General features: G+C 37.4%; 2 protein-coding genes across 9 annotated transcripts; both read left to right on the top strand.

Annotated features, from left to right (window-relative positions):
- The first annotated feature begins 586 nt into the window (after positions 1-586).
- Positions 587-38,099, top strand: CPT1A (carnitine palmitoyltransferase 1A). 8 transcript variants are annotated; one of them, XM_018082047.2, is made up of 22 exons: positions 587-642; positions 888-1,276; positions 12,032-12,123; positions 12,580-12,667; positions 12,801-12,955; positions 13,924-14,063; positions 14,453-14,624; positions 17,692-17,793; positions 18,472-18,609; positions 19,486-19,563; positions 20,230-20,337; positions 21,383-21,470; positions 24,013-24,208; positions 25,223-25,411; positions 26,436-26,541; positions 27,695-27,811; positions 28,603-28,767; positions 29,433-29,567; positions 30,222-30,374; positions 31,935-32,039; positions 33,462-33,554; positions 34,998-38,099. In XM_018082047.2, exons 5-22 carry the CDS (start codon positions 12,815-12,817, stop codon positions 35,082-35,084), a joined length of 2,313 nt encoding a protein of 770 aa, XP_017937536.1. In that variant the 5' UTR covers positions 587-642; positions 888-1,276; positions 12,032-12,123; positions 12,580-12,667; positions 12,801-12,814; the 3' UTR covers positions 35,085-38,099. The 8 variants fall into 8 exon arrangements, with proteins under 8 accessions (XP_017937536.1, XP_017937533.1, XP_017937539.1 ...); XM_018082044.2 differs by lacking the exon at positions 12,032-12,123; XM_018082050.2 differs by lacking the exon at positions 12,032-12,123 and having other exon boundaries at positions 12,580-12,658.
- A 1,365-nt stretch (positions 38,100-39,464) lies between these two features.
- On the top strand, positions 39,465-47,798 carry LOC103754184 (tesmin). The gene is given in 9 exon segments (XM_018082004.1): positions 39,465-39,568; positions 40,519-40,662; positions 40,664-40,916; positions 40,918-41,056; positions 43,303-43,361; positions 45,304-45,341; positions 45,343-45,422; positions 46,866-47,082; positions 47,612-47,798. Coding segments are annotated over 9 exon segments (1,221 nt in total).
- Positions 47,799-72,089: the final 24,291 nt, after the last annotated feature.

Raw genomic sequence — 72,089 nt, forward strand, 5'->3', positions numbered from 1 at the left:
GCTGAACAGCCCCAGCTCCCTCAGCCTCTCCTCATAGGACCTGTGCTCGAGTCCCTGCACCAGCTTCGTTGCTCTTCTCTGGACCTGCTCCAGGACCTCAATATCCTTCCTGAACTGAGGGGCCCAGAACTGGACACAGTATTCGAGGTGTGGCCTCACTAGCGCTGAGTACAGGGGAAGAATCACTTCCCTGGACCTGTTGGCCACACTTATCACCAAACTGGTCCCCCACGCGCAGTCCTCTCCCAAGGTGCACATTTCGCCCCCGCTTATACGCCCCGGATCCTCTCCTCGCAATCCCTGGAGAGGGATTGCGGACGATTCATTCCCGCGGACGGTTGAGAAACCATAGAGACCGTGGGACCCCGTCCCCGCTGTAACCCCAAGACCACCTCTCCCGTCCGGACTTCCCCCAGGTCTGGGAAGGCTTCCCTGTATCCCTGCCCCGGCTTCCCGCCGACCGCTCAGCCCAACCCAGCCCAGCCCAGCGCTCCTCTCCGGCGGCACCTCCCTGCCCGCTCTCGCTCCGCCTCCGCGGGGCGTGCAGGGGCGCGGCCGCCGTCCCATCGCTGCCTCCCGAGCGGCCGCTCCCGGCCCGCCCGCCCAGCGCCGCTCAGCGCCCGTCCCCGCCGGGCTCTGCAGGTGAGGCGGGACGGGGCCCGGCCGCCGCGCCGGGGCTGCGAGCACCGGGCTCGGGCGGTGTCCGGGAGCGGGGAGGGGGCGCGGCGGGCCCCGTCCCTCCCGTGTCCGGCTGATTCACCGCGGGCCGCCGCTCCCCTCCCCCTTCAGCCGGGGCGCGCCTTCCTTGGGGCTGAGGAAGGGCCACATTGGGGCCAGGCGGACGGGCTCGGTTGGTCCGGTTTCAGCCTAATTATTGTTTCTATTAGGTCGAGCACGAAGTTGTGTGGTGCCTGCGCCAGTGTGCCGGGTGCTGCTGTTAAGCGGGGCTTGTCCTTGCTGCAGAAAAAGGTGGAAACGCAGAGAAGGTGGTGGGCGCGGTGCCGAGGCGGGCGCTGGAGAGCCGTGGAAAGGCGCGGCGTCCTTGGCATCCTGCTCGCGATTTGCCCGTGGTTTGAGGGCTAGTGCCTTAGTGCCGCAGATGAGGGAGGGGACTGGGACAAGGGAGCGGCGTGACACAGGTACACGGGGAGACTCGCTAAATCTGCGCCGCCGTGTCAACAAAGGTGACACGGGTGACCCGCAGCTTCGTGGTTGTGGCCCGTAACCGGGAGGAGTTTCACGTCTGCAGAAGTGTGCACGCGGCGCAGCATCACTGGTGGGTTTTCAAGTGTGCGGAAGCGAAATAATTGAGTGTGTGTGTGTGTGTGTGTGTGTGTGTGTATTGAGAGACTAGTCCATATTGCCCGTGCGATTCCAGCCTGTGAAACCTGTAAAAACTGCGTTCGAGCTTCACACCAAAAACGTAATACTTTGCTCAAGGCATGACAGGTTTACTGTAGGAGGACGCTAATTAGACTTCTTGCAAAAGATCAAGATTTTTGCATCATTTCGGAATTCCCTTTTCTTGCTTCATCTTTGCACAGCTTCGGTCTTTTGCGCTATGTTCTCGGGTTTAAAATAGAAAACTCAACCTAAAATATTACTTCTGTTATAATCCAGTTATAACAGAGCTGTAGTAGTGTTAATGAAAGTGTAACAGGAAGTTCCTTTTTTGGAAAGAGAAAAGTGCAAAGTAGGATCAAGACAGACATCTCATTCTTCCCCTTAACCTGGCAGATTGTCAGCACTTAGAGGGCAGTCTGCAGTCTAAGGGATGTTACAGTACAGAACGCTACTCATTTCCTTTTCACGTGTGTAGGACTGAAAATGGAGATGTAATGCCTTCGTTCTTCTTTCATTATGTTTTCCTGAGTGTCTGACGTGTTCAGTTTCCAGATCTGCAACCTCCTTTCTGCATTTTCTGACCATTGCAAACGGATGTTAAATGAAACAATTCTTGTGGGCGTCAGAGGTAATTAGCAGGTTCTTTTTGTCGTTAGCATATCGATATAAACTAATAATTACCATTTTAAAATAGCACGGGTAGTATTGTAGGTAAGTATTGTGTGGATCTCTGTTAGTCTAGGAAATGTAGATTTACATGATTACACAGGTATTGGGATCTGTCAATTTCAATTGTCAATTGTCAATTTCAGTTGTCAATTTCAAGCTGTGACTTAGCTTGAAAGTTGATCTGAGGACTCTTAAAACTCTGAGGTGTTACAGCCCTGAATGAAGAGCTTTTCCCAGGAAGAAATCATTATTCCTGGCTAAACAAAACTGTTTAGCCTCGAACAACTGAGGCTTTATAGTGCTGAGAACCAGAATGGAAATTGTTCCGTTGCACAAGCTGAGTAACACCCTTTTTTGTTTCCCCTCCTAGCTGTGAGATGTACTCCGCTTCTTTCATTGCTCGCGGTGCTTTTCCCTGGGAACTTTTGTCTGGCGCTGGCAGCGCCTTCCCGGCGCGCGTGGAAAGGCCTGGAGCGGCCGGGGGCGCGCGGGCGGCCCGGGGCGGGGCTGCGGCGGCGCGACCTTTCACCCACTTCTCGGCAGCGGTCACGTGAGCGCGCCCGGAGCGGGGCGGGGCGGCGGGGCGCGCCGGGGGCGGGAGCGCGCCCTGCGGCGCTGGGGAGGGATCCCGGATCCCCGCGTTGGGAATCCGGGGGGCCGGAGACGGAGCAGCACACGATCCCGAGCAGCTAAACCCAAACGCCGACTCTGGAGCGATCGGCGGCTCGGTGCGCACTGGACAGGGAGGGTGTTTCTGCCATAGGCAGGATGTTGAATCCCGAGCCTCCTGTTGAAAATCTTGGGTAAAAATCGACTTGGATAAATGCTGGTATTAAAAAGACAAGGAAACAACCCTTCCCTCCCCCAAAACCTCAACCAAACAACCAAATTCCAGAACTGTGTATTTTTAATATTCCAAACCCATTGTCTTTGTCGTGCAGCATGCTGTATCATAGTCCCGAACTCCACATTTTCAGAAAAAGAAGATCTAGATGACTGAAGAGCATCCTTCTTTCTTCAAGTCTGGGTTAACTTTAATATGAATGGCCAATTTAAATATTTTTGCGAAAGGTTTGGAACTGGTTCTTCGGTCTTTCAACCTTCTACAGGGTGAAGGACCTTATTGAAGTTTTTCAACCTGGTACAGTAAAATGTCATTGAACTACTATGAGAGCAATTAATTCAGTTTGCTTTTGGTCACCACACATTGTGGTCCATCTTCCAGAATCTCCTAAGTCCTAAAACGTGACATCTTGTATGTCTCGTAAAAGTCTTGCCATTCCAGAAATATTTGTTGTCATAGAGAATTCTTGTTTGCTGCATAGAAGCTCATTAAGTTCAAAGAGAGAGAGAGAGAAGGGATAAAACTTGTATAATCTAAATGCCTAGGTATGTCTTTTATAGCAGTTAAAAAGAAATACCCAGATCTGGAGCCTAGTGTTTGTGGGGTGGGGGAAGTTTCTACATGGTGTGATAACTGTGCAGTGTTTTAGCAGAGTATGCTTCTCTGTTACTCAGTACGATTATTCTGGATTTATAGAAGGTCAGAGGATGTAGCTTGCTGGGGTGTGTACAATATAACATGTAGTGCAATAGATGCTAGAATGATGTAAGAGGCCTAGGAACAGTATGGTATGTCCTACCCAGTACAGGGGAAAATCCCTAGAAATAATACAACAGTTGTAAGTTTCTGTTTTGATGTGAAGAATGTTGGTGTTTTGTGTTTGTTGAGGGTTTTTGGGGGGGTTGTTTGTTTATTTGTTGAAGTGTATGTTTTGGAACCATCTTTCACAGGAGCGTGCTATTGGGAAAAGAGGTCATAAGATCCGGAAACTGTAGGGATTAATATTCCTTTGGGATAGCCTAGTAATTAACACATTGTTTGCTATAGCCAGTCTCCTCTACTTTGCCTGTCTTCAGTTTGATCAGGTGAGAAGAGAATTTACTAACTTTCTCCCAGAAGTGCTAGTGAAAAGTCTGTTCTGTGACCATGTCTCTAAGAAACCTTGATGGCATCTGTGTTGAGTCTAATGGGAGTTTAAAGCCAGCAGGCAAACACTTGTTTGGATGTCTTAAAATGAAAGCTAAAACTAGCATTGAATTCTGGCCCCTGAGATACTTGTCACAGTAGGTAGTGGTCACAAGCTTGAGCCCTCAGAAATGACTGAGTGGGTAGCAGATGAACTTTGGCACTCCACAGTTCCTTACCATCTCAGACATGTTCAGTATAAATGGTTTCATACAGTGTAATGAAAAATAGTGTTTGAGAACTGCTGTCTGTGACTATTTTATCCATTGGCATCAATTTTTCTGAAATTATTCCAATCTGATCTATTCCCTCTGAGCAATTGAAAGCTGTGTGTGAATTAAAAGCTCAGACTGCTTTTCTGGACTTTCTACTTGAGAGCTACAGCTGACTGTTTGATGTTGCTGTGTAATATCTGTTAGGAGCTAGGAGCGTTGGCATGAATCTGCTCTCAGTGTGTCCTACCTTCAAGATCCCAGCTGCAGTGAGCTTCTGGAACAGAAGATTTGTGTGTGATAAATAGCTCTCAAACTGGCTTTTAAGGAAGAGATCTGTTCATTATGTTTACGTTTCATTCTTTGGTCTGTTATTCCCCTCCATCCACATATACCTGTTGTACCAGTTTACCACTTGGAAAGGGGATAAAGAAATGGGCCCTAGATTCCAAGGGAGATACCTGCAGAGGGTAATGAATATTCACCTGCAGGTGATCTTGGAGAACTGCTGAGGTCAGGACACAAACTGTCAGTGGGACAGCAAGTTGCTGCAGACTTCTTAGCTGTTCTGATTTCAGACTGTCTGCTGTGGGTGACTTTTGCTGTACCTGGGAAAATACATGTGTTCAGTTCTCCACCTTGTCTTGAACCACAGCATTTGTTCATTTTTTTAGATGTGGGAAATCCTTAGAGACATTTGCAATTCCAAGAGACCACAGCTGTCAGGTGTAGGTGAGGGTGGGAAGGATTGGAGCCAGTGACGAGCAATAAGCAAATAGGAGAACTTGTCAAAACTAAAGTGGCATCAGAACACCTTTTAACTTTGTTTTCATCAGATCAAGTGATAATTGATTGAATGCTACGCTAATTCAGCTTTTAAAGGAGGTGATTCTTTGGTGTCTGTTTTATTTCTATGCCGTAGTCATAAGGTTCACCTGAGAAACCCTGTTGAGTGAATTTAATCCACATGACTAATTTTTGCATGGAAATTATTTGGCTTCACTCCTTAGAGTTCTCATGATTTTGTGTCTGTAAAATATGATTAGTCATTGTAAGATAGCTGAGTTATTGGTAAGAATTGAGAGCAGCAAGTATCCGTGTTGTCTTATATGCTGAAACCTGATTAGATATTATTGAAGGTTATTAGGTAAGGAAGCTATTTAGAAATAGAAGTTCTCAAGTGAATAACTGTGTCTCGTTAATATTTCTAGTAAGTTCAAAAGTCAGCACCTCGTGGAATGTCACATGAGCTATGAATAAACTCTGCTCTTTCTGAGGCTTTGGTATCTCGATACCTTTTTGCAGGAGTGCAGTATACATAAAGGTGGCATTAGCTAATAAAATATCCAAGAAATAGATATGAGAGAGACTAGACAGTCTTTTTAGTCATATGTTTAAATGTTTGAGCTGCATATTTTATACTGTTTACTGAAGATTTTGTAGATCCAAACCTAAATTTCCTTTGGAGGTCATAAAACTCCAGACAAATTTGATGTTTGTTTAGTTTTCCATTAAACTGAATGCTTTTTCTTTAGTTTTAATTTTGTTCAGCTATGCATCAAAGGAGCACCAGGAGCACCAAAAGCATTTTTGGCATCCTTTTGGCATTCTCTGGTTAGCTGTCTTACTTAATCAAGCCTCTTGCATTAGAGCAGAATTGTGGCATTTGTGTGAGTGACTGCCTCCCCTCCACTGTCTGACATATGAGTGGATGGCACCTTGAGTTACTGAGTCAGCGCTGGATGCTGCTGTATAGCACATACTTTAGTGCCTGAAACTATTGCATTTGTAGCAAACTCCATGAAAACAGTTTACTGAAGTCATGTCAGTTTTATTACTGATAATACAGACTTTTAAATTTGATTGGAACAGTCAATGTTTTGTCTAGATAGGGATATACATGTAACATTAAATTTCAACCTTATTTTTTTTTAGGAGTTTGTACAGTTTCCCACCATATCACTGCAATATATGTGGCACTTAAGGTCAGCTCCAAAAATCTATCTCCTGCCTTCAGACTGGCTATTGAATATTTGAATATTTGACTGCTACTACCAGTGTGAATTTCAAAGTATGATGTTCATTTAAAGTAACTGAAGCACAGGATTTCTTGTTCAGGCCTTAGTGTTCTGAGTTTATTTTTTAAAGCAAGACTCTTACAAAAACTCCTATGTTAAATTTCATAAAGCATCTCTGCTATGTTAGAACTGGATAAAAAAGCAAGATTGATGGTTCAAGCCTTTAATCCTCTTAGTGGCTCTTCACTGAACTCTCTCCAGTAGTTTCATTTCTCTCATTGGGAAGCCCAGAACTGGACACAGTTCTCAAGATGGGGTGTCACCAGCGCTGACTAGAAGGGAAGAGTCACCTGGTGGCAACAGTGCTCCTAATGCCCTCTGGGATTCTGTTACCTGCTTTTGCTTCAAGGGCACCTTTCTGGCTCATGTGCAGCTTGCTGCAGCTTCACTTTCCAACTAGTCAGCCTCCAGCGTGTACTAATATGTGGGTTACTCCTCCCCAGGTGCAGGACTTTGCACTTCTTGTTGAACTTAACAAGGTTTCAGCCTGCCTGTTTCTCCAGCCTGTCAAGGTCCATCTGGGTGGCAGTGAAAACCTTTGTTTTATCGGCCATTGCTCCCAGTTTCAGTACAGGGACTGGTAAATCCATTTGCAGTTTCTTCTTTTTTTTTTTTTTTTGCCATCTTCAAACTTTTCAATATATTTGACATCTGCTGCTTTTGCATCAAACATCTAAAAGGCTGTCAGATTGAGAGACTTCAGAACCTCTGCAGAATTCAGACAGGTGAAGACACACTTGTTGAAGGTTACAAGGACAACTCCATTTACAAAATATTTTGGAAGATTCTAACCCTTTACGTTTGTGTAATAAGAGACCCTGCTGCATGTTGTAAGTATTTGATACACTTTTGGTTTGGAGAACCTTGTTTGCATGAGTGTTTTTCAACAAAAGCAAAAATAAGCAACCTTGATTATCCATAGATTTGCATCCACTTCTAGGGTGGCTGTGTAGGTCGGTGTTGCCATTTAACTGTAGCTGGTGGCAAAGTGTGGAAGTAAACTAACATGCTAGCAAGTTACTTGAGGATGTTGGCACTGTCGTTGTTGTGCTTCACTGCATATCATTCATTGCTAGCACATTACACAGGCAAAGTCAGCTACCATAGGGTAGTCTGAATTATTTTGTATTGGTGGTACGGAAGGCTTGGGCTGATATAACCATCAATAATTGAAATCTGAAAAGAAATTCAGAGTAATGCATGAGGAGATTGGATAGACATCTCAGTGTTTGGAATTCTCTTTTTATTTAGTATCTGATATGAAATCAACAGATTTGAGCATAAGCAGTTATTTACTGATTTGTATAGAACAAAATGTGTTTGTATTTTTGGTTTTTTTAGGAGAGTAGAAAATACAGATTTCCATAATGATAGCTTACACAGCTGAGAGAAAATATTTGGTCACTGTCTCAGCACAAACACAGCGCAGATGTCTTAATGTTTTAGTACTGGCTCTGATTTCACTAAGTCTGTCCTCAGACTCTTGGAATTCAGTGATCTATCCTAAAGTGTCAAATTATTTTGTCAAATAAACATACAAAATAAACTTTTTGAGTGTCTGTTTTCTACCAAAAGCTGTAGCAAGCTCACCTTCTGAAAGGAGATCTTATCTGTGGGCAGTAAAATACTGGATAAAACTTCAACGTTTTCAATTTTTAAACAGGTTTCAGAGTTGAAGTGTTTTACGAGAACTTGTGAGAACTCCAGAATTATTTTCCAGTTCTCTGTGGCTGCTTTTAGCATTCAAACAGTAACTCTTACTGCTTTGCATGTTAATAGAAATAGATTCCCTCCCTGCCCTGCTTTTCTCTTTGAAATAAACTGTTTTGGGGTCAGACCAAGAGTTTGGGGTACTTGCTAAACTAAGAAGGTTTTCCAAGACCTTCTTAGTTTAAGGTGTCTAGCTTTAAATGGAAATTTTAATACAGTTTTTAAGTATGTTTGCTAATTAAAATTGGGTTTAATGTACTTTCATCTGATATTTCTCTCCACTTCCCATCTTGAAAGCTTCCTTAAGCAATGTAACTTTAAATGATTTAGTATCATATTTCTCAGCAGTCTCTATTTCTTTTTGAAACCTGAGTGCTAAGCTAAAATTTGAAGTTTTAACTTTATTTTTATGAATGAACAAAAAATTCTGCAGGGGCAGGCTTCTGTTATGGTTTGGTTGTTTACTTCTAAGCTTGCCTCGTAGGAACTTGGCAGGAGTCAGAAGGCAGAGTCCATGTGATAAGATGCTTCTCATTGCTTTATTGGTGGTACCTTGCACCTCCATGAAGTTATGAGGACTTCCAGGTAATTGGGAATTCAGAACTGCCATTTTACAGGTAATTCTGAATTCAGAGCTGCCATCATACATGTACTGCTGCAAGTCTACCCACCATCTATGAATGCAGTGGTTTGAGTGCCAAAGGCGTCTGTTTGAGAGCTCTGACAGTATGAAACCTGTGTGTGGTGGTATGTAGCAGAGTACTCAGAGAAACTGTATGCAGCAGCCATTGCTTTTTGAAGAAGACTGTCAGTCCTTGGTTGTCAGAGTAGAATAATTGGAGACAATTGTTTTGTGAACTTGGTTTGGTCACTGACAGTTGTATGCCCCTGCATATAAAAGCTAATCTATAAATAGACGTTAAAAATCTGTGAGGACAGGGTCAGACTAAATTGCCGAGGTAACTTGCAAGTGAGAGTCATAGAATTAAGTCTCTCATCAAGGTTTTAGCTATTCTGGATCACGTGAGTAAGACTTCTCTCCAGTTTTCCTCCCTGTTAACTTACTTCCTTTCCAGGAAAAGGAGCTATAGATGTGAAAACTACATTTAAATAATATGTGTCTTTCCATTGGATGTTTGAACTTCTGACATGGGGAAACAGCAGGGTTCTCTCTGTTCCAGAGGAAGAGGAAATGGGGGGGAAAAGTGGATTGCATGAGGCAAGCAATGTATGGGAAGCAAGTGTTTAGGATGAATTCTGTGATAAGAGGTGACATCCCCTTAAAGCAGAGGAGTTGCTTTTTATGAAGTATAGGTGGTGACTTAACTCTTTTTTAGCCCTATTATTTTATCCATATAAAGCTTATGAAATCTACAGAAACACAAGAAGATTCATACTCAGTAGCATTTCCAAAAGTAACCACTTCAGAAATTAATACCTAGTTTTGTGCAGTGTAGCATAATACATTTAACTGCTGTATCGTGGCTTGGTGTGTTTTAAAATGCGCATGGTAATTCTTTCACTGTCTTTTAGACATTGTGTTCTGCATTGTGTGATTCAGAGAGACGTTACCAACCAGGAGTAACTTCTTGCATGCCTGACTTAAATGGAAGCATCCTGCACATGGGGCCTCTCTTAGCTTCAGATTTCCCAGAGCTGAGGCTCTTATCTCCTTCTGTGACTGTAGGAACACGTAAGCCCTAACACAGACGGTTCAGTGTCATAATGTCCTGAAGTCGTAAGGTCTGTCAGTTAAACGTCAGACTTTGTGGTATAAATGTCCTGAAACTGCAAAAACAGCAGCCTGAGGATGCTTTATGCATAGGAGGTGTAGCAGCATAGTTTTTCAGACCGTCACGACTTAGGCTTTCTAGTGTGCTTTGTGTTTTCTTGACTTAAAAGTGACATCCGACATAGCAGTACTTGCTTACAACAATGGAAAAACAATTGTGCTAAGTTTTGTTTGGCTCAAGCAGAGGTATGAAAAAGGAAGAGGAGAAACATCTGCAGATGTTACAGCATGTTTGAATTGAAGTAAAACCAGATAAGAGCAAGGAACAGGCATCTTTCTTCTTTAAATAAACAGGAAAAAACCCCCAAACAATCAATAAACCAAATTTTAAGGGACAAGTGTGTGGTTTTTGAAGATATATTAGTATTACTGGAGGACACTGAAAGGAATGAAAATAGCCATTTCAGATTACTTTTAGAAATAATTGTGCTGGATTTTTTTTTTTCCTCTTTGAGTAAGACTTGGCCAAACTGCTAAGAAAGTCAAAAGCTGTTGTTTATGGCTCTCTGCTGGGAACGAGGTCAGTTAGTGTATGCCATACAGAAATATGTTGCAGATTAAAATGCCTGAAGTTAGCAGAAGCCATTGTTTCAGTGTGTGTTAGCTGATTGATGTGGGTGCTGCCTTAGGAACAGTGGCAAGTCAAGTTTAAAAGTCTAAGGCATGCGCCTCCGGCCCGTGCCCTTTTACCTACTTTCCTTGCGAGCACGTGGCAGTGCAGGAATGCAGCAGAGGGGAAGTGTACAGCGGCTTATGATTAAACTCGCCTTGAAGGAGGAAAACAAGTGTTCAGAGAAAGAGACTTCAGGAAGCCTTTGGTATTCAGCCATCATAATTCAGGGCGCTCTTAAAGGCTTATGGTTTTCTTAAGTAAAGGAAAAAGAATATGAAAAGAAACAGGCCGTTTTATTGTTTCACGTCCTGAGGTCAAGCAGTACAGTCCTAGAACTGGACTGTATTTGTTTACTGGATTCGGGATTAATTCTTGCTGGATTAATATTTTTTCATTTGGGAATGAGGAATATTTTCCTTACTGAAGCATGTTTAATTTTATGAGCATGCTAGATTTTAATTCATTAAAATGTCAGGTTAATTGTTCACAATTAATGCTATTTATAGTATTTTTATGTCTTCAGCAGTAAAAAAGCATGTGCCTAAAAATGAGAGTTCCTGAAATTCTTTCCTTTCAGAAACAGAGAGGAGATTAATTACAAATTTCCAAGCCGAAAAGTCAGAGGGGAGGTGAAGGGTAAGAAAACTAGTAGATCTGGTACTTAAGACACTGGCATTCTAAAATACAAAATTCCATGAGTGAACTGCAGAACCTGTTGGCCCTTCTTGAGACAAATCCAGGTGCCTGATTTTCTGTATGTGGATATGGTTGGGGTCTTTTGTTTGTGTTTGTTGGGGTTTTTTTGATCCTAGTCTTAATAGTACTGCTAAACATATAGTAAATTCTTAACTTTGAATACTTTCCCCTTTCGACAACCCCTGTTGAACCCAGGTTATACCATGTATTGCTGCTGCCTGTCTCTGTTTTATTGCTCTGTTGCAGTTTTGGTCTCGACGTCAGCTGGTGCTGAACAATTTAAATGAATGAATGGACAGCTGACTTTGACTTCCTCATACAGCAGGGCCCATATAAGTAGTTGTTAGTGACTGAGTCATTAAGTACTACAAATTGCAGTTGTTATTAGGACATACAGGGCTTGTTTTAAAACTTTCTAAACCGGTCTTCAAAGCTGATTTGGGTTCTTTGTTTCCTAATCAGATGCTGTATGCGCATAGATCGAATTACATACTATCTGTAGGATACTGTGAGCTTTAGCTACCCCTCTGGAAACGGAGAAGCCTGATTCCCTCAGAACACGGGTTCTAAAACTTGAGCAGTGGCTGATGGATTTGGGAGATCTGTGAATTACCATCAGCCACTGTAGCAGTAGTTGCATTGCAGAGGTGGATCATTGCAGGCTGATCTACAGATAGGCACTTTAAATATTGCAGTCCCTGCCTGTTGGTCAGCAGCCTTACTAGATGATGTGTAGCAGCACTTACTTTGTTCATATTTGCCTAGTACTCCTTCTCTTTTATTTATTATGCATTTGTTTCCTAAGCCTACTGTTACTGCTGCATTCCAAGTATTTATGTTCCCTAGTTGTCTACTCATACACTTTTGCACCCGTTCTTTGTGTTTCAGAGGACTTTGACATAGTAGAAAATTTACAGACTAGAGGAGCAGCACTGCAGTCATAATAAACTGCTTTTGAAGTGTCCAGCTAAACTGCACTGGTTAGTCCTTACATACCATTCAATAGAGGATGACAGTCTATCAGAATTTCCTCTACTCTGCATAATTTTGATTTTTGCAGTTATGTGCCAGTCAGAGCTCAGAGCCGTAGGGACTATATAATGTCTTATTGGTGTGAGTAATCAGCTTGAAATTAAGATATGAAAAAAATTTCAGTGAAAGATATGGCCAGAAGCAGCTCTGATTTGCTAGCTGAGGCGAAAACTTTAGATATCTTTTGTTTCAAAAGGATGAAAAAACCCATTTGCTGAATTGCCTTTATCATTAAGAGGGAGATGCTCTGTAGCTGTGATACACTTTTTCCAAATATTATGGCTTTTTCTGCTCTGCTCTGATATTTTTTTTTTTTTTTTGTATTGTGTATATGCTCAATATTCAGCTTGCTGCGGTGCTGCCAAAATGCTGGAGTTACAGGAGTGTTTTGCTTCCATTTTCAGCTGTGGTGGACAGAAGAGGTACCTTAATTAACAAACCGGACAGTCAGACCGAAGTGCAAGCATAGTCTGTAAGGAAGAGGCAAGTACTGTATGTAAATTTTTCCTACTTGGAAATCTTCCCCAAAATTACAGTGTAGAATATATCTTTCTAGAAATGGGCTAGCTTCTAGTTTTGTTGAATGAGAAGGAAGTATTTATTTCTTAACTTTGTTTTTTGGCAGAACTCCCTGTGAAAATGGCGGAAGCTCATCAGGCAGTAGCTTTTCAATTTACAGTAACTCCAGATGGGATTGACCTACGAATGAGCCATGAGGCACTCAAACAAATTTACCTATCTGGTGTCTATTCATGGAAGAAAAAGTTCATCAGATTTAAGGTATGCCAAATTACTCAAATCCACTAAACCTGAGGGTTATTTAATGCTTTATAGATTTATTGGAGTTTTGTTAGGCAAAACTTTTTTTTTCCTTTATGGCAAATGAAGTTCCTCATTGTGAAAGACTTGTGTAGGTTTTAGTTAATACAAGGGATACTGAAGAAAATAGCGCTGAGTAATGCTGTAAAGACTGAAAGACTACATGTTTTTGATGTATTCTGTGGAAACACGATGAAACATGTAGGAATTAATAATAGCTTTAATTGACTTCATTCTCTTCGTAATGCATCCCGTAATTATATATCCTTTTAGCTTAAGTCAAAAATACAACTAGTTGTGATTTTTAATGTCATATCTCTTAGAGGTACAAGACTACACTCTTTATTTTGGCAAAGAATATATAAAATCAAATTTGCAAATTAAGGAGAAGGTTTGCTGTTTTCAAAAAGTTGCCTGAGCATCTGTCTTGTACAACTTATGCTATGTAGTATTGTTTCCAATGAGGTATTTGATATAAATCCTTGTGAACTTACTGTTTTGTTCATGAGATTATAAATGCTACTAACGAAACAAATACTTATCAATCTACATAAGCTACAGGCTTTCTTCAACATCTCTTTCAAAAACATAAGCATATTAACAACAGTCTTATTACAATTTTCATATGAAACTAGCTATGAGGAGGACCATTTAAATTATAAAAAAAAAAAATCTTGATTCTGATTCTCAGTGTCTTGTTCGGTAAGAGAACTTAAAAGTTCCTTTAATTCTTGATATTAATGTGACAATTTTCTGTAGTAGTCAAACTTAACTAAATGCATTCCCTACTCCTGAGATCAGCCTATGTAAGAAAACGTTGGATAAGCTTAACTACTTGTTTAAAACTAAATGACTTAAATGTCTTTTCATGGTAATATGAAGTCAACCACTTTGGTATGAAAAAATTATGTGAAGGCTTTTCTTTCCAGAATGGAATTATCACCGGCGTTTATCCTGCTAGCCCATCTAGCTGGCTTATTGTAGTTGTGGGTGTGATGTCAACAATGTATGCCAAAATTGATCCTTCCTTAGGAATTATAGCTAAAATCAACAAAACACTTGATACAACGTAAGTAGACAGAAAAGTTACTTTTCCTCTAAAGAGAAATCGGTTTTATTTGCAGATACTGTTTAAAATGTATCAGTTTTGGGATCTATGGTTGTGAGAGGGTAAGCCAAATAAACAGATGTATGAGGGTATGAAATAGGTAGGTTGTTATACCAGTATTACTGCATTGTTTTCTGAGTATTTGGGAAGCACATTTGGCAACTTTTGTGGCCTTTGATCTTGATGCATGAAAAGGTGTTTGGAAAGAAGCTTATGAAAAAGGGGCAAGCAGGCATAAAGCTTGTGCAATACCTGCCTGTAGTACTATTAAACTTAGGTTTGTCATATCAGCTTCTCTTTGGAACTTAAACAGACATTAACTGGCATGTGCTGGCTTTTGTTTTAAATAGTGGCTACATGTCAAACCAAACACAGAACATCGTGAGTGGAGTGCTTTTTGGCACTGGGCTTTGGGTTGCCCTTATTGTCACAATGCGCTACTCTCTGAAAATGCTGCTTTCCTACCATGGTTGGATGTTCTCTGAACACGGCAAGCTTACTACAGGCACCAAGTGTTGGATGGTAAGGATATGTTGTCTTCCTGTTTCATCTTAACTTCTGTCTTATTGGTATTCAAAGCCCTAAAAGAAAATCTTGTATTTTTTTCTCTACTTCTGTTTTCTGTGTCATGGGACAGGAGGCTGTTAGGCAGCAATTTCTACTAGTTACTGTCACCCTTCTAGTGCTGTAATTAAACTATTTTTTCTGGCCTTATAGAAGGAAGAGTAAACACTTCAAGAATACTTCTAAATTTGCCAATGCCTTGGGACCATGTGACTGAAATACCTACTTTTTCTCTGTGTGCAAGAATTTGGCCTGCAGCACCAAAGAATCTTGTCTTCACAGAAAGTGCTACCCCAATTCTTTGTTGAAATGTTAGGATTTCTGGTCATCCATTATAAAATTATTCTTATGCTTGAAGAAAATAATATTGAGTGTCCTTTCAATTGATTTACTCCAAAACAAGTTAGAGAAGAAACATAAGGTGGAGGTGGCTTGTTATGCAGTTTTCATATAGGGGTAAGATGAGAGTGCTGTATCTCTTGTGGATTATTGTGGTGCTTTGGAAAAGGATTCTTAAAGGATATGACAGGAAATGTAGATATAGGTGCTGCAAGAGATGAAGTGGGGTTTTGCTGCTTGGTCTAAATTGTTTAAACTCACTTTTGGCAGTATCGTTGTAGAAATAACTGAAGTACCATACTATGATAAAATGAGTCTCTGCAGCCTCAAAAATTAACTGGTGTGCATTAACCTAGGCACGTGTCATGATTTAGTATGAAATATGTTCAAGGACAGGTATCCAGAATGGTACACTAAAATAGAATTTAATGTTTGTCTGTTACAAATGAAATTTCTAATTGATGGTTTCTCCTGGAAGCGGTATCAGCCTCGTGACTTGAATTTGTACAGTCCAGAGGCTCTGAATGGTAAGGTTTTCTGTCAATTGCTTGAAGCTCTAGCTGCCTTGGTTTTCAGCATGTCCTACCAGATATTTTTAAAGCTCTTAATATTGCCTTATTGAACTTTAAAGAGTATGAACTGTAATGCTGCTTACCATGCTTTGTTGCATATCATATTTATAAATTTCTCCTATCATATATGTTGCATATGTATTTCGTTGTGTATTATATATGTTTTAAGAATACAGAATGCTAAAGGTTTTTGCTCAGCAGTCTCATCTATACTTACTATGAAAACTTATTTTAAGATCTTATTCTCTCTTTAACTAGACCAAACAAAAGAGAAGACTGATCTTGCTAGTTAAACAGCTCCAACTACCTTAGCTTTCCATATTTTTATAATAATTTTTATAATACAATTTTCTGTTCAAATAGTTATGCCAGTCAAAAACCTGAGCTCTGATTTCAGTCACAGTACAACATGATTTTTCAGACTGGTTGGAAGTCTGGTGACACTTCTAATGAACATATTTCATCTTCTAAAGTCAAATTTCCTGTACCAGTGGTAAGGGGAAAATGCAGTTATTAGTTCCAGTTTTAAAAAATTAAATAAATTATTTTAATTAGTTAAAAAATAGTAATCATCTGTGAACAGATGCAACATATGCTAGAATGACATTATTTTCTGTGTCTGTGTATGAAATCAGATGTAATGAAGTGTGTGTGTCTGTCAGATCACTTTAATGGTCTCAAACTTTATAAATTTTCTGCTACAAGTTTGCTTAAGAGGTAAATACCATGAAATCTGTTTGCTGAATTTTGTCAGTTGAGCAGGTATTCTCTGTCTGAAGGTAACTTTAGCCTTTTCTGGCTTAAGAGTTCTGGAATAAAATTGTCCCCAAGTATGGAATTAGATTTTCATATGGAAAGCTGAGTTTTTTCTTTCCCACCTGGTTTCAAATTTATCTTGTCATGAAGCACAAATAGATTTTATTGGGCCGATCACTGTGGTGCATCTGTGTACATCAGATGGCTCTGATACAGATCCATTTGCAGGGAGGTCTTTCTTGCTGGTAATTCTCTGCAATTCTTAAGAGTTTTGTGCTGCTTGAAATAACCTCCTCTAGAAGTACTGATCAAGGAAATTGAGAGGGAGGAAACACTCTACATTTTAACTAATAGTTTTGTCAGTTGAACGGGAGACAGAAGGGAGAAGTTTTCAGAATTTAGTAGTGAAATTACGTCCTCTGTTTTCTTCTGTCTTTAGTCTGTTGGCTCATATACAGTATATGACATAATATATTGGACCAAGATTTAAAGGTTCCACTGGATTGTTGGAATAATGCTTAACCTCACTTTCATGCTGAAATAGGGTGACACTGTCAAAATCCTTTCATGTATAACCTAGAACTTGCATGGTTTAGACTTTCAGCCTACTGTGTGCTGCAGCTGAAAAGTAGTTGTAGACAGAAATGCTGCTTCTGTTTTCAGTCTCCTGTGGAAGAGGGTTGTAACACAAGCACTGAGTATAACGCTGGCATGCTTGCACAATTTTATATGTTCAAATCATGTAGTAGACTAGCAGAGATATGCTTGAATTAATTCCCTGTGATATCAATCCTATTGTTGATGTTGAGCTATAACTTTGGAAAACATTAAACCATGATACCAAAGCATAATTAGTATTTTTGAAGGTGGCTATAGTTACCTAGAAACCTTGGCTGAGTGACAGTCTTGATTCCTGTTTTGAAGTGCAGTACAGGTATTTTTGTAGTATCTACCATGTAGTATAGTAAAAGATCGACTGGTAGACTTGGTTTTTTAATCTTTACAGAGGGGAATATATGAAGAAAAGAAGTGCTATGTAACTGTCTTTATTTTCTACTGAGATCAAGATGTGCCATACATAAAACAGCATTATTGTCTAATGACAAGAAAATTGACTGGAAAGTCAGAAATTACTATAACCATCTTTGTCTTCCACTGACGTATTGTTTAACCTTTAGGGAGTTAGTTTCTGTCAATGCCTTTTTTATTTGTGAAACAGTGATAAATATGCTAGTCTCCTAAATTTAGTACAATATAATTTACCACTGAAAAGAACTGAATTACATTACACTTTTACTCTGTAATTTTTCTTTTGCTGCACCTAATAATTTGTGGTGTTTATTTTTGCTTTTCTTCAGGCCCTTGTAAAACTGTTCTCAGGACGTAAACCCATGTTATACAGTTTCCAGACATCTTTACCACGATTGCCAGTTCCAGCTGTTAAAGACACAGTCAATAGGGTGTGTACATTCACTGATTTATTTTATTCAGTAACATTGAATCCATATTTAGATGGGGGGGTTTGCCATGTCTTATAGAAGTATTGCATGGCAGTATTAATATTGTGTGATGGATTCAAACTTCTGCATAGAAATTAAAATAAAGGCTGTGACAAACCACTGATCTGGTGACAGTTAGAAGCCAGTGTAATTCATATTGGATGGCATGAAGTCAGTTGTTGTAAGACTGTGCCACAAAGTGTGATTTCCAGGGTTTTGGAGCATACCCCTTTTATTGTCTTCCACAGGTTGAGCAGGTAAATGTGTGTGTTATGACACACAGCCTTACAGCAAAGTGTGTAAGTATGACAGTATGTCACAGAAACTGAAGGTTTCATTTTTAGAGATGAAAAAAAATCTGCCTGTGTATCTTCCCCTCTTGAGTGGAAAATATATCTTTAGAAAAGTAACCTCTTTCACTTGTGGTTTGCTGAAAAATGTCTGGAAAAGTATCTTATTTTTTGAAGTTTGCAGCAGACATTTAGAAGAGCATACACTCTTATTTTAGAACTGTAGTATTTGCAGCCTCATGGGTTGAGACCGGATAATGTTTATTTGCTGTTAAAATGCTCTAGTAGGAATGGTGAGAAGCTACTTATTTGTTACTGTACTGATGCTGATTCTTTTCCTGTATTCTAGTATCTGGAATCAGTTCGGCCACTAATGGATGATGAAAAGTTCAGAAGAATGGAGGGTCTGGCCAAAGACTTTGCATTTAATTTGGGACCAAGGCTTCAGTGGTATTTGAAGCTAAAATCCTGGTGGGCCACCAATTATGTGAGTGTATAAGTAGAAGGCTCAATTGTTCAAATGACATTATTTGTTCCCTGTTGCCCTTTTTGGCTTAAGTTTCATTATTTCTTAAATGCAAAAGAAGGAAATTGAAACTGCCTAATATTTTTGTAAAGTATGTGTGAGACCACCTCATTTTGCACATAAATAATTTGTGTGATTTGGTAAACAGTGTGGTAAATGGAACTTGAAAAAACAAATCCTTATTTTGTGTTTGTTATTCTGGAGCAGGTGATTTAGCTTTTGCTGTTAGGATTGCTTTTGGGGTCTATTTATTTACTTGTTGAGCTTGATAACTCAATAATGGGTCTGGCTACCCAGATAGTTTAGAAGAGTCATTTAGGCCAATTTTGTAATACAAAGCAGCTGAATCATATAGAAGAAAAATAAAGAATTGTAATAATATTTTTGTTGCTCTGTTCTTTCTTTTTTCTTTTTTTTCTTACCAAAAAGAAGACCCAAACCCCAGCATCATAGTGAGAACTGTAACATAATTCCTTTGTGATATATTATGAAGCATATATCTCTACCCAGTAGCCTAAGCTGTCCTGGCAAAGGCTGCAAAGCATTCAGGAGATCTGATACATTTTCAGATATTATCTTGAGATCATGACTTCTTTGGAACTTTATCAGAGAGCTACAGCTGAATTTAACTTAATTCTTTCACTGCTTTTTTTGCTGTTTTCCCTGAAGTTTGACAGAAATTAGGGGGGGGTTTTGTTGTCTTTTTTTAAGTAGGGAGGCAAATTAGAAGTTTCCTTCCTGCTTCTGTACGGAATGTTGTCTTGTGGAGCCATTAACCTAAAAACAAACTGTGGAAATTATGAGATTTTACTACTTTTGTTTTCCTTCCTCCTTCAGGTTAGTGATTGGTGGGAAGAATATATCTACCTTAGAGGACGTGGACCAATTATGGTTAATAGTAACTATTTTGCAATGGTAGGTAAATGCTTATAAACACCTTATGTGTCAGGCACTAACATTTCTGCCAGGTGTCTTACTTTGTGATATCCTTCTGCTTAGAAATCCATTGCCATTTAGTATGTAACATTCATTTTCCTTTCTTTAATATAGCCTGCAGCCAATGCCTTCACGTACGTTCAGGTGCCTTGAGTACTTGAAGTACTTTAAGTACATCTGTCTTAATAACAAACCTAGCACATCTGCCACTTTGGCAAACTCATACAGTAATTACTTACATGTTTTTGTGCTTATTGCAGCAAGCACTCTTTCAAAAGCTCCATGTAAAACTGCATGGGTAACACAATTCAAAGGAGATGTGTTCTCATACATGCAAATGTCTGTAAAGGAAGTGAAAAAACATGGTCTTGGATCAAGTTTTACGTAGCATTGTCTTTTCTGCTGGAATGATTAACAGCTGTCATGTATGTTTTAATACTGATGCTGTTTATGAAGATAATGACTGCTGAACAAATTCAAGTTTCAAGTCATCAACTCGCTGCATTAGTGCATTCCATATCTTTTGAAGCCTTATATATATTTTCCAGAATAAACTTTTAAGAATGTGGATGAAAAGTACTGTCAGTGGTGTTTTTCAAATAAAGTCAGGTAATCATTAACTTATGATTCTTACCTACTTCACAGGACTTCCTTTCTTTACGTCCCACAACCCTGCAGGCAGCTAGAGCTGGTAATGTTATCCATGCCATCCTGCTCTATCGGAAAAAACTGGACAGACAAGAACTCAAGCCAGTACGTATATCAGTTTAAATGGCTTTTGATCTCTTTCCAGTCTCTTTCCAATGACAAGTTGATCACTGTTCAGAATGGGAGAGGAGAGAAATTCTTATTGTTAGAACTATATGTAAGATGTAACTAATTTTTGTGGTCCCATGTCAGCTTTGTTATCTCTTCAATTACACGCAGGCACAAAATAGCAACTATCAAAAATACAGGATTCTGTCACGCCAAGTAATTACAGTATTTGAAGTTAGCATCGTCATTACCCAAAAGACAAATAGAGACTTGTATTTGCCTATGTCAGATATTCTGTATAACTGATATTATTGGTATGTGTTAAGCCTGTAATGGTACTTTTGAGTCACCGAAGGATGAAAAGTCTGTGGTACCATGTGGTGTGAGCACATGAGGTTTTGGGACAAAGGACTGGAGGCCTCTTGATGACAAGAGTGGGCCAGTGGGAGCTTAAGCATAGATGGTGATAAAATCCTGTGTTGCACTAATTTCTAGGTAGCAAAGATAAGCAAGGTAAATCCCATCCTGAGTTTCTATTATGTCCAGGGGCTGTGTATTGTAGTGAACAAGTGTTGTGGAAACAATTAAGTAGTTTTGTTCAAGGTCATGGCAAGGATGTGATTAGTTGTATGTAACTACAAATCTGAGAAATGTGAACTTTTGTTCCTACACAGCTATAAATAGTTTTAAAATAAGAAATTAAGGGGTAATGAATGCTGCATATGTAAATTTTGCATCCAGACCAGCCATTGAGAGGTTTTTTGGATTTCAGATGCTAGCTAGCTTCAGTCATCCCTCTTGAAGAGCGAACTTTTGGTAGGAAGGAAAAAAAATAGTACTACTGGAATGTCCTTGGAATCTTCCACGTGTAGTTCAAGGAAAGAGGATGAACAGGGAGGAAAAAAACCAAAACTGAGTTGATGTATTATAAATCTTATTATTCTGCAGCCTGTCTTTAGTCAGATCCTTGTTATTTTCTTTGCTTTTTTAATTTTCTAATTGTATATGCAAAATTACTTTTTAATGTACATTTGTGTCACAGATTCTTCTGATGGGATCTACTGTTCCACTTTGTTCAGCTCAGTGGGAAAGGATGTTTAATACTTCCCGTATCCCAGGAGAGGAATCAGGTAAGCAAGGCCAGCCGAGGAAAATAAATACTGTAATGGAATTCAGGGTTTGGGGTCTTTTCTGCCAAAATCCCATTTTTCCACATAAGGATCTGACTGACACAAGTATGCATCAAATACTGTATTCCAAGAATCAGGAAGTAATGAATTGCTATAGAGTGCATTGATGTTTTTCGTATGTTACTCGCTGTTACGTTTCAAACTGTCTTTGAGCATGTTACTCCCACTCAACTACAGAATTCAAAATAGAGTTTCTAAACAGACACAGGGATGTGCCCATTCTTTGTCCCACATTTGCTGTACTGTTTGAAGTTGGATTAAGGGGAAAAGTGGCATTGGGTAGTGGATAAAGCAGTAGGTGCTTGTGTTGGATAATACTTTGCTCTCAGTTCTGCTGCTGCCCTTTGCTAGTTTATTGAGGAATTTTTTTCCAGCTGTACCTCAGCTTTCTTTATCTGCAAAGTGAAGACAAACACATCCCTGATGTGATTACTCCCTGTCACAAATTAGTAGCTTAAATGGACGAGTAAGGTTTTAAATCTCTATTGGACATCTGTAGTGTATGAGCTATTGTTATTTAGAGTACTTCAGGTACTGAGAGTGCACCCCTTGCCCTTTCCCTATCCTCAATAAAATAAAAGGTATAAATGGTTCGCATTTAGCTTTGGATTTGGTGTTCTTTTAGTTTAAAATGAGTTTTGCATAAATGTGTAGAAGTGGCTCATTCTAACTAACACCTGATTAAAATACATTCTGTATGTCTTAGTGATTCTCCTCAGTTTCTCCTGATTCAAGTCTTTCAAATTAACCTACAGTCAGTATCATAAAAATTAGCTTATTTTTCTCCTAAGCACTTCACATTTTCTGTTTCACTTTTTCCATTTTCTGTTTCTATTTTTCTAAAGGACAAACAACTTTGTCATTCTATATGAATATGTGAGTTACAAGGACATTTTTCTCACATTCTCATGAGTATCTTGATTTCTTGCCCCCTGATTTCAATTTTTCTATGTATATTACAGTTCCTAAAGAAAAAAAGGAAAAATTCCATAACATGACTTCATATTAATTGATGGTAAAATCTTTTTCTGTCACTTGAGCAGTTGTTTCATCTTCATGTTTTTTAGCAAAACATACTATGGGATGAACTACTTCTTCTAAGAAGGAAAGGGCCTTTGTGTCTTTCCATTCCCATTTTTTAGTAGGAATTCCATGCAACATGTTATGTACATCTTCAAATGTACCTAAATGGTTTCTTGGACTAGCAAAACAAAAGGATTTTTTTGTTTTGCAACAAATGCGTATTCCAGGTGGATGAATCTGTATTTAAACCTATATAAGTAAAGGTGTCTAAAGGTAAGTGCCAGGGCTTAACAACTGTTGTGAAGTCAGTTGTTGATGTAGATGACTGGTGATCTCAGTTTTGCTTTTTACACTCATGAGGTTGTCTTTTTTAGTATGGACACATCAGGTACAAATACTTACAGTGTCCTGACTCAGGTTGGGATTACTGAAAAATTTACCTCATTAGCTGATTGCTTTGCTGCTTTCCCAGCCGCCCCCATCAGGGGGATCTTCTCAATTCACAGCCCATTCTATTAATGCAGTTGACACTTGGAGTGATGCTTCTATCAGACCTGTAGTTGGCAGAAATGCAACATGGATAGCCAGAGGCACAATTAGCACAGTGCTGCTTCTGATAAGTAGATTGAGCATACCTACCAAAACCTGATGGTTAACTGAGAACAGCTGAAGTAATGAACTCTTGTTTCTCAGATCTCTCAGAATCGTGATTTTTTAGGCTCAGCCTTTATTTTTGACATCTTTCTTCACCATCTCAATAATGGGTCTTTTCAGATTCATAGGAATATAACAGTTCTTTGGGGTAGTGAAGGAATTCAGTTAACAGTTTTCATCAGTTACAGGCTTTTTCTGTCTGTTTTGGAAACCTTCACCTGTGATTTGATACAATGCCTTCATGACTAACTTTTGGCTTATCCCAATTAAGCAACATAAATAATAAAATGAGGAAAAAATTGTGGTTCAGTTTTCTGCTTCACTGACATCCATAACATTAAACATTTTGACCATATATGGAGTGTTCACTCTGCCTCTACCAGGGTAAATGTGAACAAAACCTTATGGTACTAAATTTTGGGTCTCTTAAGACTCTTCACAGATTGTACCATGAGTTGTCTAGCACTTCAATGGAGATGGTTTAAAAGTACCTGTCCTCAGATTCATCTAGCATGTTCTTTTGCTGACTGCTTTATCAGACTACACTACTAGTGCTCAATTTTCAGATAGAAGAATGCAGGTCTTGTTGCTTAATACTAGCCTCCAGCATGGAAACTGGTGGTGCTATGTGTGCAAATGGTTGCCAGATCTGGGTATTTGACTGTTTTGTGCAGGAATATTTGTGATGAAGTAACATGGGATGCTGAAATAACTAGTAGTGCATGCAGCAGGCATTTGATGTTATTTAGTGCATTAGTGTTTTGAGATGTCAGCTTTGTTTTCACATAAGTGATTGCAATTCTAGATACTCTCCAGCATGTGAAAGACAGCAAACACATTGTTGTGTATCACAAGGGCCGTTACTTCAAAGTGTGGCTGTACCATGATGGCAGACTCTTGAAACCCCGAGAAATTGAACAGCAGATGCAGAGAATTCTTGATGATGATTCAGAGCCTCAGGCTGGTGAAGCAAAACTTGCAGCTCTTACTGCAGGAGATAGGTATGGTGGTTATTTTTTAGACAAATTTAGTGTTTAGAAATAGTTGCATAACATGCTAACTGAGTACTGGCTTTGGAATTTTAGAATAGTCTGCAGTCAGTTGCTTGTACATTGGTCACTTATTTTGTATATTGCTGATGTGTAACAGTGCTTCAGTCATTTGTAACTATGTGGAGTTAAAGGAATTTTGCAGTGACAATAAGTAATATGGATTACTTATCTGGAGAAGTTGGTTTAATTGTGGCAGTCAAAAGAGTGGTAATTGAAAGCTTTACAGTGCTACACATATTGAACTATTTGAGTTCAATAGCTTTATGTCTACGCTGAGATTCATTGGCATTTTAAAGAATATCTTAAAAATTTTGATTGAGAATGAGAATTCAGTAACTGTTACTTCATGACTTGCACCTACACAATAAAGCAGTATGTACTCGGTTCTAGGTATAAGATCACTGAATGCAACTAAATTGTGGCAAACTCTGTCAAATTGTTTCTGGACAAACGAGAAAGAGCTGTGGATTTTAATATACTTATGTGTACTAGGAGTACTTCCATTTGTTCACTTTCTGCTTTAAAACAAACAGATTTTTTTTTTCATTGGGAAAATCACATAAATTTAGAAGTAAACATGGTGCAACCATATAGAAATTACATTGATCAGGACTTCTTTTGCTTCAGATTTGTTGGACTTATTTATTGACTTTTTTATAAGAGTCCAGACTTTTTAGGTGTTGTAACAATCGGCATTAATATCTGTTAATTGCTTTCATTATGTGTAGAAATGTTGAATTTCTGAGGATTAAGCTTCGCACGTGTGTGATAAATTGAATTGGTTCCTAGGATTACACTGTATGAGTATTTTCAGAACTTTTCACTGCTCATATAGCTTAAATGCATTGAAAGTAATTGTGTCAAATTCTGTAAAACTAGGAGGAATCTCACAGTGATCTTCAGGGTGATGAAACATTCACATGTTTATGTAATCTGGCTATAAACCAATGGTTTTTTTTACAGAGTACCGTGGGCTAAAGCTCGTCAGGCTTATTTTAGCCGTGGAAAGAACAAACAGTCCTTAGATGCTGTTGAGAAAGCAGCTTTCTTTGTGACATTGGATGACCTCGAGCATGGGTACAAGAAAGAAGATCCAGAGAGGTCACTGGATGCATATGCAAAATCATTAATACATGGCAGATGTTACGACAGGTGCAGTATTGCTTCTGTGGAAAATGCCTTCTCTTTTTTAGAATTTGGCTAATACATGCGAATCAGTGACTTAAAAGTTGATAGATTTCATAGAGTTCACAGAATTGTTCGGGTTGGAATGGATTTTCTAAAATAACTGGTTCCAACTCCTTGGAATGGGAAGGGACATCTTTCACTGCATCAGATTGCTCAAAGTCCAGTCCAGCCTGATGCTGAACACTTCTAATGACGAGAAATCCACAACTTCTGTGGACAACCCATTCCAGTGTCTCACCACCTCATTGTAAAACATTTCTCGGTTATGATGCGTTGAAATTTACCCTCTCAGTTTATATCTGTTGCCATGTGTCCTGCCGCTAGGAGCCCTGGTAAAAAGTTTCTTAGCTTTTCTTTTAAGCCCTAAATAAAAGAGATTGAAAGGCTGCAAGGTGTTCCTAGAGCCTTCTCTTTTCCAGACTGAACAACCCCAACTCTCAGCCTTTCTTCATGGGGAAAGTATTCCACTGCTCTTACCATTCTTATGACATTCTTCTGACCCACTCTAACAGGTCTGTGTCTGTATTTGCTGGGGACCCCAGAGCTGGAGGCAGTGGTCCAGGTGGGGTCTCACCAGAGTGGAGTAGAGGAGGAGAATCACTTCCTTTGACCTGCTGACCATGCTGCTTCTTAAGCACACCAGGACATGATTGTCTTTCTGGGCTGCAAGTGCACATTGCCAGCTCATGTAGACTTTTTCATCAGCTGATATCCCCAAGACCTGCTTGTCAGGGCTGCTCAATCCATTCATCCCTCAGCCTGTTGATACTGGGCATTGCCCTGACCCAGGTGCAGGGCCTCGTATTTGGCCTTGTTGAACTTCATGAGGTTCAAATTTAGGTCTATTTATTTAAATAAAATGTTATTTAAAAAAAAAAGGTTGAGAACTAATGCATTTTAATATGAATTTTGGAGAGAGATGAAGTTACAATATAAAAATGCTTTGGAAATGTACAAAACCATAAGGAAATACTGATTTCTTTTGTAGGTGGTTTGACAAAACATTCACTCTCATAATATTCAAGAATGGCAAAATGGGTCTGAATGCAGAGCACTCCTGGGCAGATGCTCCTATTGTTGGACACCTGTGGGAGGTAGGTGTTTAGTACTAAAAGATAATGTGGAAGATAATGTGATATGGTCTGTGCAACAGTGCTGAAGATCAGCAATTACTTTCAATCCCTTGCATTCATGTTGCTGATGAGTGATCAGGGGCCTATGTCTGTAGCAACTGTAGAATTTTAAAAATATCTCAAACCCTTGCTTAAAAGGATGCTGTCCTTTGAAGGGCAACATTTTAGTGAGCATAGATGTCTTCATAGAAAAGTGATACAGCTTCCAATCTAACATGTTTATATTTTAAATCCATAGATTTTCGTCTCTTTGATATGGCATTGTAATTTGTATATATACGTGCTCCTGAAGCCCTTAAGCTTCCTTGTGCTATAGAAATCTCACACTTATTTTCAAAATTTAAAGAAATTATACAGAATTTAACTTTTCCTCTAACCTGTTATTTGATCAGCTGCAGATTGATATGCTGTTTACATTATCTCTTGTATTTATTAGCAATGAGTGGAATAAATACACTTTGTCATGTCTGTTCATCATGAGCTTAGTTTATTACTTGAAATCCTATTTGATTTTTTTTTTATTTTATTTTTGAAGCTTAAACCCATAAACAATTGCATGACTCAATCAAAACTATTTCAGAAACATTAGTTCGTTCTGATTTCATATGTATTTGTGCAAATTGGTCCCAGGTCTAACTGGTCCCTCCAGTAATTTCCTAGTTTTACTGTAGAAGCACTTTCATGTCTGTAAGAACAAAAAAAAAAATTCCTTGCACTTTCTAAGGAGGGAAAAAAGAAGATCAAACTGATTTGAGAGTGACTTGACAGTTTAGACTGTCTCAATGAAAGAGACTTTTATTTTTTTACTTCTAGTGGGTTTTTAATTGAAACATTTTGATTAACTCAGTAGCAATTAACAAAATGCATCAGTGTAATTGAATAAGTGTTTGGTGCATATCTGGTGTTCTTCCCACTCAGAACACAAATAAAAATGCCTTAAAATAAGAGGTAAAATTGAGGACTTCATTTGCAGTTGTTTTCTGTATTTGGAAATGGCTTGTATATTGTATTTCACTGTATACTGAAAATAGGTTATATTGATTTCACAATGAAATCCTAATTCCACAGCATTACATATTGTGTTGCAATTCTGAAGAATTATCATTCTTTGCAGAATGTGATGGCAACTGAGTATCTGGAACTGGGCTATTCAGAAGATGGGCATTGCAAAGGAGATACCAATCCAAATATTCCTATTCCCACCAAACTACAGTGGGAAATTCCAGAAGAAGTAAGTACAGAAGGAGTGGTTTGAGGAAGAAGCTTCTCTTTTCCTAAGCAGTCATATTATTTATGTAATTACTGGTAACCCTATAAATCAGCTATAAATTCCTATGAGTCCTGTAGGATGTGTAGGCATTACTCAGTTTACTTATAAAGTCAGGGGTTTTTTAACATCAAGTTTTCTTGGTTGTCAATATATCAAAAAAAAGTGGCTATCTATTTTAAATAATAACTGTATTAAAATTAAGTGTAAGTTGCTGAGATTTCGTTACTGTTGTCACAACAAATACTCATCTAATAGTTCCCTGAAACTACCTGTCTTTTTTTGTGTTCAAAATTCCGTATATGTGCCTAATAAGGTTTGTTTGGGGGTTTTTTAACCTGAGTTTGGGACAAACTGCCACTGCCTGTTTTGATTTTAATTTTGAATAAAAAAATAATGGTTGATGATGTATTTAATTAGGCATGTATGGCAGCTTGGAAGTCATACAGCTATTGCCATTCTATATCTGTGGGTCATTCTTTTATGTTCTGGTGATCCGAACAGTTTTAATGCTGGTGTTTTTTAAAGTGTTAGTTTGGATGTACAGTGGCTTAAAACATTTTTATTAGCTTTTTGAATTTTAACTTCCTGGCAAAAATAACTTCTCTTCTTTCTCTAAAGGAAAATTATTTAGGTAGTGATGTTCCTGACATGCATAAAGGCAGCATTTCTTATTTATCAGTTAAAAATACTTGCCATTGAATGCATGAGTGTATGCATATAGGTGTGTGTAATTATTTGTTTCTTTATTTAAGTGTCAAGAAGTGATTGAGAGGTCTCTGAGCACTGCCGTAGCTCTGGCAGACGATGTGGATTTCTGTTCATTTTTCTTTGAAACTTTTGGAAAAGGACTAATAAAGAAAGCAAAAACCAGCCCTGATGCCTTTGTGCAACTTGCCCTGCAGCTTGCTCACTATCGGGTAAGAACAGACTGTTTCTGCCTTACAGAATCTCATTAAATTGGGTAAAAAATATTTGTGATTGAAACATGTGACTGGGTAGAGTAATCTCGTGCTGCTTGTGCAAGGTTATTAAAGACGTTCAGTGGAAATTGATAAAAACCCTAAATGGATTACTAGCTGGAAATGACTGCTCCAAGGACATGTGGAGATTTTTCTCTTCTTCTTAGCTGGTCTATCATTGGGCTTTTGGAACTTGAAAGAAGATATGAAACTTCTAGTAGCTGTGTTTATAATCTAAACAATGTTATAGGACAATCCATAACAGGATTAACAAAAACACCTACTGTGTTTTCTTCTGCTAGTTCACCTTTTCTGTAACGTGCTTTCAGGAAAGGCCAATATAGCAACATTCAGCTTCTGTTATAAACTGAAAAAGATTGAGTATAAACTGCAAATAGTAGTCCTTGCTAGTTTGATTGTTCTATTAGCGTTTATCAGATCATGCTGCTAATCTTATTTTTGCCTTTATTATATTCAGATCGGAGGGCTAATGGTAAGCTACTAAAAACTTGAGTTTAATTTGTGGAATGGTTCATATCCTGTGTGGATAGCTTGGACTATTGATTAAGAAAGCGGGGGGTTTATTCTTAAACCTTTAAGTTCTTATTTTTCCCTTTTTCAAGGACATGGGAAAATTTTCTTTAACATATGAAGCCTCTATGACACGCTTATTCAGAGAAGGCAGGACTGAAACTGTTCGTTCGTGTACTGTTGAGTCATGTAAATTTGTTCAAGCCATGGAAGACCCAACTGAAAGTGTAAGTCTATGGTGTTGTTGCCTTATACAATTGGGAGAGTAGGTTTAGATTGGATATTAGGAATAAATTATTTACTGTGAGGGTGGTGAGACAACGGAACAGGCTGCCCAGAGACGTTGTGGATGCCCATCCCTGGAAGTGTTCAAGCCCAGACTGGATGGGGCTCTGAGCAACCTGGTCTAGTGAAGTGTGTCCTTGCCCACAGCAGCAGGGTTGAAATGAGATGATCTTTAAGGTCCCTTCCAACCCAGTCATTCCATGATTCTGTGGTAATTCATAAGCACATGAGTTACCACTGGACAACTGTGTAAGTCCTCAAATAGTTTTTATACTCTTGTAGTGATGCTTTTGTTTTTTTAGGAAGGTAAGGTAATTGTCCACATTTTCTGTCAATACAGCAGAAATTCTAGGCCACACCAAAAGAGAATGACAGAACTTAACCATTAGTTATAGTTCCTGAACTTCAGGAAACTGTGATTACTTGTGAAAATTTTGTGACTTGTAAAACTCTAACATAGATTTGTAGAACAAGTAATTTCATACCAGTTAAACTTTCCTTTCTGAGAGGGAAGCAAGAATCATTCACAGGAAGTAAGTAGTTGCTCAACCCAGTTCACTTAACTGATTTTTCTTAACCTTTTTTTTCATTGTTAGAATGAAAATAAGCTGAAATTCTTTCGGCTTGCTGCTGCCAAACATCAGCTCTTATATCGTCTTGCCATGACTGGTGCTGGCATTGACCGCCATCTGTTTTGCCTTTATGTCGTGTCCAAGTACCTCGCGGTGGATTCTCCTTTCCTTAAGGAAGTAAGTGACTTTTATTGATAAATATTCATTACAGTAAAAAATCCTTTGTTTAATTAGTGTTTTGCTGTATCTGCTTTACGTACTTGCGGAGCTCTGTTTTTTCTAAGAAAAAAGATAGCATTGTAGGTAGCATTTTTTCACATCTGCTGAGAGATTGTAAGTTTCATTTTGTTTTATGTGTACATTTATTATATTTCAGCGAGCTTTGTAGTATAATCACCTTGAATATTGTGTGCAGTTTTGGGCACCACAATATAAAAAAAGCTATTAAGAGAGCGTCCAAAGGAGGGCACCAAAGATGGTGAAGGGCCTTGAGGGGAAGCTGTATGAGTGGCTTAGTTTGTTCGTCCTGGAGAAGGGGAGACTCAGGGGACACCTCACTGCAGTCTACAACTTCCTCATGAGGGGAAAAGGAGGGCCAGGTACTGATCTCTGTGGTGACCAGTGACAGGACCCAAGGGAATGGCCTGAAGTTGTGTCAGGGGAGGTTTAGGTTGGTTATTAGGAATAGGTTCTTCACCCAGACCTTGGCTGAGCACTGGAACAGGCTCCCCAGGGAAGTGGTCACAGCACCAAGCCTGACAGAGTTCAAGAAGCATTTGAACAACACTTTTAGGCACATGGTGTGACTCTTGGGGATGTCCTTGCAGGGTCAGGAGTTGGACTCGATGGTCCTTGTGGGTCTGTTCCACCTCAGCATATTCTGTGATTCTCTGATAATAAGTATTATTAAGTGTTATTAAGTATTGCTAGAAAGATATAGTATTAAAAAAAATAGTGTTTGCATGTGGTTTTTACATATTTTCAAGGCAACACAACAGAGGCTGTGTGTTTTGTCTCAAGAACATTCTTTTGGAACTGTGACAAATTCACTTTAAGTTATTATAAGCTAAAGGAGCTGTATATGGCATTACTGTCACAGTTTATTTCCGTGACAAATTTATTACTTAAACTAGATTTTAAGATTGGGTTTTATAAAAATAATTACATTGCACGTATTCCTTTTTTCTCTGATTAATAATGAATGACTTCCAACTTGCCTCAAAATTAATCTACTCATGTTTACCTGTTTGCTCTACTCACATTTGCCTGTTTGCTCTCCTAAATGTGACTGGTGGCTAAGTCAAGAATAAAACAACTTTCTACATATTGCACAGACTTTGAAAATACATCTGTATTGTTAGATACTTTACAAGCTTCTAACTTGATGTAGTATCTTACTGGGAATTGAATATGGCTAGTAATGATCTTGTTAAAACAAGACCTGTTATGCATTATTTACCAGGCTATGGACCAGATAATCTTGTTTGAAGTAGCATTTCTATTCAAATTTTATTTTATTCTCTTTAAAGAATTGGCATCACTACCTCATATGTTAATATCAGGACAAGTTTGCCTGTTTCTTTTAACCTTCTTAATTGTTCATTCTGTTGAAATGGGAACTAGAGTTATCCTTAATATTGCTTTATTGAGTGCTTTATCTTAACTAGTTTTTGAGAAGGTTGCATATTCTTAAACAGTGTGTTATACTTGTTTGCGTCTCTTTCATATCTAATGAAGGTTTTGTCAGAACCTTGGAGGCTGTCAACGAGTCAGACACCACAACAACACATTGATCTAAAGAAGAACCCTGAGATGTTATCCTCTGGTGGAGGGTTTGGACCGGTATGTTTGCTAAATACAAGTACCTGTTGAAAAAGTTTTTAGTTTCAATATGCCAGTTTAAAAATTTCAGATCTGTAATACCCTAATATTGCACATCAGGGTGCAACTTTACACTTTTAAATGCATGTGTTTAATGCTTTGCCGTGATCTGGATGTGCTCGGAAAAATTTGTGTCACCTTTTTTGGTATCCCGCTACAAAAATGGATTGTTCTTAAGGAAATATGTAGTTACAAAATGTGGTATGGGGCTCCATGGCAGAGAGATCTGATGAAAATGGGGGTTTTGTCATATTACCTGTGCCCAGAGCTTCTGTACATCAGACTGTCCATCACTGTGAGCACATTACAGTGACAAATGCTTATTCTTGAGAAACTGGCTTATTCCAGCAGATTATGAAGCCAGTATTCAGAATCCCCAGATGTGAATAAGGGTTTGGCTACAGGAATTTCTAGCACTTTTTTCCTTTTGTTTTTGCTAAAGGTACATTAACTGATCCCTTCTTACTATTTCTTTATTCCTTTAATTTCCTTCCTTCTGTTGTCTACATTTCCAAATAACCCTGCTTATATTTTCCTGAATCCCTTCTTGTGTTCTTAGAAGAACTGTGCTTTTGTTTGCTGAAGTAGCACAGAGATTCAGTGCATCAGCTTCTTGGGTTTAGGGGTTTTTTTAAGCATTCTGTAGAACTTATTCCTGTAGTAGTAATGATGAGAAGGCAGTCAGGCTGCTTGGCAGCAGTGGCAACAAAGAGCTGGAAGGTTGTGATCCTTTGAGTTAGGAAAGAGACAAAGAAGGGTGACAGCAGGATAATTTGTGTTCACTAGGCGTACTTTGAATATAACATCAGACTGAAACTTGGGACAGTTAATGCTACTAATGTTGAAATTGGACAAGACCTCTGCTCATGATACAGGTGTTCAGAATCATATATTTGCTGTAGAGTCAGAGGACTTTGCCTTTGGGCAGGTTTTCATAATACAAGGCTTTTATACTCCATATTTATGTATCATATTTATTTACATTGGCAGAATGATCCCATGTTTAGGTATACAACTGAACTATTTTATTCCTTTCTGCTTAAGCACTGAAACTGTGCAGCTGCTTAGGACCAGACCTTGATAAGAGAAACTCCTTGAACAAGTATTTTATTTCAAAATACCAAAGCAGGGAAATATTACAGACAAATATTCAGAAAATATTAATTTCATGCACTTCAGATAAGACTAGAACTATTCCTCAAGTGGAAATCAGTCTTCAAAAATTATCCATTAAATATGGAATCTTGAGTTTTGCTTGAGGAGAAATTGCAACTGATTTTAAAAACTACACAGTAAGAACTCTTTAATTATGTATAAGTTGATTCGGGAATGGAAGGAAAATAAGAAGTTTAGAACTTGTTTTTCTCTTCTTTCTTCCCATAGGTGGCTGATGATGGTTATGGTGTTTCTTACATTATCTTGGATGAAAATTCCATTCATTTCCATGTCTCCAGCAAAATATCTTGTTCTGAGACGGTAAGAGTCAGTCCTTTCCTATGGTTTAATAAATCTGTTTCGATGTCTGCTTATAAAACTGTTCTATTCATTGTCTAAAAAATTGTGGTAGAATTTGCAACATATTGTTATGTGTTTTTTCTTTCTCAACATATGCTGTTTTTCTGGGTTTTTTTGTCTCCACTTCTATAAATCATGAACCAAGAATACCATATTCTCTTTCACTAATACTTTCAAGCATAAAGAAAACATGTGTTTACACATTTGTAGTTCCCTGGAACTCATGTAAAATGACTTACTGTTTATGTGTCCCATAAACAGTAAGATGGGCATGTCTTGGTTTTTGTTATTACAGTTTTGCTTTGATTTGTCTCTGGCTGCAGTTGTAGAGACAGAGTAAAATGTATGCTCCCTATTTAAATCTTTGTGGTTTAAATAATACTGAAAGAAGCTGGCCCATAAGTTGTAATCTGTGCTTGAGAAACATAATTCATCAAAATTTATTAGAATAACACCTGTTATTAGAATACAGTAGATGTCATCTATTTAGTGTCCTGCTATTGTGGAAGCCTGCCCCGAGTCAGATTCAATTCATCTTTCCCCTTTATATTTTTATGACTTTAATGAACATGTTGAGTTTGTTCAGGGTTACATAGCTGAACTAGTTTTCCTCTTTTGACCTAAATTTATCTGAGAGATCATGGTGCCTCTGGTTAATTATTAAAGATTAGGAAATACAACTTTGTTTTTCTCATAATTGAAATTGTTCTTCAGATACCTGTTGGCTTGTGCTTTAAATTTCTCTGTATTCTTTTCACTTATTAGTCAAGTCAAAGGTCCATACAGAAAAGGAAGCATTTTATGTGTGTGGCCTTGATATTAGTAGGGTCTTTGTAGTAGGTCTTGAAATGTAGCTGAGAATTTATATTTGTAATCTTAATTTCTTGTATCATTCATCTAGCACTTAGAATAAACAGAACAAGTTCCTAGTTTGTTTACACTTAGAACACTGTTATTTTTATTTTCAATACTTTATAGACTTTTTCAGTAGCAGATGATTCATGATTTTGATAGAAACTCAGAAATGTTTTTCTGATTTTTTTTTTTTTGTGTGTTTCTTGATCATTAGTCATACACATTCTGAACATTCCTCTGAACATTCCTTTGTTTTCTGAAAATTAGCTTTTGCAAAATCTTGTATAAAAAGCAATATCAAAACCCAGTGATTTTAAAGTAACAGAAACCTACACATGCGCCTGATTTCAAAAGGATATTATCTCAGTTCTGTCTGTAGGAAAGTAATACATTTGTATTGTATTGTATGGTAAAATACATGCCCAAATTCCATGAGCTCCAAAATTACAAAATGTTAAAAGGTTTCTACTTTTGCCTGAAAAATAACTGTTGATTGACAGTAGAAGTATTTGATTTTGGGGTTTGTTTGTTTGTTTGTTTGTTTTTAAGGATTCTCATCGTTTTGGAAAAAACATCCAAAAAGCAATGGTTGACATCATGGGTTTATTTAACCTCGGTAAAAACTGTACAAAGTGAAACACTTCCTTGGTGCCAAGCAATCTCCTCTTGTTGGGATGAGAACTCTTCTGCACAGTGAACTAGAGCGAGGTCTGTCAAACAGTAGCTGGCGAAGAAACTGGTCAACACCTTCTTAAACATCTATTAAGACTTTAGCAGTGTATTAAATTTTTCTTTTTTTTTTTTTTAGTAGTTTGGAAGAGTTTATTTCCATAAAGGATGACTTTTGAAATCTTGTATGTTTATAGGGATGAAGCGTAGTATTAATGCATGAAGTCATGTATATTCTAACTTCTACAGTTTTCTCTTAATTTGTATACACTTGCTCTTTTTTGTTCTAAAATTAGTTTACTTCTTTCCAGAATCAAAGGGATAAAACACACTGACTTAAATACTAGAAAGAGTTAGATTTACTATGTATTAATAGCAGAATGTTCTTCAGTGTATCTGCTGCTTTATGTAAATGAGTGACAAAACTTGTGGCTGTTTGCCTTTTTTGGTTTTTTTTTTTAAGAGGTAAATTTTGGAAAACATACCAAAAAAAATCCCTGCTGCAACCCACCTTAACACACTAAGTTGTATAAATTTTATGTTTTTTGAAAAAAACCTAAACAAACAAAACCACCCAATCATTGGGTAGTAAAATGTGTCACCTCAATAACAGATATCACATTTTTTGATTGCTTACAGGCATGTTTGCGACACTGACCTTATTTCTGTGTAAATAAATGGACCTGTGTGCTTGTTCATGCAAGTGCCTTAGAAAAACAAAGATCCTTAACCTAGGAAAAAAGCATATGCTGGGAGTTGATTTTACACTGTTTTAGTGGTGAAGGAAATGAAGTAGTAGTAATGCAGATCTGGTTTTCAAATTACAAGTTAGGATGATGTGGCATAAGGAGACTTGAATATGTTGCCATATGGTGCAGTTTGGTTTAAAAGTCTAATTAAATGCTCCCATCTTAAATATAAAGATCAGTTCCTATGAAGTGCAGGACTAACTTTGTTTCAGATTTACAGATACTCACGTGTTTGTGTTGGTGAATGGTATTGATGGTCACTTGAAATAAGAGTTTCTGTGTCCCAGGAATTGTCAATTTAATTAAATGTACTGTGTTGGATAGTCTACAAAGCAAGGTTGTCTGTATAGGCAATTGCAATTTGCCTCCTTTCAGCCTGGAAGGACCACTACTACATTGCCAACCATCTGCATGAGAAGGGCAAACTATTAAAGCCATGGAAAAAACTCCAGAGTGGGAGAATCATGGCAGTTCTTAAACCCTTCCTGGGAGATGCCCTTGATCACGTAGTTTCTAAAGGATACAAGGGGAGAGGGGAAAGCTCTTTCACTGAAAAAGAAGCAATGGTGTTTCCAAGTGCAGAAATAAAATGGCTGCTGCCAAATGGAGTAACTTTGTGCATGATGCTTCTCTTCCACAGGCTTTATAGGTGTGGTAACTTTTTACATCCCTGCAGTGTAGTAGAGTGTACTTGTTAACACCACAATTTTTTTATTTTTATTATTTTATGTAAGATACATGGTGGTTAGTAGTACAGTGAATGGTGCTCCAGAGCTGTGCTGAGTTTAAAAGGCCCTTGGAGTGGATATAAAACTTCTCATTAGTCTCTGAATGTTTTCTGGCCAGTATTTCTAACTTTCTATGCCTCCTCACGTTTATTTTTACTCTGATCTAGCTAATAAAATATGAGGTGGGAGCCCTCAAAGATCCAAGATGCATACCTAAGCAACTGCATGCTTACAAAAATGTAGGAATCCACACAGGAATTGATCAAAGATGCTCATTATTTGGTTAGGGTACAGTATGTGGGAAAGGACACTTAGAAATAAGCCTTACTGTGGATGGCAGGCCTGGCATTTATCAAACTACTGCAACAATTTTACAGTGATCTGTTTTTGGAGCTGCAGAAATAATGCACTGGGGGTTTTGGGGGTTTGTGTTGTGTTTTGTTTCTGGTTTTTTTAATTGACCAATCTGTGCTTAAATTACCATTAGGGCATGATAGCTTTTAGGATTTTCTTTTAAAAAGAAAGGTTTAGATTTGACTCTCAGGTTTTAAGTGTTTCTAGTCTAATTGTAGTTAGTGCAGTTATCAATGCAATTTTACATTCTTGGAGAGTAACTATAATTGGCACAGAAAGCTGTTTATTGTAACTGTTTAAAACGTTTTGTGTTGTTAAATGTATCTTTTTAAATTTTGGAATAGATCATAATTCCTAAACAGATAATATTTCATTTCTTTTTCTTTGAAATGTCAGCAGCGTGTAAATAAAATATGCTTTTTGGATGTAAATCTTAGAAATCCACAGTGAATGTAGGTTATTAATAAATAATTTAAATCATGATGTTCAATATTGTGTAAATACAGTAAAACTGCTTGGGGTTTTTTTTTGCTCAAAGCCATAGGAATGTAACTGAAATTGCTTAGATTTGAATGAATTTTCTAGTACAGTGTACTTTATTGTAAAGGAAAATGTTCATATTCCAGTAAAATTACTAATTTGTTACTAAAACCTTGAATCATTGATTCTCAATTAGTGATTTAAGAGCTAAAAGTTGAGGTTGAGTTGGTGGTAAAAGTGAGGTTGGATGATAATAAATTTTTCTGTTTATTGAATTGCATTAGGAATTTGTGAAATAACTAGAATGTGTATTTTTCAAATTTATCTCAGCTATTTCATAGCAGAAATTAGGAAAGCATTAAGTCCATTTGGAAGGTACCATTCTTCAGGATTAATTCTGTTCCCAACTGAATATTCGTTAAAGGCTTGAGTCTTTTGAAGAACTAGGGAAGAAGTGTGTGCGTGACCTGGAAAAACATGGTTCTAATTCAGCCTTTCTACCAATTGTTTTCTCATGTAAAATATATTAATTTAAGCTAGAGGGGTTTTTTAATCTTGTTTAGTTACTTTATGTCTATTGTTGGTTATTTACATCCAACACTTCGTCTCTATTTTCTACTTTCTTCTGTGACTTCAAAAAATGAAATAAAATTTCACAATTACCACTACTTTGTGTTTACTGCAATGTTTAACATCTTTTGTATCTTTTTCCCAGCTCCCTTGCTGCAGTTTCTGGACTGACAAAATCATTGCTGTTAAATCCAGTTAGGAACAGTAGTAACAGACTATTGAGTTGGTTTGAGCAATGATTTAAACATGTCTTGCTAGTTAATAGGGAGTGTGTTAATGAAGGATTCTCTTTTTTGGGTTCAGTAGAAAGAAGAAACAATGTAGGTCTTACTTTAGATGATTTTTATTTTTTTCCCCATCTTCCCTTTGCCTGTTTTTCAGGGTGGCAAGTACAAGATGAAAGCATTAGAATAAAAAAACCTTCAACTGTTAGGTGAAACCTTTGAGAGGGGAGAAGGAAGAGTAGGGATATTTTTTCTTTTGTTTTGTTTTTCCCTGACTTCATTGGCTGCAGACCTGGGGCCCATGGGCTTGAAGATTGTAACAAAAAAATTGATTCTGGTTTCTTCTTGAATTAATTGTGCAGCACCTTATGGATGAGAGGTAGCTTGAAATTCTTTTGGGTGTCTTTAGCTGCTATGTTGTTTTTTTAAACACATAATATTTCCTAAAAGTGAAAACATTTAATGCATAAAATGTAAAGTCCAGGTTCAATTTCTGCTTTCAAGAAAAATATCTCTTAAGTGGCCATAGGTAGTGGCCCGGTGGGTTTAGTGTGTTTTCTAACACTGAAATCTTCATGGCATCAGGGTAACAATTCCAAGATTTACACAGTGATTTGTAGAAAGGACTCTTAAGGGCAGCAACTTGAGCCAACTTTTTCACAGAATGGTTGAGGTTGGAAGGCACCTCTGGAGGTTATCTGGTGCAATCAGCTGGTTGCCCAGGGCCACATTCATATGACTTTCTGAGTAACTCCAAGGATGGAAACTCCACAGGCCAGTGAAGCTGACAGTGAGAAAGTGTTACCGGATGTTCAGAGGGAAACTCCTGAGTTTCAATGTTTTGTCCTATCACTGAACACTGTGGAAAAGACCCTGGCTTCATATTCTTTGCACCCACTTCTTATCTCAAGGCTGCACAGTCCCACCTCTCTCACCCTCTCCCTATAGGAGAAATGCTCCTGTTCCTTATTCATTTTCCTGGCCCTGCGTTGGACCCTGAGCAGCCTGTCCATGGCTCTCATTCTGAGAAGTGCAGAGCTGGACACAGTGCTCTAAGTGTGGCCTCACCAGTGTTGCATAGCACTTCTACATGGATTAGGACATTAACCTCTGACTTGGTACCAGGGTCCTGGTTAATCTTTGACTCCTTGCAATGTGGGATAATTTCCAAGGGAATTTAAATAAACACAGAAGGAACAGCAACAAAAAAAGTCCCCCCAAACACACCCTGGTTCTTAGGCCATGCCTGCACTCTGCCATTGCCCCTGCCTGGACACGGCGTTCCAGCACGGACCCCACTCCGTTAACATTCTGGTGCACAGCTGTCACTGCCCACCTGGGGGAAGGTGAATTGCCCGGGGTACAACCAAGGATGTGCCCTCTGAAGTGCCTGGGATGCCCCAGGTAGGGCCTGTCACCTCCCCATCTGCTCTGGACAGAAGGGTGGGGAGTGGGAGGGCATCCAAACCCTCCCTATCCCTCGCTGCACAGGTCCTAGACCAGTAGTGGTTGATGCATATGGGCAGAGAGATCTGAATCTTTGAAGAGCTGTCATATCCTGGCCTAGTTCAGGGCCCATGGGGACCTTGACCCTCCCAGTGTTGCCTTAGCCTAAATCCAAAAATAGTAATAATGAAAGCGCAGGTGGATATTGGCCTGTCTTTTTGGTGGCGACCTTGTGTTACTCTGGGTAGAGGTGCTTTGGCTTGTGTTGTTGGCAACTGGCAATAGTGACATTGAGAGTACAGATAAGGTTTGGTCTTAATGCCCTATGTCCCCAGGGAAGTGGTCACAGCACCAAGCCTGACAGAGTTCAAGAAGCTTGGACAACACTCTCAGGCACATGGTGTGATTCTTGGGGCTGTCCTGTGCAAGGCCAGGAATTGGACTTGGTGATCCCTGTGGATCCCTTCCAACTCAGGATATTCTATGATACTGACACAAATTTAAAACAGTGTTATTTCAGCTAAGTGTACTACGTGATAGAGGGTTTTTTTGACTACTAAAGCCAAATAGCGAAATTCTGATTCAAGTCTGAATGCTGTTAATGCGTTTAAAAGTTACAAAGAATGCATTCTTACGGTAAAAGCAGCTTTTTTTTTAATTGGTATGGTGGCCTGTATGTTCTGAAAGTTAGATTCAGAACCCAAAAGAATTCTTCCAGCATTCTGTTTTAAAGTTTCTCAGTTACATGTTAATTAGGGTAATCTTCAGTATTATATATATGTGTGTGTTGTTTAGTTAAGAATATTTCATTCACTTTCAGACAGAAAAACTATTCAAAATACTGAAATAGGAGATTTGTCTTCGATAAAAAGAACAAATATGAACCACTTGATAGTCTGCCAAAGACTTTAGAGAATCAGATATTGCTTCATTTAAGATCAGTAATAAACAGTGGACTCGTAACTGAAATATGTAGTCAAAATAGTCCTGTTCTGAAAACTTTAACTGGAAATTGCAGTAATGAATAATTTTGTTGGAGTAGGATTGGCATCTAGTCAAGACAATAATTTGTGCACTGTAAATCTAGGAGAGACTTTGTTAGATGGCTTTAAGTATCCACTTAACATTGAAAATCAAATTACAGTGGTAAAAGTTGAAGTACATCCATGTAGAAACAACAGCTGTGATGAATATCTTGAAAAGTACAAGGAATTAAATCTTTCAGAAGAATCTGAACATATGGAGTCAACCTTGTCTGCCTTCAAATTGTATCCACTTTCTTTCTTCTGTATCAATGCTGCATTAAAATTTCAGTCTTCCAACTTCAAACATTTCCTCTCCTGAAGGAACAGTCAATGAAAATGTTGAAATTATGCCAGTAATATTAAGTGAAATAGGAATGTTATATATTCATGATTATTTGTGACTTAAACGTGGGAAATTGCCACATTAAAACTTGTATTTGGGATCCACATAATGTTTGAAGTCATGTCCTAAATTTTCTACTAGAACAAACTTAGTAGTAAATACAGAAATAAATTTCTGGTTTATATTGTCAGAAATAGCATACACTGTGAACATAAGATTTCAACTGCTGGGGGGTTTGTCCATGTTATGAACCATATTTTAAAATGGTTGAGTAGTTATTTTGCTCATTAAAAACATTACCATGTCACAAATACACCCACTTTGGTTCTACATATTACTGTCTGTATTAGCAACTATTAGACAATTGTACAATGTGCAAATAGGATACTAACTTCTGTTCTTTACTTCCACAGCTGACACAATTTTCAGCTTCAATTTTATAGTCCTAATGAGTTAAAAAGTAATTTATTTGCGGCAGTAAACTGTAGCTTCTATTGTTAAATCTCCATGGGGAAAGTACTTTTGTAAAAGAGAGGAGTTTCCCATTGCTTACCATGTCTAGCAGTTTTTCTGTGTAGTTGGAAGTTACATTTTCTAAGCTGGATCAATTACTGTCTTGAAAAGTCCACAGCATAAAACTTCTTGTGGGGCTCACAGGACCAAACCCACTTGCTTGATGCAGGCTATCCATGTGTGGAATACCTGTGTGTCCTTGCATCTTTGTTGATGGCCAAAGAATATCTGAAGAAATCTCCAAATTCTAAGTTAGCACTGTGGCTGCTTCTAGAGGGGCACTGAGATTTTCTTTGAGAAGCTGTCTTGAAATAATTGAGCATACCAGTTGACTTCTTTTCCATGTAAATGTTTTGACAAACTGTGCTGGTCTCAAATTTAAAAATCCAGGGCATTGAAAAAAAACCCCAAAACTCACAAAAATCACTTAGTTGATAAAAAGTTCTGATTTTCCCATGCAGTATCCCCCTGAGGTGCCAGGATGAAGCAAGGTGGAAGCTTCAGGGCTGCCTGTGCAGGAAACCTTCATCACAGAAATCATTGCTGCACTACCTAGCCCAGTGGGTCTTCCCAGTGTCATTTCATCCTGAGATGCTTGAAGGGTGCTGTTGACAGTTACCTTATATGTTTTGGTTTTCTTCCAGGTTTCTGATTATGGTTATAGTTTAAAAGTATCTCTGGCTTGGAAGGTTCTTTACACCCATGCTCAATGTTATCAGTAGTTCTTTAATAATTGAAACCTTCAATCTTTTGAACTGTTAATAAGATTTAAAAGACTGATGGAAGCCTCTAGATAATAAATATGTGATTAAGGTGTAACAGTTGCTTTCTTCAAAGTCAAGTTGAAGATAATGAAAGTTTGTTAGTCTCTGTACAAGGAGCTAATTTAGAAATTTAGAAAGATTTAGAAAAATCTTTCCGACCAACTCCTAGTATCCTTACAGTTTAGCACACTGTATCTGCATGTTCCCTTAATCTAACCTGTTTCTTGAAGGTATTAGAACGAAATTCTGATCAGCTTATCATTTTATTGAAATAAAGAAAGCTGATTACCGGCTTCTACATTGCTTGCTTGCCTTCCTAAACTGCTGCCTATATTATATAAAGAGGAAGCACAGCACACACAGGTGGAGAGCAAATTGTCAAGTTCAAACAATCTCAATTCTAACTTGAAACTAGAAAATAGTTGGTTTCTGTCTTTGTTCCATTTTCTGTTTTTGAAAATACAAATGTAGGTAATAAGTATGATCCTATTATAGTCGTAAATGCATTAGATCTGTACCAGGACTGTATACTGAACAGAAAAAACGGAAATAATATTCAAGGTATATAATGCTATAATGCTGAACAGGCTGCAGCATTTATGTGCTTAATTATGTCATGAAAATGTAAATAACTTCCCATTTTCAAGGTCACTTTCAATCGGGTTTTTTTTTAATTCATTTGGCATTTTAAAAATTAATCATTTAATATATAGAATAGTTATAAGTAAAAAATTCTCTTTTTCAAGTGTACATATCATTCATCATTCCAAATGTACATAAGAATAAATGGTTTTGTTTTGAAAACATCAAAGACCCAAACTGAAGTCTGTTTTTCCCAATAAGACTGTTACAAATAACTATTAAGTATTTCTTTCACAAGAATGTAATGCTGTAGTGACGTCAAAATCTTTTATTGATGCTGCAATGGAGTTCTTGATATAAAACACTAATCTCTCTCTAAATGAGACATGCTTTATTTTGTGTACTAGAACATTTTGGTGATATCTGTGGTTTACCTCAGACTAGTGCTTCTGTGTATGATGAAATAGCAAGTATGCATGTAAGATTTTGTTGTTGTTGGAAGAATCCATCCGACCACTGGGATTTATTCTAAGTGTCAGAGGGTAAAAGGTAATTTAAAACATTGTCCTATCTGATCTCTTCACAAAAGAAAGGAAAAGAAAAATGTTGCTCTGTAGATTTCCAACACTGCCACTTTATGGAGGAAGGCAAAATAGCATCTGGAATTTTTGCCTGCTTCTGTTCCTCAAGGCTCAAGTCTGGTTGGCTCCTGTCTGCCACTTGCTACTACTGGTTCCAGTTCAGGACAGTTAGGAAGTCTTCTCCTGAGGCAACCTGAACACAAACTGTCTCATGGGACTGCACCAAATAACCTTGAGCAGCTGATTGATTTTTGAGCCTCTTTCCCATGTGCAGTGTATATAAAGGAACAGAGCTGACAGTGCAAATCTGGCTTTAACATTAGCATTCCCTGCCTATGGAGAGATGTTCTTTGCCACTTAATTATTCTCTTAAAATGCTTGGAATTTCAAATATAAATTCCTAAATATGAGCAAAACAAATTATAGAAATTCAGGTATTTAATAAAAGACTTCTCTGAAAGGTACTGGAAATTTATAAACAGGTTTTTCAAGGTTGTCCATTTGGTGTTTAAAGTGTGTACTGAGAGGGGCAAGGCTTCGTCTGGAAGTGTGACTTCTGTCAGGATGACACTGTAATGAGTTAATAGATTGGCACGATGGGTGAAAAACTGGTTTTCAACAAATGTGAATGGCACCACATCTATGATGGAATGCCATAACACAGTGGTTCATTTTGGAAACGATCTGATTTATAGGTATAGATGAATTTGCAGTCCAGTCTCAGATGACTGCTTCTTACTTACCCTAAATCCCAATTATCCTCTGTCAAGTTATATAATTCAAGATGAATTCTTGTTTTACATAATTTGCTGTGACTATTGCCTAACTTCTTCAGGGCCAGTTAGATGACGCTTCATGGTGTTGGAGACACTGAACCCCATTGTAACTGTGAAGTGTGTTACTGTTCATTGCCATTCTTCAGGAATATTTTTACTTGAAATAGAAACAAAAGTCATTCTGCCATTGGTAAGTAAATTAACTATTCTCAGTATTAGGTTTGAATATGATCCTCACTTTAAAGTACATGATTTATGCAGATAAATTTTAAAATTTATTGTGTTTGCTTGGAATTTAAAGTACATTTTAAAGTGTGCCTGTTAAGATTTAAAACTTTTTATTTCAGGCTGAGGTAAGAGGCAGTTAGTAACATTACTGAGAATCACCAAGACACAGCAGTTTTTCAGAGTTCAAATGTTGGTAAGTCTGACTGCATTGCACAGTGTGGTGAAGGAATCCAGATGTTCACCCAGGAATTATTCCAACTCTGTGGTAATTATATGCTGTAACTGATAGCAAAATTATATGCTAGAGAAAATTAACTAATTTGTACCACACTAGCCTGGAAAGTCCCACTTAGTAAGTGCCATATTAAGAGTAATAAGGCAGTCCTTTCCTTGGACTCACAATCTAAATTTTATCTAGCTATAGTGCTACTTTTCATATACATATATATATATGTATGTATATTTATATAACATGTTGCTTTCTAGTTAACATCTGAAAAAAAAAACACCTATGTGAAGATTGGAGATTGCTTCTTCCAAAGGAAAAGTCTCAATTTAAAATCACAACTAAATAAATCAAATGAAACATGAACAGTTACAATGGTATGTTGAGGAGCTACAGTGTTAGATCTCAATAGGTGCTTCAAAAAGTAGATTAAAATTAAGGGTCAAAAAGCAAACATCTTAATGCTCAATTCTTTGAGAGATTCCAGTCTGTGACTATAAAGCTTTATAGGATGGGTGGCACTCTTATGAAAGCTTTTATATCTATGTGCTTATAATTACAGTTTCTTAGATTAAAACTAATCATTATTCATTACAGGTTGTCTGCCTGTTGGAAGTAGGTACTCAAATACTGTGTAGAAACAGTTGGCACACAAAACCTAAAACTAGTTCCTCTAATTCCTGAGTATCATGACCAAAATAATTATCTTCAATTGGGTACAGTAAAAATGAAAATTATCTCTAATCTGTCATAGTATATCATAGATTCTTAATTTACAATTGCATGTGTTTATGTTCTTAAGCAGCAACAGGGGGAGATGAGCCAAAGGTAATGCAGATACCACCACTTAACATTTTACTTCATTTTATAAATGAAAAATTACTAGGCCCTGCAGTGCAATAAGAATGATGTAATGGATATGTTCAAATTATTGAAAGCTTTTAATATAGAGATTACTTTCCATATAAAACACATTTAGCACAAGTTCCTGCATACATTTGCATTTACCCTTGTTTGCCACCAAGTGACACTGTTTCTCTATAAATGAAGAGCAGCATTGAGTGCTATGGGTACACTTTGGACTTGGAATTCAGAATGTCTCAATAATATTTAGATAACTATGTTAAAAGTGGTTTCTGAGGTCCTAAAGTTAATGCTATTTCGATGGAGTAACACATTTTCATTTTAACAGCAGCAGAGAATTTGAGTGTAGTTTAGTTTTAATGTATTATTTATTAATTATTTATTATTAATTTATTATTTAATATTATTAAATATTTCTTTACCTAAATATAGCTTCCACGAAAATATTATTTACATGCTTTATTTAATTATTTATTACTGTAATTTTATGTGGTCTTTTATTCTGATGGCAGTGCAAAAACAAAGTCTGTTAATATTAAGCACCATACAAGCACAGATATTGCTCTCAATAGCAACGGGTGCTGTGGGTGAACATCTCTCAGCAGATGCTCCAGGTGTGCACCTTGTTTGCTTGTATTTGTCAGAAACCATCAGAAGAGTAAACCAGGCATATTCAAGTTAAAGATCATGTTCCTGTATAAAATTCAAACTGCCATTCATTTGCTGTAATGCTAGGGAAGAATAAGCTGAGAAAGAGTGTGCTGGCATATCTTTTTTAGTTTTTATTTGCTTGAGCTTTTGTCTTTTTTAAGTAATTAAAAGTTTCTAGGGACTATTCAGCTTTAGAGTTAAGATGTCCTTTGGTTTCTTGGGTTTTTTTTTCTTTCCTTAGGTGGGAAGGAATTAAATACAAGTTTAAAATTCAACTTGTAATCTTACAATGACCAATGTTTGGTTGTTTTTGCATAAGCTTGAGTGCTCATTTATTTTCTGCAGTTCCTCACCAGGAGTTACACCAAGACTTACTCTGACAGCTATGGTTTTCACCATGGGTTTTTAGTAATCTTTTTTCATAAGCTGAAGACCTCTGTTTCAGTTTCTCTCACAGAACTATGGAAATTTGTAAAATAAAAACTCAGGATAAATATGTTTATTTGTTTTTGATATCTCTCTTATTTTATCAAAATCTTTTAAGTCTATGGCATTTGAATCTAAATGTACTTAATGTCATAGAGTAAAAGCATCCTATGCTCAGATTCCCAGCTGACAAAATGGTGGTGGATTCTTCTATTAAGGTTATTTTCATGTGGTCAGGTTTTCATTCTTGGTTACTTTTGCAATGAGCAAAACATTTCTCATAATCGAGCCATTTTTGTTTAAGGCCTGTCTTGATAGAAACCCAGAAGCTTTCTTACCAAAGACTGGGAAAAGGAAACTAGGAGAAATTAAACATAACCATAACAAAGGATGTAATTGCAAGTGCTCAGAATGCCTCAAGAATTATTGTGAGTGAGACAGGTGAACTTTCGTCTTGTCAGTTACTACCTTAACATTTACTAGATTCTGTAACTAGCAGAGGCTAAAAATAATCACTTGCCTTCTTTCTTTACATTTCTCATCATAAAACTTTTCCAACATGGGAGGCAAAGTCTTTTTCATGTCATTTCTTTAAAGAACGGAATCTGGCTAAAGTAGATCAGCTAAAATTTTCAGGATCTGGTGCTCTCAGCCAATCCCATGCTCCAGAAGAAATGAGAAATGATTTTCTGCTAATCCTTTCTTCTGTGGTATTTTGTTATATTGCAGAGTTATCCACAAATTGACGGGAGGACTGACTTGTCCATGTACAGAACATCAACCTTCACAGAGATTCTTTGGAAAAAAACCTGTCTTACTTCCTTAGTTGATTGATAGTGATAGTCTTGCTGAGTGTCCAAGACAAGCACATCTAGAATAAGTCCCTGGTGCTATGGCTCAAATGGTTGTTCAAACGTATGTTTAATTTAAGATTTATATAAATTTTATTCTAAGTATTCTGCATTTACCTGGATAAAATTATGTGTTCTCCTATTTGCAAATGAATTGGTTGCAAAAATCATTAAGAAAGTCCAGATGAATAAAAACAGTTGAATGTGTGAAACTACATGGACCTTGGAATCAATGAAGGGAACAGCCCAGTTTTGACATCAACATTTAAAATGTTACCAAAACTGAAGAAAGATGGGTGAATATTTGGAAATAGTGCATAATTCATTGGTCTGACTTCATTAAGTGTTTGTATAACCCTTATCATAAGTATCTAATAAATAGGGACTAAAAGGACAGAGGGCTTATAAGCAAGGAGTCGCTTCAGATAGCATTTGCCTTTTTCTTTCTATAAATCAAAAAATACCTAAGGCTGAGACTATAACTATCCCTTAAGAATATAATATACAGAGTTCAGGGATATAGTAGTAGTAGTTCTGCTTACAAAACAGCAGTTACTTATGTATTGATCACATATTTCATTCAACCTTTTCCCCCCTTAGCTACTTTGTTTTTCCTTCAGTTTCTCTGTTCTTGAATTTTTCCACGTGCAGGAATTCATTTCTAACAAAACCTTGACCAAAGAAGTATTAAGAAAAGTGTATGATTAATGTTTGTGATGTTCAATTAATAAATGTGTTTATATCAGTGCTTCTTTCCCATTTCTTCTACCTTTGGTCCTGCTCCTGTTGATCTTATTTGTCTTGGCAATTTGGATTGTAAAAGACCAGACTGTCCTGATGTTGTTATGTGTTCTAACATAGTTGTAGCCTAATCTCTGTTTTTGCTTGGTTTATAGTCATTTACCTAATAAATAGAAGCACCTGTTAATAAACTTTTAAAATTGATTAAAATATCTCTTAATTGATTTTAGGCAATTGATATATTGCCCTGCTCTCCACAATTTTGCTATTTAATGATTTTACTTTGATCTTTCATAGGAATGATTTCATTGACTTCAGTGAATTCTTTCTGAATTATCCTGGTGTAAGTGAAACCAGCACCACACCCAGTGTTTTTCCGAATAACTTAATGCTGTAGAAAGTTTAGTATATTTTTTAGTATATTTTTTACTAAAACAGATTTTCTCTGTAGTTAAGGCCTTCTGGGCTGATTCTTTAGTCTTTACCTAGACTTTAAAGTAAGTTTAATTTGAAATTGGATATTTATGTGGGTCAAGATGTAGTAAAAACTGAGTAAGAATTTGCTATCTTCGTTTGGTTGTTTTATGAATTGTGATGCAATTTCATTGTAGACAAATCTACTAAGTTCATTGTAGACAAATATACTAAGTTTAGCTTTGGGTCTTCTCTGTGTTGGCAACTTATTTCTGTTGCCTTCAGGTGGTGTATTTTTTGAAAACAGAGTAATGTTGTCAGTATGCTTGGTATTTAGTGTTGGGAAAAAAAAACATACCAGGGTTTGTTCAATATTATATTTGTTAGATTTATGAGCCTCATAAAGAATAGGAAGAAGATGACCCCCTCTTATCTCCTACTGTAAAGTAAAAGAGTTTGAGATTGGAAAATCTTTTATGTACATAGCATATAGGATTGAAATTTGCTGAATCCTACATTTGCAATCCAGTTTCCCCTAAAGGCTGGAGTTATTCATTTTTCTTATGTAGACATTTTCTCCATGAAATTTCTTCCTCTTCTCACTGTTACAATAGTAGCAGATTTTCTTTTCTCTAACAAAGTAAACTATTTCCTGACATATTTATGGAAAAGAAAAAAAACTAAAATGGTCATCTAAATTAATTGATAGATAATATAAAATGCTTTTTGGGTTAAGAAGTTATGCTAAGTTAAAAATACATTCTTAGGTTTTTTGGGCATTTATGCTTTAAATTGTAAAATTATTCTCCATGTCCTGTTGATACATAAAAAATTCTTTACAGCAGGTGAGATTGCATGCTATTTTAAGATTTCGTTTAGTACAGGGCAGGGTTTTTTTATTGCTAGGAGTTGATATGTAAATGGATTGCAGTTTATATCTCTGTTTTCAACAACTGCTGCTGGAGGTTGCTGAAGGCCACAGGGGAAAATGGATTCTGAAAGTGCTCCATTATGGCACTATCTGTACATCTCAGCCCTTCCTGGGCCCTTCAATTCCTAAGATGATTTCTCTTGGTTTTGGAATAAAAGCATTATCTTAAAAAGCATTTGTCCCCAGATGAGGTTACTGTGAGCTCATGAATTAGCAGAGCACACAGAGGCTGTAGGGTCAGTAGACACTCCTTAAGGAAGCAAAGGTTGAAGAAAAGCCTGTATTGCTGAAATCATGCCTTGAAATCAAATCTTAGAAATGAAGTTACTGAAATTCCCAGTAGGGGTGAGTTTCAGTAAGATTAACACTAGTAAACAAGAAACTAGGGTTAGGACTAATGACACAGACATGGATTAAAAATAGAAATTAAGAATAGAAATTAAAAATTAAATTTAAAATTATTGAGAGGAATGGAAAAAAATACATTTTGAGAGGAACTGATAGAATTCTTGAAAAAACAAAATTCATGTAATACAATCTCATCTCCAGATGTATCTTAATTTGAATACACACATCAGGAGACAATGCCATAATATAAAATGTCAAGTTACTAAGCCCAAAAGAGAGATGAACTCAAATGATGAGGAAAAAAAGAAAATTAAGAAGAAAAATAATAAAATTTTGAGTAGTCAAGTGGTGGGAAAATAATATAGAGGAAAAAATCACAAGGGATATTTAAAAGAAGTAATACAGAGAATTAAAATGTAATCAGAGTGGAAATGATAAGAAATTTCTACTGCCAAAAGTAAAGGGTAGGAGAGCTACAAATAGCACAATAAAGGAAATGAATGAAGAAGATATGAGCTACAGCTTTGAGCAACATCCCTAGGCCCTCATCTCTGTTAAAAATGCTATATAATGCTGAGACTTTCTCTCAGGGTGCCAGCTAAGATGCCTTGAGGGAAGATTTCTGCATTTCTTATGTAAATTTTGAAGTCAGTGTATAAGTGAGATGGGCATAAATGAAATTAATAACAGTTTGATAAAAAATACAAGGCACTGGAATATGTAAGAGTTTACACTGAAGTAACAGAAACCCAACTACAAGATGTAAAAAGCTGAAATTAATTATCTTTTTTCATTATAGAGAGGTAAAACTGCTTTCATTTAATATATTCTATATTTCAGATGGTATAAATTCAGACTGTAAAAACACTCCTGGGTTCTGTGATGACTAGGATTGTAATTACATTCTGAAAACAAAAAAATAAATACAAAACAGTATATGATAATATATAATGTAATAGACAAGCCTAGCAGAAGCAATATTTTTAAGTGTTAACAAACTGAAAAACTCTCTCAAAGAGAGTTATATATTCAGTAAACAAAGCTAAAACTAGCTCTTACAAATGATGGTTTTTGCAGTCAGTAGTGAAAGTATTTGAGAACAAAATTAGCACAGTCATAATATTTCTTCCTGAAACAGTCAGGTAGGAAATATGTATCTGTTTTTGTAACTAAGTGTAACACTTCTGTACTAAAGAAAAGTTGGTTTCATAACAGAAGTGAAAACTGTTGTGGGGAAAAGGGCACCAGAAATCCAGTCCTGAGGATGTCAAGAGATTGACACCTGTACAGAAAAGATGGAGAAGAAAAATTTTAACTGAATAGAATCAGAACATGTAGGTACTATATAAAGGGGAAAATAGCTTTTCAAATAAGTTGATGATTTGCCTTTCTGTTTCATAGAAGGATTTTCAAAATTAGATACTAATGAATGGAACTTCTTCAGATGACTTAATGTGAATGAGAAGATCTAAGCAGAATTGCCTTCAGTCACTGCTGCTTCCTTTAGCAAAAGAAACCATGTGCCCAGCAAATAAATAAAAAGGGAAATGATCAGTAAGAGATGAAGCATGGATAGCTCTCTATAGCAGCTACTATGCTGTTCTTGGTTGTTCTTTTCACAGTATTTTATAACTTGTTCAATTTCTGAACATATATATCAGAAATATATTCACGTTTCTGAGGAAACTAGCAGGAATTTAAATGGGCATAAAGTCATGCATTACCATGAATTACTTACATTTTAAGCTTGCAGATAAAACACAAAAGCCATTTTGAAACTGTCAATTTGTCAGTCTCATCTGAAAGGAACAAGTATGTTCATCTTTTAAAAATATGTAAGGATAGAGATTATTTTGATAGGTACAATTGCAAAGTTATTTAAAGCAAATATTCTCATCAAATGAGAATTTTTCAATTTCAGGTTTTACCTACAGGCAAATTAAACGGTACTCTGAAGGCTTGGCAAATTGTAGTCAAGATCTTTGGTGCAAAAACCAGGGGTCAGCACATTAGGATTATTTCAGAGAGGTCTCTGAAAGAAGTTCAGACACTTCTAGGAGGTCTCTCTTGGCTCATAATCGTGGAGTTCAGCTGAAGGATGTTGTAATGTGGTATGTGAGAACTAACTGAAGGGTATGGATTGGTACAGAATAAAAGTTATGTGAGGAATGGAATTTCTCATATATATAAATAAATGAGAGATATATTGGATGAGAGAAGTGAAACACAATACAGTCCACTCCATGAGATATTTACATAAAAATTGAAAGCTGCTATTTGATGCCTTCCCTATTAGGTTTGGAGTTTGTCCCTGCTTGATTACACCAGGTGCCATCAAATCTATTCAACTATTCTTAAAGTTCTTAGGGATTAAATGTTTCCCATATTCTGGCAGAAGACCTCCTTCTCTTTTTACACTATATGGTCCATTTGAGAAGCTAACATATATGGACAGAAGAAGAAAAGGGTGAACATCAAAAGACCACAAATTTTAATAAAAAGCAGCATTCAGAGGAACATGAAAGCAAATGGAGATATGAGAGACACACCTCAGGAAGAGCTGGAGTAAAGTAACAAGGTGTAAGAAATAGCTTCTAATTCTGTATTAGTTTTGCATTGGTTTGAGGAACGGGGAGGGCAAAAAGAAAGATGTGAATTATATGGTGAATCAAAAGGTCCCCCTTAGTTACCAGTATTTGTTCATATCATACAGTTATAAAAAAGCTTTATACTCTTCTAGGGAATATTGGAAAGTATATTTTTAGTAGAGAGAGGAAGCTCTTTGTATTATTTTATAAAATGCCAATAAATCTCCATTTGGAATACTGCGTACAGTTCCGGTCATCTGTGCTCAAGAAAAAGAAACTTAATTTAGAACAGATGCAGTCCTCAAAGTCTCCTGGGACAAATGAGAGAATGGAGTATCTGTCTTTAGGTGGAGAGATCAAAGGAGTTTGATTTAGTCTAGGCAAATTAAGTCTGAGAGGATATATGATTCCTCTTTAAAATTAAATTCAGGGGATAAATATTAAAGAGGGATAGAAGCTGTTAAAGATAAAGAATACATATCACTTAAATTTGGAATGGAAAATAAGTTTTCCTAACCCTTCAAAGAGTGAGGTTCTGAAATGTTCTTCCAGATAGGGTAGTGTGAGCCAGGAACCTAAACTATTTAAAAATGGAACTTCAAAAATTGTGTCTTTAAAACAGATTTTCTGTTTACCTGTGGAACAAGGTTTTGGGTGTCTATATATATCAGCATATTCAGCGAATTCTTAAAGGAAAGACAGTAGATTATGCCATTTTTCCGTGCATGAATCTCATACTTCAGGGCTTTTATAGTCACCTGTGGCACTCAGAAAAATATTTCTCCTCCTTATTATGTCATTCTTAGAACCCTTAAATACTGAACACTAACTAATGCTGAGGCAAAATGCAGACATTTTGTTCACCTGTGTGTTAACCTGTGTGTTTACCTTCCTAGAGATATTAAATAGTCCTATTTAAAAGCTGAAACTTGAGTTGGTCAAACACACTTTCAGATCATGAAAGAATTTTAAACTACACGAGACAGGGACTTCTTTTAGATGTTCTATTTTATTTAATGTTCTGCCAATTGAAAGATTTACTTGATGGTGATGCTCTCGGTTTCTGATTCTTTCTGTGGCATGGTACTGTTTTTAATCTCTTGATTCATGTATGAGAGAGACAAGAAAGTGCTGGGAATTGTTAGGGGAATGGGAAGTTAATGTTCCATGATTTGTTTCAAACTGAACACAGATAATGCTTATTGTCAATAAGGGACTGGGTTTGAGGATCCACCCGAGTGCCTCAATTCCACACCAAAGAACTGCACGATACCTGAGCAGGTAGAGCAGAAGAGCTCTGGTTATTGTTACTAGATCAACCTAAGTCTGCTTGTTGCCAGACAAGTCCATAATGATGAGGCAAATATGATGTCAAACCAGGTATTCAAATCTGTGAGAGAGGATCAGGCACAGATATATTTATGAAGCAGCTCAGGACAGAGCAAGGCCTGAGCTTAAATACAGCTCTTGAAGGAAGGAGGGAGACCACCAACAGCTCTCTCACACAAGTCTGATTCAAGGCTACAGCTGTGCCCTGTCAGAGCTGGCCTCCATCAAAGCAGCCAAGCCCCTGGAGGGGAAAAAGAGGTTGTAGAGTCTGTTAGTGCATTGGAGTGGTCAGAACAACAGGTTTATTGAGCTGTTCTGAGTTCTGTTGATTAGGCAGAAACCTGTAAAGCAGCTATCCCTTTTTCTTCCTCTCAAATAAACAGCTTGTCCCCATATTACACATTTAACTCTTCCAGTTCTTTAGGGTTTGTGTTTGGGGTGTTTTTGTTTGGAGAGTGGCAGGGTGGTGGTGAGGGGTGCATTCTTGCTCGGGAGTTTTAGCCTTTTGTCAGTGACCCCAGTACGTCAACATGTACCTTTACAGTATCTGTTCAGTCTCCACCCAAAGAGAATTGGGGATACTCCCCTTTCCTTCTCAGTATTTTTAATATAGAAATTTCTCCTTTTACTGTCCTATTAATATAACCCCACATTAAGTTTGACTATTCCATTCTTTGCTGTATCTGATTCTTTCTCACATCCTGTTGCATTAACACTGGCCAGGTCTGGCCTTAACAATTAAAACTGGTGAAAGGGATGAACTTTGTACCGATATAAAATTATTATATTCATTACATTCTATTACACTGCATCGATAGTGGTAGCAGTCATTTCTTATAGGATGACAAAACTCTAATATAATCATTTAATCCCTGTGTTTAGGTGACTTTGGTTTGTTTTTCAGTTGTAGGAATACCCCACCCCACCCCCGAAAAAAAAAAAAAAAAAGAAAAAAGGTATTGCCAGTACTGCCATACCTGTTGTAGTGACAGTTCTATGTATGTCATTCTGTAGAGGTACTTCTGATCAATTGGTAAAGCTCATGAGCAACTTTGCACATATGGTTTTCATTCCTACTGTTGCAGTGTGGCAACCTGCTGTGGCATGTATTATGTTGCTTATTCACTATAGTGCTTTTTTAAAATCATATAAATAAATAATTAAACTATGTCTGACAGGCCTTCTGAGAGGTGCTAATAGGTAATAAATTTACTAGTTATTTACACATTACAGAGAGAAATTATGTGGTTTGTGGCTAAGAAGCCGAAGAGGGACTTTGGAGATCCAAGTTCACTTCAGCGCTGTGCCACATGCTTCCAGGTCTTGAGATACTCACTGAATTTCCATGGCTTTTATTCAGGAAAATATTTGAGTGAATACTGAATAATAAAGTCCATCATGTTGTCAAGGACCTTCTTGAATCAGGACTCTTGGAAGTGGGATGGCAGGCCCCTACCACCACCTTGTTTTCAGTTATGAGTAACTCACCCAAAGTCTCTCCATATTTACTTCAGCAAGGTCTGAGTCAGGCTTTTAGAAAGAATAAGAAATACCAGACCCTGAACAGAATGGCACCCTGAGCCCAGCTGGGGCCTCAACTATAACATAAATTATATGTATGGGAAAAGAAGAGGTGTACAGTTAATTTCCAAAACCTAGTAGCTATCCTGTAACTGTATGCCAGAATAATGCTTTCATAAATCTTCATTACAGAGTGGATATTTGCCATTCAGTATTACCCACTTCAGAGACCAAATGTGACTCATTATTAAATTACTTCAATCTGTGCTGATGTAGAAGCACCCCTGACACATCTCTTTGTGAGCCATTTCTTCAGAGTAATTGCATTAGTAATAGCCGATTACACAGCAATCTTATGTTCCTACAAAATTAAGGTAATTACTGTAGCTAAAAACACATCCCTCTGTATTCTGTCCTAGCAAGGAAGCTGGTAAAAGGCAATGTAATGCTTCAATTCTTTGTAACAAGAGAAACATTAAGGTATAATTACATTATTGATGTGGCGTAGGAGAAGTTTTCATATCTGAAAGGAGCATGGAAACAAAATCATAGTTTGAAGCTGTAAAATCCTAGTCTATAAAGGGGAAAAAAGATCATTTGCATTTAGGTTCCTTAACAAGTATGGAGGAAATGTATTTGAAATACATGAATGAGTTTGTGTTCTGTACTTTGAAAGTATTAGATATCTGTCTTTGAAGTCGATTTTATTATGCAAAAGTGCATTTTTCTCTGAACCAGATTATCCAAAGAAACTGTTATGGATATATTTTATTACTGAGTAAATAGGTATTAATTTGTTAATTTAATGGCAGACATCCTGAATACTAGGGTCAGATTCTAATTAGACTGTGTGCTATAGAATTTCATTTGTATTTTAACTTTCACCTTTCTTTTTGTCTTTGAGGGAAACTTGACACTTCACATTTCCTTTAATATGTTATTAGAAGTTTAATGTAACAGCTGAGGAAGAACAGACAGGCCATTGCCTGTAAATATAGCTAAGGAATTAAAACCTAAATATTCTAGAAAGGATACTGAAAAGCTAATCTCTTCACAAGTATTATGCAGTGTCAAAATTCATAAACAGAGGGTACCACTAGGTCATTTGAGAGTGGCAGTTTGTGTTTGGTTGTGGGCTGATGAGAGTCTGTTGCATGACATAAGTACTCCTTGCAGATTTTGCTTTCTGTTGCATTAATGTTCCATATTTGAATTACTGAATGCAAGCTGATGGCCCTGGAGTATATATGATATACAAAACTGATAAGAATAATATGGTGCTCCAAATTGTTTTGATTAAAAAGATAAATTCTGGCAACTGAGTATGGATTGTTCAATTGACATAGCAGAATATGTGAAAGTGTCAGGTTAAGCTAAATTCCTTTAATGCAAGTGTCTTAGCACCTATTATAAATAGTTGCCATCTGTTTGTAATATTTGTGGGGAATGAAGTGGCTCTTTTAAAGTGTATAAAAATGAGAAATCTTATGGGATCAGAGTAACAAGTTTAAAAACATATTTTTTGCAGGAAGAGAAATTACAGAAGATAATACTGTATTTTTCTATTTCATTTCAAAAGGACTGGGGACAATGGACATCAACTTCAGTAGGAAGCTGTCCAAAATTACATTTTTTTTCACATTCATGTAATTAATCCAGCCTCATTTGATTGCATACCTTTTCTCTTGTGTCTTGTTAAGAAGCCTATTAAGATGTGGATACTGTCAGAAGCAGTAACAAGCAGTCCTCAAGAGAGATTCTGACTGCAGGGAATATAATAACAATAATAATAATAATAAACAGATTATGAGAAACAATTGTTATGAGACCTATTTTTTCAGACTGAGAAGTTTTGAAGTTTCAAGCAGCTTTTCAGTTTAATGTCTAAAGTATCAGACTGTGTGCTGCTTCACAGGGTGATCCTGAGAAACCTATTTTTTCAGTTTTCTGATTATGCACTTACTAAGTACTGAGAAAATTTAATTTAGGGAGATAAATACAGAATAGCCTTCTTCACTGGAAATGAATATGTGAATATGAAACATCATTTTTTTCTCTTCAGTAGAAATGAGTAGACTTTTTTTTTTTGTCACTTATGTGTTATAACATTATTGCTTCATTTAAGAAAGGATTTATTTGCAGCTTTATACTGTTTAACTGAGAATCTGTCTTGGAGTTTTGAAAAATATTCCTGCTCGGGAGCTGTACTTGCAACTGGAGCTACTAGTGGGATTTTCATAAGCAAATGGGCCATCTTGAATATGTTGTTTTTTGCATTATAGTGCTGGGACAGGCGGCAAGGAAAGATTTTGCTTTCTGATGCAGGGACAGAATTGGTCAGTGAGTGAAATCAGTAGAAGTCTTTCCCTTGACTTCAGTCAGTTATGGAAGGCAGTGATCTTATACATGGGTCTTGAATTTTTGCAGTACTGCTCTTTTAGCAGAGCTTAAGGAAACAGTGAAAAAATCCCCCAGTAGTTTTTCTCACTTTGCTAAAGCACAGAAGATAGAACAGGTGTTAAAGAAGAAGCCACTACCTGAGTATTGTCCCACCATTCACGGAGTTGCCCGCACACCACCACAGGCTTTAACTGCTGGGACAGAGTGCCTTTGCAGGGAACAGCTCCAGTGAGCCAGTGGGTGCCCCTTTTGTAAAAATAAATAAATAATTTAATAGCATTAAATTAATAGCAGCAGCAGGTCAGCTCAAGCTGGGTGCTTCCAGAGAGTGACCCTGAACAAAGAGACCCCTGGACTTTTATACCCTCACAGTCTATACACTCGTTTTTTACATGCCCTTCATGTGCAAGCACCTTCTGGTCTACTGATGATTTTTGATATGGGGTCTTCTAACACCTTATTGGATTCTTTCTCTGTGTTTACGCAGGCAGACTGTTAACTCTTCTTATCTTGTCAAGTTTCAGCTTCTGCTGATGGTTGTGGTCTCTTTACCTTCTGGTGTGTACTTCTGGTACACTAGACATGGGAAACTGAAAAGTCCTGGATATAGAGTAAGCACTACTTAGCAACAACTAAACATCAGTGTGTTATCAATGATATTTGCATACTAAATTTGAAACACAGCACTGTACCAACTACTAAGAAATATAAGAATGTTCATGAAACTGGCAGTAGCAATATCCATTTAACATCTCTTCAGATTTCTGAGCTCTGTTCTGACAAAGTTGGAGAAGAAAGCAAACCCTGTAAGTTTAATTGAACTAAAATATATGAAATAGTAACAGATGATTCATGTATTTGATTGTTGATGATTTTGGCAATGGCCTTTTTGAAGGATAGACTCACTACCCAGTTTAACTTCTTTTTAAAAATAATGTGATCCCTTGCACACGTGGTGTTGTAAAAGATATGTGTAATCTTCTGTGTCATGAGATCAAAAAGACTGTGTCTACATGGAGACATCTCGTTCACTTTAGCAGCCTGAAATGTGAGAGTGATAGGCCCACGCACAGAGAGAAGCTGAATATAATCGTGGAGTTGAATGACTATTGTAGTATCATATGTGACAGGTTTTGGAAGGAAGCTCTTTGAGGATAGCAAAGATATGTTTATCTTGTATTTTGAATAATGCTGTTTCCCACAGACAATTTTGAAAATTATAAGGAGAACTGTAAGCTTTTCATTTACTGACATTGTCTCATGCATAATGTAAGGAGAAAAAAAGATGAGCCATATTAGCAAGCCTTCAACTTTCATAACTTTCAGATGTAACTTTAATGAGATAAAATGAATATTCATCTTGAAACAAACTGATTTAACACTTTCTGGTCTTTAAGGACACCTATGCTGTCAGATTTCCAGTAGTTACATTCAGTTGACTTTTTTTAGCATGAGGAGAGGTTTGCAGCATCTTATTACAATGTTTTTTGGTTTTATTTATTTAGGCTTTAGACTAAAAAACCTGAGTTCAACACCAATGAACATTCTGAACATTGTAATAAGATGCACAAAATACATATATCAGCTGCTTCTAATAAAACAAAGCTTTACTGCTGTTTGCTACAAACCTCTCTCTATGAGAGGCACATATAAAATAAGAATGTATGTCAATAAAGTATTATGACATAAATATAAAAAAAATCTACTAGAAACAATTTATACATAATACAAATATGCTTACAAGAACTTTCTTATAGCCATTCCATAACAGAATATATTGATTTGCATAATTTCTTTTAGCACACTTGTCATATCATAAGCAATTTTATTAACATGCTTTGATTTTCTATGATAGTTTAAATATCTATTAATGTTTTTAATGTCTTCATCTAAGTAAGCATATATTTTTATTGTTCAGAGGAGAAACTTTTGGATAGGCACAACACAGAAGTTGATTAAATGTCAAGCATTCTAAGAGGTGGTGCAAACGTGTAACCTTCCTCTGTGGTCCTGTGTTTTACTACAACAAAGAAGGACTATAAGAAGATTTAAAAACCTCTGAGTGAGAACACATCAGTTCTTTGAAAAATTTGTGTTGTTTACTGAGGATGAGATCATACACATTATGTTTAATGTTTTGATCAAGTGTTTTGTTTGAGGGGATAAGTTAAAAATTCTGGTTTAGGACATAGCTGAGATAACTTGTTGCAACAGAGGGGTCCCCCCGCTAAGCAGACTACTAAATATTGCACTTCTTACGGAGTATAGAGGGGTACTGTTGTCCTGAACTGAGTTCTTTCATCCACTGTGCCGGAAGCCAATCCACACAGAGAGCCGAGGCATTTGATTTATTTACAGTTCTGCACAGAAAGGGGAGCTAGGTGGCGAATCCACAAAGCTACACACAGGGCACACAAAAGCAGGTATACTTACAGGGTTACAACCATAGCCTATTTGCATATCTCAGTAAAGTCAGTGGGCTAAGTTGCTCTTGGCTCATCCTTCCCTCACTTCAATTTACAGACTTTGTGTCCCAAGGAGTCATGGCACGTGCTTGCTGAGTAGTGGTCTTCTTGTGGTCAGGGAGTACCTGAGTGAGCAGTGTGTTTTTTACTATTATAATGAGCAAAAGTTCATTGCTAGGGCAAGTTTTCACCACAGAAGCTGTCAGAACTGTGGGTTTGTTAGCTCATCATTAAACATCCTGGATAAGACGGGAGTTACTTATTTTTGTTTACGCACACATACACCCCCCCATCAAGAACCTAGGCCATCAATTTTGTCTTCTACATGCCTATGGTTATTGTTTCCATTGCTTAACCTCTTTGTTCTTTATCTTGTTATTTGGAACGTTGCCCCTGGTACAGTATCTCTCCCTGAAGTGGTTACCTTTAGCTATCCCTTTATTTACAGAATGCACTAATGTGAATCATACTGACAGTGCAGTGTAATCACCTATTCCCCATGTGTTTCAGGGATAATGTATGCTGATATACAAAGTGTCACTGTGTGCTGTGATGTCTTAACTGCCGTATGTGAAAGTCAGCATAGCTTACATTTTTATTTCTCTGTTAGCAGATCTGCCAAGAGAGAAAAAATAACATGATGAGGAAAAGGACAGGAATACCTTCCAAATTTTCCACAGAAGTGTTGTCTAGCTGAAGTTCCAAAAATGAAAAAATGAACCTTTTTTCCCAAAGTTTGTCTGCCCATGCTTAGTGGCAATAGTAATTCAAAATTTTTTTTTAAGAGAAACATATCATATCCCCAAGGAAAACAGCTTCACTTTAACTAACATGAACACTATTTTCCTAGGATCATTTTCTGTTCAGTTGTGCCAACTCTGAAGCAGCATATGACTCGCTGCCCTGCTTGAGGAAGTTGTAGACTGTGATGAGGTCTCCCTTCAGACTTGTCTTCTCTAAGCTGAACAAACCAAGTGACCTCAACCACTCCTCACAACTTTTGCCCTTGAGACCGTTCACTATCTTGGTTGCCCTCCTCTAAAGACACTGTAATAGTCTGATGTCCTTATAGTGAGGCACCTAAAACTGCACATAGTTTTTCAGGTGGGGCCACAGCAGTGCAGCATAGAGTGGGACAATCAGGTCCCTCAACCACCAAGCTATTCTGTGCTCGATGTACCCCATAACATGGTTGGCCTTTTTGGCTGCCAGTGCACACTGCTGACTTATATTCAACTTCCCTTTGACCTCAGATCTGATTCTGGGGGGCTGCTCTCAAGCTTGTCATCCCCCAGTCTGTATGTGTAACCTCCATGTCCTGGAGCAGTCATTCCCTTGCAGTCTGAGATGAAGACTAGGGTGATGCAGATTGTCCCCTGCAGGACAATCCCACACCAGAGCAGATAGCTGTGTCCTGAAGAAACCTGCAGCCTATGGACAGCCCCTGCTGGAGCATTCTCCTGGCAGGAACTGTGTCCCTATGGGATATCCTTGCTGGAACAGCCCATTCCTGCAGGAGTGCACCCCATGGAAAAGCCCTGTGTTGAAGAACATGAGGTAGAAGGACCAGCAGAGACAAAGCATTATGAATTGTCTGCAACCCACACTCCTCATGCCTCTGCACTGCTGGTGGGGAGAGGAGATAGAAGACTTGAGAGTGAAGTAGAATCTGGGAAGATGGGAAGGGCAGGGGGAAGGTGTTTTTAGATTTGTTCTTATTTCCCACCATCCTACTCTGATTAATTGACAGCAAATTAAATTAATTTCCTGACATACATTCTGTTTTGCCTGTGATGGTAAGTGATATTCCTGTCCTTATCTCGACCAACAAGCTTTTCATTCTGTTTTTCTCCCTCTGTCTATGAGAAGAGAGAAGGATAGAGAAACTTGGTGGGCACCTGGCAGCCAGCCAAGGACAACCCACCACACTGTTACTGCAAAAAGCCTCATTTCAAAGAGCAAGAGTTTTTGAATAATATATCACTTCTTGTTTTATCTTTCTGTGCATGATTTAAAGAAGTTTTCCACTCATCTCCTCCTGAGTTTTGGGTCAGAACAGATACCCTGTTGTTACAAACACTCCAAAACCTCCTTTTTTTCTTTCCTATCTTTTCTTAAGCAAACTGCAGTGATCTGTAACAACTTCTCCAAGCAAGCTCCCATAATGTCATTTCAGTCACATCTTTGATAATTTATTAAAAATTTAATCTCATTTACATCCACCCCACACACTAATGATAACACAATTATTAAAGGAAATTGGTAGGATTTTTCTCAGTACCCACTCATAAATTCTTTTCTGCCTTGTTTAGGTTAGTCCTCTTTTGATACTCTTAATGCTGTATTGAAAAGGTTTTTATTGTATTAGTCTGATGAATACAAAAGGAACATCAGAAGAGTTATAACAAAGGACATAACTTTTTAAATTGGTTTCTGTGAACTAGCTATTTCAGAGCATCTCTATTGGGATGACTGTTTCAGGACAATAAGAGCTCTATTAGCATAATGTAACACAATATCCAATTTATTCACTGGACAGAAGAAAAATGTGGCATTTACCTATACAGAATATGTTTTTATAAAGAAGGAGCTGAATGCACCCACATCTCCTTTAATCTGTCAGAAATCTTGTATCTTGAATGAACTCTGCAGAGCTGTTGTTAGATTTAACCTTTTCCAGGTAGCCTAACGTGAGTATGTGTAGGCACAGTGAGGAATAACATTTATGTTAAAGGAGAAGCCACTGCTTGAGCATTGTCCCACCCTTCAAGGAGTCACACACACACCACTACAGACTATAATTTCTGGGACCAGAGTCCCTTTGCAGTGGACAGCTCCCTTGAGCCAGTGGGTGCCTCTTTCGACTCCTTGCTCACGCATTCACTCTCCGGTGCACTTCCTCCTTCTACAGATTTGACCCTGGGTTCCCAGCAGCAGAATCTCAGGCATTGGATTTATAAAAATAAATAATTTAATAGTGTGGTACAGCAGCAGATCAGCTTAAGCTGAGTGCCTCTATAGAGGGATCCAGAACAAAGAATCTCTGGCAACTATTATACCCTTACAACTTATGTACCCCCCGCCAAGCACTTGCATGCACTTCTTGGTCAAATGGTAATTTTTGGTCTGGGTTCTTCTAAACCTTATTGGATTTTTTTCTCTCTGTTCATGCAGGCAGGTCATTCACTGTCCTTATCTTGCCAGGTTGCAGCTTCTGATGATGGTTATAGCTCTTGTTTGTGCTTCTGGTGCACCTGCTCACTGGTAGAGCATGGGAAAGTAAAAGAGCCCTAGACTCAGGATAAACATTACTTATCAACAACCAAAACATAAGTGCGTTGTCAGTATCCTTCTCATACTAAAGACAAAACACAGCACTATACCAGCAAGCGGAAAAATTACTAACAATTAAATCTATGCGTGAGTTCATGGCTCGCAACCTAAGGTTTGACCAAATTCAGCTACTCATGCTGACAAAGTAAAGTTAAGCAAATGAGGTACTAAATAACATTGTATTACAAATCTATGTAACTCATTTTACTTAAAACTTTCTTATGTTAAACATTTATTATCTCTCAACCTGTGGGCAGCTCTGTCCATTTAGTTTCCACGTTCATCTGTTCACCCTACCCTTGCTGTTTCCTGTCATACAGCTGTTTGAAAATAAGTAATTTTGCAACATGACAAGACTGAAGATTTTACCCACCCTGACAATGTCTACATATGCTAGGAAAAAAAATCATCTTATTTAACAAGAAAAGGGATATATAAACTGTTTGTCAATAATACCAAAGGGCTGAACTTAGTGGGCCAAGTAGTCTGTGTTTTCTACCATCCCTGAAAGTAACTTCATGCTGTGAAATTCTGCATTCTCATTGTCCAGTACTAATGTCTTACTATGCCTTGGTTTATCTAAAAGCTGTTTATTTTTGCCCCAGATGGTTCTGGTGAGAACTAGAGGACCCTGTTCCAAGAAGCAGTCATGGAGATCAAATTCAAGTGTTGGACGCCCCACAGGCAGTCTAGTTTCTCCCTGTTCACATGCTTAAAGGCACTGCATTTTTACCTCTTTTACAGGAAGAGGTACCGTAAACCTTAGAGTGGTTAAAACCAAGATCTTTAAATGGGTCAATGAGGTTTGAAGGGAAGAAACAAAGTTACATAATGATAATTACAGCTTAAGAAAGAAAAAACTATTGAAGACAAGCAGCATATGTGAGCCCTTTTTAAGGAGAAAAGGGAAAAAAAGAAAGCCTTGTGACAAAGTAAATTAAATGCTGTCCTGTTACATATGAGAATCTCTTTGTACCAAGCCAAAAGAAAATTGCTGTGGGGCAAGGTAGTGTGATTTATTTATTTTTTCCACTGACTTGCTACCTTCTGAAGAGATGAGAAGCATAAAAGTCACATCATTGCATAGTCTGTTTCTTCAGACAAATGAACTCCCACATGAATGGACAGCAATTTATGAGTTGAGTCCTTTTGGTGAAGAGTGCATGAAGAGCATTCATTAACTGTGAATTACACAGCTAGAAGATGAATGAACTATTACTCACATGATTCAATCATGTAAGTATTACAGACAATTGATGCAATCATCTCCTTCATTTGGTCAAGGATAAAAGGCCTAATTCTGATCCTTTTAGTGGAGGTAATCTCTAGTCATGGAAGTAGTGCCTTGACTTTACATGGGATGGTTTAAAAGTCTGGACTCAGAAGTGACATGGTAAAACTTAAATTCATACTTTTCATTTTGTTCCACACAGCCTATGTATAACACTGTGTGCTGTAAAGTCTGCCATAGCAAGCAGCATTCAAGTGGAACATGAAAAGAATTACAGAGTGAAATTCCCACATGGTTGCTTCCATTGATGTGAAATAAATTTAAAATAGCATTGCAATACTGTTCTTCAAGTATCAGCTTATAGTAAGTAAAACCTAGTAATAAAATTGCTTGCTCACGTAATAATTGCTGAGTGGCATAATTAGAAATGAAGTGTCACTTTGCATGTGACATAGCCTTTATTCTGCCTGAATATACCACACCTCCATTTTCTGGAAATTCTTTTACTTCAGTGCTTTAACACCAATATGTTCTTTGGAGCCCACAGACATATATAATGTTGTAAAAACATGCTTCTGCTGATTTATATGATTGATCAGACAATTGACTTATTCCCAGGACTGATAGCTGTCTCCAAGCCCAAGTATCCAAATTTATGACTCTCTAAATTAATACATTCTCCTTATATGAAATAAATATATATTAATAAATAAACATAAATATATATCTATTTTATATATACTGGATTTTTTCTTGTGCTTTTAAGCACTGAAAATATGCTTTTTTTTCTCTTGTGACCACTCAGATTACACAATTTTAGCATTTATTATGAAAGGATGAAATTCTCAGATTGTCATATGACTTCAGAACACAAAACTTTAAACAGACTTCTAGAGACAACAAAACTAATGATAGTATCCAAAGATCTGGAAAAACTGATTAATCAAAGGGTGCTACTTAATACTATATTGCTTGGATGAGTAAATATAACAGGTGTAAAACTGATGGATTGGTTCTCCCTCGAATGAAAGAAAGTGGTGAAGGGCCTTGATGAGAAGCCATACAAGGAACAGCTGAGGTCACTTGGTCTGTTCAGCCTGGGGAAGAGGAGCCTGAGGGGAGACCTCACTGCACTCTTCAGTATTCTCACGAGGGAAGAAGAGTGACAGGCACTGAGGTTTGCCCTCTGGGGACCAGTGGCAGCATTCAAGGGAATGGCATGAAATTGTGTCAGGAGAGGGTTAGGTTGGATATTATAAAAAGGTTCTTCACCCAGAGGGGGGTTGGGCACTGGAACAGGCTCCCTAGAGAAGCAAGTCACAGCAACAAGCCTGACAGAGTTCAAGAGGAATTTGGACAATGCTTTCAGGTACGTGGTGTGATTCTTGTAGTGGTCCCATGTAGGGCCAGGAGTCGGACTTCAGTGATCCTTCTGTTACCCTTCCAACTCAGGATATCTATGATTCTATGAAAATAATTTTGCATTAATGATGTCACTCAATGACAATTAATTTCTCTTTTCTTTTGATGGTTTGCACTAGAAACTAGAATGAAATCTTATAGTCAGGAAAAATAAGATTTTAAACTGACCTTTCAAAGAAACCCAGCTTTAAATAGGCAATTGTCACAAAAGTAACACTGGCACTTACAGGTGCAAGTTGTTGCAACCATGTCAGTAATGATCACAGTCACTTGGGATAACACAGATATTGTTATCAGAAATAATTTGTTAACAGGAATAATTTTTATTTCCCCTATGTAATTTGTTGTTCTGTATTTAAGCTGGTGTTCTGACTAGCTAGATATTATAACTCTCTCAAATAACTAAAATTAAAGGAAATATTCTCATGCATCACTCGATGACAGATTTACAAGAAATCTTCTTTTCAAGGTGAGACTATCACTAACAGAAAAATACACTTCAAAAGCTGCCCTATTACTTCTCAACACAATTGTTTTCCAAAGAGGGGACTATTGATGTGGTTTAACTCCAGCCAGCCAACAAGTTCCACACAGCTGCTACATCACTCCCCCACCAGTGGGATCAGAGAGAGAATCAGAAAAGTAAAAGTGAGAAAACTCATAGGCTGAGAAAAAGAAAGTTTAATAAGGAAAGCAAAAGCTGCACACACAAACAAGACAAAATAAGAAATTAATTCACTACTTCCCATGGGCAGGCAGGTGTTCATCCATCTCTGGGAGAGCAGGGCCCCATCACACATAATGGTGACTTGGGAATTCAAATGCTGTCATTCTAAACACCCTCCCTTTCTTCCTTCTTCCCCTACTTCATATGCTGAGCATGATGTCCTGTGGTCTGCAATATCCCTTTGGTCAGTTTGGGTCACCTGTCCCAGCTGTGTCTTCTCTCAGTGTCCCATGCATTTCCTGCCCCCCTGCCAGCATGGCAGTACAAGAAGCAGAAAAGGCCTTGGCTCTGTGTAAGCCCTGCTCAGCAATGACAAAAAACATCTCTGTATTATCAACCATAAGTTCAGCACAAATCCAAAACACAACTCGATACCAGCCACTGTGAAGAAAACTAACTCTACCTCAGCACAAATCAGGACAGCTATAATCTTCCCTGTTTATAATGCAAAAATTATGAGGGTTTTTTCCTGCATTATTTCTCACTGAAGCATTGGTGAAGTACCCAGACAACCACTGCACGACTCTTGTGGGTTTTATTACCTAACTTTACTCCAACAATGTTCTTAATTTTTGCCATGCTAACACAGTGTTCTATTAGAGGTTTTCACTTCCTTATTTCTAAAGGCATTATTGTTCTTTGTAATTACAATTCTTAGTAAATCAGATATCTGTATAGAGTTAAACCTGTTCTGCTAAACACAGCTGAGCTTTTCCAAGAAGAGCACTATTACCACCTTGTGGTTATTTAGGCCATCTATTACACCCAGAAGAATAGTGCTCCAGTATACCGCAGCCTTCTAAATTGTCAGCCTTCTCTGCTTTATCCTTTGCTTTCACCTGGATGCACAAAAATTAGAGAATTAAAACATCAAGAACAAACAGCCCCAACATCAAAAAAAAAAAAAAATCTGGAAGGTTTGTGAGAGAGGGCATAGTAACTCTCTTGAAACATATCAGTTTAGTAACAGCAAAGGGAAAAATTATTCCCATGTCCATGGTCAATAAAATAAGTGCTTGGAAGAAAAGGCGGGAAGGAAATTTCAGCTCTGTATCCAGAAATGTTTTCTAATAGTACAGGACAGTGAAATACTCACTGACTAGTTTCTTGGAGGGGTTGTGGAGACTTTAACACTGGAGGTATTAAAAACAAGCACTCTTCTGACATGGTTTATGAGCAGCTGATCTAGTAGTGAACTAGGGAATAATTTAAATGACCTCTTGCATTTTTTTCCTGTCCACCAAATTTATGACCTGGGAAAAGAAGTCCCTCTGTGAGGAATTCCAGGAATTTCCTTGGTAAATTGGTTGACCTGACTGTTTATTTATTTGTGTTAGGAAAGGATATGATGATTGAATAATTTCTTGTCATGCATGAATTGGCTTCTGAATAAAAGCAAGTTTTGTTTAGATTTTTTCCATAGATTTCTTCTGTCTCTTTTTGTGTATAAATCAGTAAAGCTACATCTACCAAAGCTATGAGAAAGAGTTCCAGAAGTCATCTTCTTGCTTGTATTAGAAGTCACCATAGAAATCATCTCTTAACACCACTTTAGTAACTGCACTGTATATCTCTCTCTAACACGAGCTTAAGTCCCTGCTGATATACATTTACTTCCAAATACTGCCATTTAAAGACTATATCTAGATTTGTCATTTGAAAAAATAACCAGAAACCACAGGCATGACATCTACTTCTGTCACTTTCCAAAATCTTGGCAGTACAGTGTAGCTTCCAATTTCAGCTAATGGGGCTTGTCTCTGTTGAGAATAAAACCCCAAAGAAACACATAATCCAGGTAACAACATGAAGTCATCCTGTTTAACAAACATCTGCTCTTACATTATCTCTTAAAGATGACTTTTCAACTGGTGTAAATCCATGTTGCTTCCCAGAAATCAACAAAATGTTTCAGTTTGTATGATTCCACCTTCAGCATTCTAATTTAGTAGCAGTAAGCTACCAAGCATATGATTCTATTCTATCAAGCTTCTTTACAGTTCACATTTCCAAATTTGGAAAGGCAACAAAACCCATGGAGTCATCAAAACTTGTAAAGCTCTGTCCGTTGCAATGCTATTCAGATGTTTTTGCAATTTATGCCTGAATTACCACCCTAATTGCTAATATTGCTTCAGAACTGGCACAACTGAACAGAAAATAAGCCTAAGAATATAACGTATCTGTCCCCTCTGGTTGTGATTTTGCTGGGAAATGGCAGTAGGGAGCTCAGAAGGAAAGTGTCATAATACCAGGTAATGAAGAAAGATTGTGCATACAGGGCTTTCTGGCTTTTGTCAGAACATATACATATATTCAGTGTTCATCTTTTTTTTTTATCCTTTCTTCTTCTAAAGGAAGGTCCTTCCTGCTGCAAGCCATAGTTTTAGGTTTTTATGTGATTATAGGATTATTAATCCTAACCTGAAGTGAAGGTTCTGCAAAATGTTTTTTCCCAGATCAGACAGCATAAGGGTAAGATTTTCAGAAGGTGATGCAAGTCTCAATTTCTAGCACAGTTTTAAGTGTTATGGTGCCAAAGTCTTATAATATTTCAGAGGAGATTCAGGTGATGTCTGCATCATCCAGTCAAGCTTCTCTCAGGTGTGGGGACCCAGGCAGTGGCACAGCACAAGCCCACTTGACTGACCTGCCAGTGCAGGGTGTTCTGTGCTGTATGGCCCATGTTACACACTGGCTCACAGCTTGTAAGTACTTTGCTATGGAGCTACCTCGACATTTTCCTAGCAGTTCTTTTGGCCTTGAGATGTTGGTGAGTTCATTTTATTTGCTGGCTAACATCACATTTGTGCTGAGAAATATGTAAACCAATAATAACAAATACAAAACTTTGATAGCATAAGTTAATAGTGTTCGCCAGGCTTTCACCTATAAAGGGAATTTATTTTGGCATCCTGAGACTGATAAAGTTGGATTTATAAGAGCACATAAGTTCTTGCTTTAGAAATGGTTCATATTGCATATAAATAATTAAATTTTCAAATCTTGTTGGCAATTCAACACCCAACTTCCTCACATGGTCCCATAAATCCAGTCAAGTGTGTTTCTGCATCCCAAAATTAATTAACACCTCAAAAAAATGTCCTCAAATCACTTTTCAAAATAAGGGATTAAAATCCTTTATTGCTTTGATTCTTCTGAAAAATATATCTCAAGTCTGACAACAGATTTGATTCCACTGCAAATTCACAAAAGGTAATGTGGTAAAAAATATTAGGTGTTTTTCCCCACAAAAGAAAGTATCTTTACCGAGGCAAAGAATAATCACTAGAAGGAAAAAATACGTTACATCTTCCCTTTATCTGGTTAACAATATCTGGTTTATCAGCACTGTCACATATATTAATTATTTGTAATTAGTATGTTTTATGATAATAGATAGCTAGGGTGGGGAGAAGAATATCAAAATAATGATTAACATAAAACTATTATGTCTAATTAAACAGATGTTTGAGGGCTGTGGTGAACAATAAAATACTGTCTATAATGTACACTGTAAAAGGAATGCAGACAGAATGGTCTAAAAGGCAAAGAAAATTTAAATATTCTGGGAAAAAAAGGTGTTATATAGTTTGAACTACATAAAATGAAATAAAATTTCACAGATATGGGATGCTTCTAAATAATACACAGAGAGAGCATCATTTCTTTACTGGCTAGAATTAGTAGATGGTTCCAAAGGCACCAAGTGACAGAAGGAATTAGTAAACACCATGCTTTGCAGCAGATGGGAAGGATGAGTATTGTTTATGGAATAAGGATGATTATAGCTTTTACTTCTGAAATTATTTTTTGCCTATGATCTGGTATTTGTTAATTTGTTTTAATAATGTTTCTCCACTGAATAAGGTCCAATCTTAACTGATATAATAAAGTGTACTTTTAAGGTCAACGGTACCACTACACTTAGTTTCACAGGTCAGGATTTGGGCCTCAGATGTTGTGTTTGATGAGCTGTGTTTTAAAACTGTGACTAAGTAGGTAACCAGCATGAAAGCTAAGCAGGCACAATTTGCAAAACTGTGTTTCGAAAAGTGGTACAAAAATGTGACATTAGCTGTAAAAACATGGTTATTTTTTCTGTCTGCTTCTACTGGTTCTCTAAGTCTCAGGGCCTGGATTAATTCTGCTTGATTTGAAGAAGGAAATCAAAATGCTTAATTTAAAAGGTTGCTCTGTATTCAGAGCCAGCACTCACACTGTAGATAGAAGAGAGGAGATTCAGATCTTCTCTTTGCAGAACTGCCCTCTTCAGTTCCAGTGCCTAGAGTGCCTGTGAAAAGTCCTAGAAGTTACTCAATATAAGTGTCCCTAAACACTGGTTTGCAGAAGGGGTGCGTAAAACTCTCACACAAACCTTTGGAGATCATGCTGAGTAGGGGTTTAATGGCTGCAGGGAACAGTAGATGTGAAAACCATCAGATAACTAATGATTCCTAAATCTACTATCTTTTAGATTAGAAGTCCAAGAAGAATAGGATAACCTTGTCAAATTGCAGAAGGAGCTTGGCGAAGCACAGCGTGATTCCCCTATACTGTCATCTGAATAAATAGCAAGCAAAGAATACTCATTCTGAAAATATGACATAGGAACTCATACTGATGTAAATAATCAGTTTTAAATCTCATCAAGAAATACTACCTCTAATATTGATAAATGTAAATAGTAGCCATAATGTTCATAAATCTGATCAATTATTTTCTAATAAAATGATTTTTAATGGAATAGAATAATGTTAAGGAAATATATTATTATCTCATTAACATTTTGAAGGGGAAGTTATAGAAGCAATCCATTCTGAATTAATCATGTGTTTATGTGTGATACCTAGTCAACATTTATATTAGAAACTGTAAAAAAGAAAAAAAATGCAATCCAAATGGTAACAGATGTTTTAGATTTCCCCTCAGACAGACATTCCATATGAGACTCATGTCTCCCAGCACTCGGGATGTATGATTTATGTATACTTAATTAGCAGGAAATCGGTGGAGATCAATTAAATTAGAAATACACAAGTTGAATCCCAAGGGAATTTGATAAAGTTTTGGAAAATAATGTAGTGCTTTACAAGCAAGGAGATAAAATAGTTCTCATCTGCATTTGAACTCTGACTTTT

This window comes from Manacus vitellinus, unplaced genomic scaffold, assembly GCF_001715985.3.
Source record: "Manacus vitellinus isolate BGI_N305 unplaced genomic scaffold, ASM171598v3 scaffold_59_pilon, whole genome shotgun sequence".
Classification (NCBI taxonomy): domain Eukaryota; kingdom Metazoa; phylum Chordata; class Aves; order Passeriformes; family Pipridae; genus Manacus; species Manacus vitellinus.

What these genes read in the sequence shown, in the direction of transcription:
- CPT1A (XM_018082047.2), top strand. Translation starts at nt 12,815, where the DNA reads ATGGCGGAAGCTCATCAGGCAGTAGCTTTTCAATTTACAGTAACTCCA. An exon ending in ACAGACAAGAACTCAAGCCA is followed by an intron (nt 20,338 to 21,382) that starts GTACGTATATCA and finishes TTTGTGTCACAG; the next exon opens with ATTCTTCTGATGGGATCTAC. An exon ending in CATGGCAGATGTTACGACAG is followed by an intron (nt 25,412 to 26,435) that starts GTGCAGTATTGC and finishes TTTCTTTTGTAG; the next exon opens with GTGGTTTGACAAAACATTCA.